At 45.3% G+C, this 72,089-nt stretch overlaps 1 pseudogene; it reads right to left on the bottom strand.

Moving 5' to 3' along the window:
- Window positions 1-26,287: 26,287 nt before the first annotated feature.
- Window positions 26,288-44,213, bottom strand: LOC136631428 (nicotinamide N-methyltransferase-like; annotated as a pseudogene).
- Window positions 44,214-72,089: the final 27,876 nt, after the last annotated feature.

Genomic DNA, 72,089 nt, shown 5'->3' with positions numbered 1-72,089 from the left:
AGCCCGGAAGTCGAGTTAGCAGAAAATCAAGACTCCTCCAAAGAGAGGAAAAAATGGAAGCAGTAAGAATTACGTCTTTCAACGTCCGGGGTCTTAACACGCCTCAAAAAAGGTACAGTATTTTTCAACTTACCAAAAAATGCAAAACCAAGATTCTATTACTTCAGGAAACCCACTTCAAATTAAACAAATACTCAAGCTTACCAGGGAGACTCTTTACCCATGGCTACCATAACCCCCACTCAACCTCTGCCTCCAAGGGGGTTTCTATCATGTTCCATAAATCCATAGACTTTAACCTTAAATCCAAATACTCAGATGAGTTGGGTTGGGCGCTTTTCTTAAAAGGTACCATCAACAACGCCAAACTAACAATAGCAAACCTCTACGCCCCAAACTCTAACCAGGTAAACTGGCTAGTGGACAAGCTTAATATTCTGAAAGAGTTTGCGGAAAGTCCCATCATTCTAGGGGGTGATTTAAAAACTACATTGAACCCACTGCTAGATTCCTCGAAAGGGAGATCTGGGATCCCTCAGAAACAAATCAAAAAACTCAATACAACTCTTCAGGAGCTGGGTATCGTAGACACATGGCGATCCACAAACCCCACAACAAAAGACTACACCCACTTCTCCCATGTACATTCCTCATTCCAGAGGTTAGACTATATATTAATATCCCAGAACATGCTAACGAATCTCGCAAGAACAAAAATAGAAACTATTACCATCTCTGACCACGCACCCATACACGCAGATATTAATCTTAAAGCCGACGGACCCAGAGAATGGATCTGGAGACTCAATATTTCTTTGCTCGACTCGGAGGCAGATAGGAAACACCTATCTAAAATGATAACAGAATACTTCCAATTAAATAGCACTGGAAACCTAAAGATCCCATTGATATGGGAAGTGCATAAAGCGTATGTTAGGGGTCTGCTGATCTCAATAGGATCAAGGGTCAAAAAACAGGAACAGGCTGATATAGATAATCTCCTAACAAATGTAGCGAAACTTGAGCAAAAGTCAAAACGTTCACAAGTCTCAGACAATCTAGAAAATCTCGAGAAGCTGAGACGAGAGCTCAAACATCTATTAGAAACCAGACATAATAAAAAATACCTATACTTTAAACACACTGCATATGCCCATGGCAACAGAGGGAGTAAATTCCTTTCATCCCTAATTAAAAAAACAAAAACTAAAAACTCCATTACAGCAATTAAAAACCACACAGACAAAATAGTTCACACATCCCAGGAAATAGCAGAGAGTTTCCAACGCTTTTATGCAAGCTTATGCGATCTAAAATCCCCAAAATCCCCGAGAAGAGCAGGAAAGCAAGGAAGAACAGATAAAACAATTCTTAGAATCAATCGAGCTACCATCATTAGATGTAGACGAAGCCAACTCCTTGCTAAGACCAGTATCGCTGCAAGAAGTCGAGGACATAATAACACAATGCCCCGAGGGTAAGAGTCCGGGACCGGATGGTCTACCGCTTAGGTATTATAAAACCTTTAAAGCGATTCTCGCCCCAAAACTCAAAGATCTTTTCAATGCACTTATGTCAGGAGACCCACTGCCCAAACAAGCGCAAGATGCACACATTACGCTTATACACAAGGAGAATAAGGACCCACAATTATGTAGCAGCTATAGACCGATATCCCTAATAAACCTTGATATTAAATTCTGGACTAAACTCCTGGCAAAAAAATTGGAAGATCTGATACCATCCTTGATAAACAGAGAACAAACGGGGTTCGTTAAAGGCAGAGAGGGACGAGAGAATTGCTACAGATTAATACACGCAATCAAATACGCCCAATCCCACAGAATACCGATGGTATTGATGAGTACAGATGCCGAAAAGGCGTTCGATAGCGTGAACTGGAGCTACATGAAAAGAGTCCTGTCTCAGTTCAATATCCCCTCTAAATTCATCTCCGCTATCTTCTCCCTCTACCAAGAACCCTATGCCAGACTTAAAGTCAACAATCTACTTTCTCCCCCGTTCAACATTAGGAATGGAACCCGTCAGGGGTGCCCACTCTTCCCGACTCTTTTCATTCTTTCTATGGAACCACTCCTACAAGGAGTCAGAATGAATCTAAACATAAGAGGCCTCGAGGTAGGCAATGGGGTTTTAAATACAGAAGCATTCGCAGATGACGTCATGTTCGTCTTAACCGAACCCGAGACGAGCATCCCAAACTTGACGTCACTCCTTAATACTTTTGGATCTGTCTCCAACTTTAAAATTAACTTCCCCAAGTCCACTATATTAAACATCTCACTATCACCAGCAAGATTCAATTTCCTCAGCTCCGGTTCACCCTTCGAATGGTCAAATGCCTCGGTGGAATATCTAGGGGTCACGATAACCCAAAAAATTGAAGACCTATACAAACATAATTTCATACCACTTTTATCACAGGTTAAACATCTACTACATACATACGAACTGCAGTTCATTTCCTGGTTTGGCAGAAAAAACGTATTAAACTCATATGTCCTACCAAAAATCTTATACAAATTTAGAATGCTACCAATAGCTCTCCTCCAAGCCTTCTTTAAAAATCTACGTTCAGCTTTCACAGGCTACACCTGGAGACAGAGAAGGCCTCGTTTGGCATACAGCCTCATGATCAGAAGAAAGGAGGAGGGAGGAATTGGATTGCCATGTGTCTATGACTTTTATTTGGCGACACAGCTAAACTATTGGTTAGAACTTAACTCCCCCACCAAGGATGAATTACTACACTTGCTGGCAGTGGGTTCATATGGAGACACTTTAACCCCTTGAGTGGCACGCCCGGAAAAGTTCCGTGACGAGCTCCACTGCTCATAGCAACATAGCCCGGAAGATTTCCGGGCTATGTATCACTATGGGAGCTGCAGAGCACAATGCCACAAGCTGTGACAGTGTGCTCTGCCTGCACTGTCCCACAGAGAACAAAGCAAGGGCTTTGAAAAACCAGCAGAAGATATTGCCGACATGTCGGCAATGTCCTGCTTTGTTTACAGGTTGCCATAGAGACCATCGGCTTGTCAGAAGCAAGCCGATGGTCTCTGTGACAGGGAGAGCATGGTGCTTGGCTGTCAGAGGACAGCTAGGTACCTGCTCTTACAGCAGAGATCAGAGAAAACCTCCGATCTCTGCTGTGTTAACCCTTTACATGCTGCAGTCTATGTGACTGCAGCATGTAAAGGGCTGTCACTGCAGCATGTAAAGGGCTGTCACCATCGGACCCCCGGAATGTGATCAGGGGTCCTGATGGGTCCCTGTGGAAGTCCCCTAAAGGGACAAAAAAAAAATTTTTTTAAAAATTAAAAAAATAAAAAAAAGTTAAAAAATTATTAAAAAAATAAAAAAAACACTTGTCTCCCTTTACTTTGTAAAAAATCAAAAATACAATCACACATGTGGTATCCATGTGCGTCGTAATGACCCAGAGAAGGAAGTTAATACATTATTTAACCCCTTAATGACATGGCCCCTTTTTTCTTTTTTCCCCATTTCTTTTTTTCCTCCCCCCTGTTTAAAAAATCACAACTTGTCCCGCAAAAAACAAGCCCTTATATGGCCATGTCAATGGAAAAATGAAAAAGTTATGGCTCTTGAGACGCAACTGCAAAACTAGCTGAAATTCAATGATTAGACCATTTTAAAAAACCTGCCCTGGTGGGCACGACAGGGTGGTAGGAAACCCGCCACTCAAGGGGTTAATAGAGGACCTTTGGTTCCCTCAAAAAAACCAATACAGATCAAAAAATTTTAGCCCACTTATAAGAGGACCATGTGAAGTATGGGATAAACTTAAAAAATCTCTGGCCCTGAATCCCTCCCCTTTTTCCCCCTTGAACACTATCAACAATCTCTTGGGAAGACCCATCGATAGGCAGACGAGAAACTTCTGGAGCACCCTGGCACCGCTAAAAATAAAAGACCTACAAACACAAATCCATAAAAACACTACAGATATAGTATCAACCCTGATGCCCACAACAACAACGTCCTTCTTGCAAAAAGCGCACATACTCAACGCGATCGATGAATTCAAAGAAAAATACAGATCCACTCGTCCAGAAACCCCTTTCGAAAAATTTCTTAACCTAGACCCCCAAAAAACAAAAACAAAATAATCACCCACCTCCGTAAAAGAATCATCTCACCACCTGAGTTTTATAAACCCACCTTTCTCAACTCCTGGGAAAAGAAATTAAACATATCTCTCTCCCACTCTGATATTAAGCTGATCCTACAAACCGCTTTTAGTCTATCACCATGTATACTACTACAGGAAAGCCACTATAAGCTTCTTGTAAGGTGGTATAAAGCCCCACAATGGCTCCATACGTATAAACTGGCCCCACACGAAAGATGCTGGAGATGCAATACGGGAATAGGTTCGCGGGAATGAATTCATGAATGGGTGTGAGTGAGGGCTGGCCTCTGATTGGTCAGGCTGTGACCAATCAGAGGCATCTTATTCAGCAGGCGGGGATTTTAAATCCCCGGCTGCTGAATACTACTCACAGCTGTTCAGAGCAGTTCAGGAGAACTGCAGCCTGCCGCGCTGAACTCCGTCTGCCGGCACCAGGTGAGTATATATATATTTTTTATTTTTACACATTTCTGGATGAATTGCAGGGAAGGGCTTATATATTTAACCCTTTCCCGACAATTCATCCCGTGATCGCCGGCAGCCCATTGCTTTCAATGGAGTCGGCTGTATTGCGGCTCCATTGAATTCAATGGGCTAACATCGTTCTGCCGGGACAAGGTAAGTATATATATATTTTTTATTTTTACACATTTCTAGATGAATTGCAGGGAAGGGCTTATATATTTAAGCCCTTCCCGACAATTCATTCCGCGTACGCCGGCAGCCCATTGCTTTCAATGGAGTCGGCTGTATTGCCGGCTCCATTGAATTCAATGGTCAGTGCTCGTTTAATCGAGACGAGTATCGCGTGGTGCTCGTCTCGAGTAACGAGCATCTCGAGCACCCTAATACTCGAACGAGCATCAAGCTCGGACGAGTATGCTCGCTCATCTCTAATAGCCTCTTGTCTTTTGAGAGGAAACAGTCTGAGCAACCTATTAAGACTTATAAACACCTGTTTATTACCATTGATTACCCTGTAATTCTGAAAAACCAAGAAAATTGGATTTAAAATTAAAAAAAAAAATATTTATGGGTTTCACCTACCCTCTCAGTTGAGCAATTTTTCAGGGGTACATTTGTACTCTTGGTATACTAATTCTTCTGGTCCTCGCCTATATTCTTAAATAACTAATTTTTCCGGCCTTCGCCTACAGTCATGGTACCCCAATTTACAGGGGTTCGCCTATACTCTTGCTACAGAAATTTTACTGGGGTCTGACTATACTTCTGCTACATAAATGTTACTGGGGTCTGCCTAAACCTCTGCAGCATAAATGTTACAGGGGTCTGCCTATTCTTCTGCCGCATAAATGTTACAGGGGTCTGCCTATACTCCTGCTACAGAAATGTTTCAGGGGTCTGCCTATACTTCTGCTACATAAGTGTTACTGGGGTCTGCCTATACTTCTGCCACATAAATGTTACTGGGGTCTGTCTATGCTGTTACTACAGAAATGTTACTACCTATACTTCTGCAAATGATCAATACAAGCAGATCAACAGCACACACATCAGCAACAGCTGAGGGAGAAAAAAACAATAAGACTGTGCACGCCTACCCTGATGCTGGACTCCAAGCACCATAAAAGCGACAAATCCACAAAAAAGAGGAGTAAGGCAGCACATAGGAACCAATCTTCCTAAAGGAGGTTATTGCTTGAGAAAGACCATAAATGTTATTTGGTCAAAACTTTGCATGTAAGATTGGACTACAATAAAGAACCTTTTATGAATAACCTCCTTTAAGAAGATTGGTTCCTACGTGCTGCTTTACTCCTCTTTTTTGTGGATTTGCCTATACTTCTGCTACAGAAATGTTACTGGGGTCTGCCTATACTTCAGCTACAGAAATGTTACTGGGGTATGCCCATACTTTTGCTACAGAAATGTTACTGGGGTATGCCTATACTTTTGCTACAGAATTGTTACTGGGGTCTGCCTATACTGTTACTACAGAAATGTTACTGGGGTCTGCCTATACATTTACTACAGAAATGTTACTGGGGTCTGTTCATACCTTTGCTACAGGAATGTTACAGGGGTCTGTCTATACTATGGGTGCACTAAGTCTTCCCATCGCGGTGTTTTACCTATCTGGCATAAATAATACAGTGACTGACTAGGCCAGAATTGTAGGCCGAAGCCAAGTTGCTTAGAGGGTCGAAACTCTCCCATGGTTGGGCACTCTGATTTCTTCCCGTGTAATACCATTTTTGTGCACTTACAGCATAGGCGAGCCCAAGGAACTCAAAGACTTCCCCTTGTAGTTTTTTTAATTTCAATAATTTTTATTATGCATCATGAAATAACAAATTAACATGCAAATTTTCATATATTGTTCATATACAGTGTATTGGTTTACAATATAACTGACATGTATTTCTTCATACATTTGCAGAACACAAGCTATTAAATTGCATTTTAACCAACGTTTATGTCCGCATAAGTTGTGCTTAATGAATTGCAGTGTATTTTAAACTTTTTTGTCTAACATAACAGTGTGTCTTTGTTTATCTATTTGTTTTAAAATTCTACGAGTTTTCTTAACAGTTTCTATATTATTAGATTCATGCGGTCAGTAACCTTTCCTTACATGTTTACTTACAAACGGCATATACAGTATCCCAAACTATTGTCAAACTTGTGTGAATGTAAAGTTACAGCTTAACCGTTACCTTTTTTAAATCTGTTTATGAACCAACACATGTGAAATTGGTAAAACTTGTAGTGGGGGGGGGGGGGGGGGGGGAGGGGGTGGAGGAGGGGAGGGAGGGGAAAAAACAGGGAATACTATGATAAAGTTTACTCTAAAGTTCCAAGCCAAGCTAGTGTGTGTTATATGCCAAAGTTTTCATGGAGCTACTTCCTGTAATTTTTTTTTTTTTTTTAATTCTTGTTCCTCTAAGCTGTTGTGTTTACTTGATGAGGAGTGAAGTTGTCTAGCTGGGAGTATTCTAGCCATGGTTTCCACATTTCTGTAAATTGGTTAACCCTGTCGTTCCTAAATGCGAATATTTTTTCGTAAATGCAGTGTTCAGAGAGGAGCTGCGTCAAATCAGTAAGAGAGGGAACACGGTTTGTTTTCCAGTTTCTGGCTATCAGTAGCTTTACAGTGAGAATACCATGTGCCACCAGTTTCCTTATTTCCCCCCGTAAAATATTTATGTCTATCAATAGCATTGCTAATTCAGGTGTGGGTGGAATGCTCGTTCCTGTGATGTTTTCAAATAGGGCAAAGAATTCTCTCCATAAAACTTGGATGAAGGGGCATCCCCAGAAGATGTGGAGAAGTGTACCCCGATTTCCGCAGTTCCTCCAGCATTTATCGGAGACTTCCGCATAGAAGTCAGAAAGTCTAACCGGGGTTCTGTACCATCTTGTGATAGTTTTGTTGTGGACCTCCAGAAGGGATGCGCTAGAGGATGCTTTAATGGCCCAATGGTGTGCTGTGTTCCATTGTTCTATTTGGAAGGATTTGCCCAGCTCCTTCTCCCAATTTAAAAGATGTATTTTTTTCTGTGGATTTGGGTCGTGAGTTCCATTCCCACAGAAAATTTCATAGATTTTCCTAAGTTTTAGTTTAAATGGTGGAGGGTCAAATAGAAAGCTATGTAGATAAGATGGAAGATATAGTTTCCAGGTGGTGGAAGATGTTAGAATGCCACGGATTTGGGAATATGTCAGGAAATCTCCGTCTGCCAGGCCAAACTCCAGTTGCAGGGCTCTGAATGTTTTTATAGCTAGTCCGTCCTCTTTCATGATATTTGAGACTAGTTTGATACCTTTGTTCGCCCATGATTGTACGTGGAGATTATCCGACCAATACTCCAGAGTTTCGATTGGGAGGGGAACTAGCCTTCTAGGAACATGGTTCTTTGATATTTGTATTAGGAGCTTCCATGTGGCTATTGCTGTGTTAATTGTGTGATTTTTTATGGGTTTTATGTTTGGATTTAAACTTGTTGCTAAAAGTAAATTTTTAAGGGATCTTTTCCCCATTATGTCCTGCTCGATATTAGGCCAGCTTACCCCTGGTTGTGGAATGCACCACATTCTCATCTGGGAGATTATGTTCGCTTTATAGTATGCGGTTAGATTGGGGACACCCATGCCGCCTTGTCTCCTCGGACTGAACATGATGGATGCCGCCACCCTTGGCTTTTTCCCTCCCCAGATGAATGTCATCATCTGTTTCTGTAAGCTATTAAGGAGTTTACTGGGACAGTTGGTTGCTATTGTGCGAAATATGTACAGTATTTTCGGTTGAACCATCATCTTATACAGTACAATTCTCCCTACCCAAGAGAACTCCACTTTGTTGTATTCGTATAAACTCTTCTGGATTTCTTTTGTCAAGGACATGATATTGGATTCCATCGAGTTCCCTATTGGCGTTATGATTGTTATGCCCAGATAGTGAATTTCTTTAGATTCTAGTGCGAAGGGAAATTCTTTTTTAAGTTGAGATAGCAATTCTTTGTGGGTGTTGATAGCTAATATTTTAGATTTTGATGGGTTAATCTTGTAGTATGATATTTTTCCAAACTTTTTTAGGAGTTCATATGCTGCTCTAAGGGATTCCATTGGGGAGGTCAGCATCAAAACAACATCATCGGCAAACAATCCAATTTTGTGTTGCCTTAAGGATAACGGGACTCCCCGGATATTAGCTTCCATACGGATCGCCTCTGCCAGGGGCTCCATGGTCAATATAAATAGGGCCGGAGAGAGGGGACACCCCTGTCTGGTTCCGTTTGTTATTGTGAAAGCATTTGATATAACTCCAGTTATTAGGACTTTCGCCGAAGGTGCTCCATATAGAGCTTGAATTGCTCCCAAGATCGTTCCCTCGAATCCTAGCTTCCTCAACACTGAGAAGGCGTATCCCCAGTGGATCCTGTCGAACGCCTTCTCAGCATCCAAAGTCAGGAAGAGACAAGGCGTCCGACAGGCCTCCACTTCCTCCAGCACATCCATCAGTCTTCTAGTGGCGTCCGATGTCTGTCTGCCTTTTACAAACCCTGACTGATCGCTGTGGATTAGATTTGGGATCACCTCCAAAAGGCGCAGCGCCAATATTTTCGCATAAAATTTAGTATCATTATTAAGTAATGATATTGGTCTGTAGTTGATAGTAGAAGAGGTGTCTTTTCCGGGTTTTGGTATTGTCACTATATTTGCTTCCAGCATTTCCCGGGGAAGACGGCCTTCCATCATGGCTTGGTTGAACATGCTGTGTATGTGGGGCACTAGTTGGTTTTGAAATGTTTTGTAGTACTCGGAGGTAAAACCATCCGGTCCTGGGGCCTTGTCCTTTTTGGAGTTATTAATAACTCGTGAGACTTCTTGGGGGGGTATAGGTGTGTTTAACATTTCTAGTTGAGTCTTATTTAATGTGGGTAGTTGGATGGAGGACAGAAAGTGATTTATTTCTTCCTCAGACGGGTGCGCTGTGTGGGTCTCCTTGCTTATATTATACAATGATTCGTAATATTTCCTGAAGATTTTCGCTATTTCTAGTGGATTGGCTATTTTGTTACCCGAAGATGGGTCAACTATATGTGAAATTTTTGTTTTTACCTTTTTTTGTTTGACCCTATTGGCCATTGTTCTTGTGAATTTGTTATTGCTCATATAGTGTGTAGACCTTAGGTGTTTCAGGTTTTTTTCGTAGCTATCAATGAGTAGGTTTCTTACTTTTAATCTTGTTTATTAACTTGTTGTGTGAGCCGGCAGACGGCGACTCCTGCATTTCTTTTTCTACAGAAACTAACTCTGATAATGTGTGTTTTAGTAATTTTTCTTTCTCTTTTTTGTATATAGACCCTTGCTGGATCATTGCTCCTCTTATCACTGCTTTGTGTGCATTCCAGAGAATGAACCGACATGTTCCTGGGGAGTCATTTAGCTTAAAATATTCTTCCAACGCATCTTTTATTTTCATTTGGAAATTTGGTGTTTTCATTAGAAATGTATTGCTTCTCCAGTTTCCGTATAAGGGAATCTGGGAATCTAGTTTAATTTTTAAGGTAATCGGAGCGTGGTCGGACCAAGAGGTCACTCCTATATTTGCTTCCCGTACACTTTTTAACATTTGTAGGTCCACCAGGAACATGTCGATTCTGGAAAAAGACATATGACATGGTGAATAGAAAGTATATTCCTTCGAGCTTGCATTTAAGCATCTAAAGGAGTCATACATATCTGTCTTCTGCATCCAGGAGGACAAAGTCGGGCCTCTTCGTTTGTCTGGCGAGCTGGTGTCCATATCTCTATCTGCGATGAGGTTAAAGTCGCCGCAGATGATCAGGCTTCCTTTCTAGATTTTCTTGATCTTTTTTGTCACTTTCTTCAGGAAGTTCAGTTGTCTTGAGTTTGGTGCGTATATATTAGCAAGAGTAACAAGAAGTTCCCCTATCTTGCACACCAATATTAAGAATCTTCCCGCCTCATCTTCTATTTTCTCCAAGAGATGAAAATCTACTGAGTCTTTGACTGCGATTAGGACTCCTGCCTTCTTTTTATTAGCATTAGCAAAAAAAATCTTCGGATATTTGTGGTGTGACATTTTAGGGGCTCCATCTTTAACAAAATGGGTTTCCTGAACACATATTATGTCCGTCTTAGAGGACAGGGCCTCTTTCCATAGTTGAGATCTTTTATTGGGTGAATTGAGGCCTTTGACATTCAGTGAGAGTAGGTTCAACTCCATTTGTACATCTGGTGATGAGCTTGTATTGGCTTGGTGCTTTTCTTAAAGATGCTTCTTGGTTGGAATTTAGTTACGTCAGAAAGTAGGTTGGTAAAACGGTGTTCCTGTGATTTTGGCTTGAGTGGGGAAAGGTTTTGGTTGAGTTTAGGATTGGTTTGAGGGAATAAACGTTTAGTTGTCGGTTTTTGGTGTGCTTGGTTGTACGTGAGTAACAAAAAAGGACCTTTGTAGGGTGTAGAGTCCATCTTGACTCTGCGGATAAAGGCCATTATTAGATGGGGTTTTTATAAATTTCGGCCTTTGGACGTGTAGCACCCTTTCTGTAAATGTGCTCCTTGTTGGGGATGTTTTTGCAAGGTTCAGCGGCGAGCGGGAGGCTGTCTTTTGAGTTTATTTGACGTTTGTTTTTGAGACCAGTCTTTGGGGACCCGGGAGGGGGGCGTATTGTCTTTTGGCGTCGGGAGGTTCCATTTTTCTAGGAAGGTTATTCCTGCTTCGTATGAAGTGATGTTATTCGGAGTTCCTTCCATGTTTATATATAGTTTGGTCGGAAAACCCCATCTGTATGGGATTTTATTGTCTCTCAATATTGCTGTTATGGGGGAAAGTTTCTTTCGTGCCTGCATGGTGATCTGCAAAAAATCTGAGAATAACTTGATGTTGTTATAAGGTTGAGGGAGTTCTTTCATGTTTCTTGAAACTCGCATTAGCTCTTCTTTGATGTGATAGAAGTGCACTCTTGCTATCACATCTCTGGGGATGTTATCTGGTAGATTTTTGGGCTTAGGTAGCCTATGTATTCTGTCGAGAATATTTTCTTCCGGCTTAGAATTTGGTATTAATATTTTTATGAGGTCTTGTGCGAAGCTGTTTAGATTTTCAGGTCTTACTTCTTCGGGTATGCCTCTGATCTTAATATTATTGCGCCTGCTACGGTCTTCTATGTCAGCTATTTTGTTTTTAAGGGCTTCTACCTCCTCTTCTAATCCGTAGTGGGCGTCAATAAGTTCATTATGCGAGCTTGTTATTTCGCCTGTTTTACATTCTAGTTTTTCGACTCTCTCCCCCAGATTGTTTAGGGCAGTGTTTACTTGTGTGTTAAGCGATGCGAGTTCATTTTTGAGAGATCCTCTCAACGCCAACACCATATCTCTGATGAAGTATTCAGAGGCGGCACGGCCCGAGCAGGCGATGTTTAGAATAGGGTCCAGTTCCCTGTCTTCTGAATTGTTGTGAGTTGTGAGCTCATTTTGCTCAGGCACTTCTCTCCTTGGTCTACTTTTTTCAGGGCTGGAACTAGGGGAGTCTGCCCCCCTGCTTCTCCCTGCTAGTTCTCCCCAAGCTGCTCGCTGGTATTGCTGTGGCTGTGGGGAGTGTGAAATAGACGGTGCTGGGCTGTCTGGCCCCCCCTCCTTCTCTCCTGTGCCTTGTAGCGCTGGGTTATCGGTTTGCATTGTAATTTGTGTCAGAGCTGTCTGATTTTGTGGCGGTGTATGGTGACCCTGCTTCCCTGGGACATCGGTGAGTAACTGTGGGGGCGAGGGACTGGAGGAAGACCGCTCTCCCTCTGCTCCTGCTGCGGGGTCCCCCCCTCCCGCCGCCCCAGCCCCCTCACCGCTCGTTATGCAGGTCGCTCCGTCCTCCGTTGCCGGCTCTCCCTCCCTGCCGCGCGCCCGGTAAAAATCAGTCAGGCGCTTCGGTCCCGTTTTTGTTTGCCGTCTCCTATTCATTTTTGCTCGCCGCTGCCTCCCTGGTGTCTTGTAGATAGGATTTCTCCTCTTTAGGATCTTCTCTGATGCTTCTATGTCGCTTTGGATGCTACTCTTGAACGGAGCTCAGTGAGTTGCGCCCGCCATTAGAGCCGTCCAGGCCACGCCCCCCCCCCTTGTAGTTTTGAGCTATCTGTGTTGGGACACATGGCTTTCCCATTGCTATATAACTCAGGGCACCTTGGGTCACGCAAGATGGAGGCTGGGACCGAGCCTGACCCTGGGCCCGCAAACGTGCTTCCCACACAGACTATAGCGGGTCCTGGTCATGGTGTCTTGGCCTTGTAATGCCACCTCTTCCTCCTGCTTGATGTCAGGGGATCAGCACTGGGCATCATGTATTTTCTCCCGTGTTACCACAGTTATCTGAGACACTGGTTTGGGCCAAAGAAGAGGAGCGTTACTGCATTAATGAGACGTTCACAGCTGTACTAGCATCGGAGTCCTCTCTATGCCCACGATTTCTGAGGGTGTGTGCAGAGGCCTATGTCCTCAGCACAGTGAAAGTCTGCCTTGTTTGGGCACTGTCATTTCTTCATGTTTATTACTGTCTTTGGGTTCCTTCGGCTCGCCTTTGCTGTGGGTGCACACAGACTTTCCATAGCGGTGCTTGACCTGTCTGGCACAAAGACACTGACTGACTTGGGTAGGGTAGAGTGCAGATGGCATTTTCCCTTGCGGTGTTGATTGAGCTATCCGACACCTACACAGAATGAATAGCGTGTGGGCACATGGATTTTCCCATTGCTATGTTACTCACGGCACCTTGGGTCACACAAGGTGTTTGCTGGGATCGAGCCTGACCAAGGGCCCGCTCACATACTTCTCACACAGGCTACTGCGGTTCCTGGTCATTTTTTCTTGGCCCTGTAATGCCACCTCCTTCTCCTGTTTGGGGTCATAGGATCAGCACTGGGCAACATGTATTTTCTCCCGTATTATCACAGTTATCTGTGACACTGGTTTGGGCCAAACAAGAGGAGCGTTACTGCATTAATGAGACGTTCACAGCTGTACTAGCATCGGAGTCCGCTCTATGCCCGCGATTGCTGAGGGTTTTTTTTTTTTATCAATTTTTATTAGTTTTTACAATAAGTCGGGTTACATACAAGTAAAATTGTCTGCTATTCCTGATAATGATGGAAAAGCTTGTCTTAGCATGAACATTGCCAGCAATTTAACTAATACAGACAAAGCTGCAGTATATTCCGTTCTCAACATTCTGAACTTACAGAGTTACTACCATCAGTTTCAAAACCAGATCAAACAGCTATGGGACGGTCTCTCAATAGTTGTTCAACTTGACTGCAAACTCTCTAACCATGCGGCTTTGGAACCGCGTTTGGAACGGGAGATATCAACTGGGTAGAATACAGGGGAAAAGGGTAGAGGGGATGGAGGGGGGGAGGGGGGAGGGGGTAGAGGTTAAGGAGGTGTAGTGAGTAGCTACGGTAGAGGGTTAGGAGGTATGAGACATATGGATGAAGAGTCCTATTTCCTCCTGTATGTGATGTGGTTCTTACCTAGTCCGGGACAGCGAGGGCTCCGGTCCCAATTTTGGCTGCGGCACTTTACTCAGCTTCGGATGTCCAGGGTCTGAGGGTCCCCCCCGACTTAGTGTTATCTGGGAGTTCTTGAGCATAACGGTCAAGGTTATCCTCCCTCCAGACGGGACACGGAAAGAGACAGGGGAGAGTCGGCAGGCGTGCGGCGCCAGAGGACGTGGTAGAGCAAAAAGAGTACAGGAGATAGGGGAGGGGGGTCTAAGAATTGTGTCTCAGATTTCTCCATGGGGCCCAGATTTGGAGGAACTTGTCGTGCGTGCCTTTATTCCAGCTCGACATCTCCTCCATGTTGCACAGCATTTCTGTTTTTTCCCTCCACTGGGTTACGGTAGGGGGTGTCTTTTGCAGCCAGTGTAGGGGTATTAGCACTTTGGCTGTATCTAAGAGGAAGGCTGTCAATTTATTTTTCAATGGATGAAAGGACTTAGAGGGTTTCCATAAGAAGATCATGTCTGCCCTCAAGGAAAGATTTGGGTGAACCTGTCTGAGGATCTCCTCGACCCCTCTCCAATAGGGAGTGATGTCTGGGCACTCCCACCAAATGTGGAGGTAGGACCCGACATCCGCATCACACCTCCAGCATCTGCTGTGTGGAGCTAGTTTATAGTTGTACAGCCACTGCGGGGTTTTATACCATCTGGCGAGCAACTTATAATGGCTTTCTTGCATGAGAATGCATGGAGAGAGGCCGTAGGCAGTTCCCAAAATGAGATTGATGTCTTCATTTGTTAGTGTTATCCCCAGCTCCCTTTCCCATGATATGAGAAAGGTAGGTTTGGTAAAGGACCTCGGCGCAATAAAATGTTTTCTCAAATAAGCGATTCTGAATGTTTTGGGGTTGTTCTCACTGATAATTTTTTCAAATTGGGTTTTGGGTCGGGAGGATTTATGTTTTGTGTGGAACTCTGCAAAAATTTTATGGATATGCTCTCTCTGTAGAAAGGAGAGGGTTTTGTGGGGTAGGAGATTTTGTCTAATCTCCTCAGGGGGTTTGTGGTGTATGGCTTGTAGGTCTTCTATCCGCTTATTGTATGTTCCCTTCCACAAATTGGAGATCCCTGAGTTTTGTGGGATACCTAGTATTCTGCATAAAGTCTGAAGTGGCGCTTTTGGTGACGGTTTAGGTGCCAGGGAATCCTTCAGCCCGTCCCAGATCTCGCAGGGTCCTCTAAGTAGAGGGTTGAAGTTTTTTGCTCTATATGTGTTTTTCTTTGGGAACCAGAGGTCCTCCAAGAAGAAGTCTCCATGTGCCTCCTCTGCGATAGCACACAATAATGGATCCTTATTATTGTTAGTTAAGTCGCACCAGTATCTGAGCTGGGTGGCTTTGTAGAAGTCTTGGATAGATGGGAGGTCTATTCCTCCTTCGGCCCTTCCCTTAGTCATCAATCTATATGCCAGTCTGGGTCTCCTCCACCTCCACACGAACCCCGAGAAAGCCGTCCGTACGGTTTTAAAAAAGGACACCGGTAAGTGTATAGGGAGCAGACGGAGTTTATATGTTACGATGGGCAGAATATAAGATTTTAATACGTTTTTCCTACCAAACCAGGATAGAGCTGGAAGGTCATAGGAGCGTAAGAGTGCTTTTACCTGGTCAATTAAAGGTAGGAAGTTTTGTTCAAATAGGTTTTCTATTTTTTTGGTGAGCTTTATGCCTAAGTAGTCTACCGATGTCTCCGACCAAGAGAAGGGTGAGCTGGCCTTTAAAGTATTGCGATGTTTCTTGGGTATCAAGATGTTTAGTATTGTTGACTTGGAAAAGTTTATCTTAAAATTTGAAAAGGCGCCGAAGTCATTTAAGAGGGATGTAAGTCTAGGAATACTTCTCTCCGGTTCTGTTACGATAAACATTATGTCATCCGCAAAGGCTGCCGCCGAGAGCTTATGTTTGCCTATTTTCAAGCCCTTTATCACTGGGTCTTGTCTCACCCATTAAAGGAGGGGTTCCATAGCCAATATAAAAAGAGTGGGGGAGAGGGGGCAACCCTGGCGGGTGCCAGTGCGGATGTCAAAGGGGGGAGATAGTATATCATTGATTTTTAACCTGGCGTGGGGTTCTGTGTATAGGGAGAAGATCGCGGCGATGAAGGGGGCTGGGAAGTTAAAATTGGAGAGTACTCTTTCTATATATGTCCAGTCCACCCTATCAAAGGCCTTCTCGGCATCGGTGCTAATCAATGCTAAAGGGATGTTGTGCTTTTGGGAGTACTTTATTGCGTGTAATAGGCGTATGCAGTTGTCCCTGCCCTCTCTGCCTTTCACAAATCCTGCTTGTTGGGGGTCCACGATGGCTGGGAAAAAAATCTTCCAGTCTTTTGGCTAATAATTTGGCCCATATCTTCATGTCCTGATTGATCAAAGAAATGGGCCTATAGCTGCCGCAAGCTTTGGGATCCTTGTTTTCTTTATGAATTAATGTGACATGTGCTTCCTGTGCTTGTCTGGGAAGCTTTTCTCCTTCAAGAAGGGCGTTGAACATTTCTGTCAGGTGTGGTGTCAGTTGTGATTTGAAGGTCCTATAATATGCTATTGAGAAGCCGTCCGGCCCTGGGCTTTTTCCTTGGGGGCATGAGTCTATTATCTCCTCTACTTCTTTTATTGTAATTGGGTTTAAGAGGGTAGCGGTGTCTTTGTTGTTAAGTTTTGTGAGGTTTAGGGAGTTCAGGAATGAGTCAATCTGGCTTTTAACTTTGTGTCTGACTGGGGAGGTCTCGCTATCCTCTAGATTATAAAGTTGGGAATAAAAGTGTTGAAATTCATGTGCTATTTCTAAGGATGAGGAGACTACTGGCCCTGAATGTGTTTTTATCATCTGGATATGGTTTCTGGATCGGGCCTTCTTTAGCAAGGCTGTTGTCAGTTTGCTTCCCCTGTTGCCATGCGCGTATATTCGCTGTTTAAGGAAGAGATGTTTTTTATTAAACGCTTCGTTAAGGCAGAAGGCAGATTTTTCCTTAGCATAGTTAGTTCATCTAGGTTCGCTTTGGACTGGGTTAATTTAGTTGCTTGTTCTAGTTTAGCAATTCTTGAGAGATAATTGTCTATCTCTTTTTGTTTTTGCTTTTTAATTCTGGAACCCAGCGCAATTAGATGGTCCCTAGTGAACGCTTTGTGAGTTTCCCAAATCAATGGGAGTTTGGGATTGTCTTTTCGGTTTATCTTAAAGAACTCATCTATCAGAAGCCCTAAGCGCGTTCTCTCGTCGGTGGAATCTAACAGGGATTCGTTTAAGCACCATTTCCATTCGCGGGGTGCTTCAGTGCCTAATATGAAGTCGGCGTGTACAGGGGCGTGGTCCGACAGTATTATAGTGTCGATTTTAGTCTCTCTGAGGCTGTGTAGGAGGCCGGAGGAGGCGAAGACATAGTCCAGCCTTTGGAAGGAAGCGTGTATTTGCGAATAGAAGGTGAAGTCCTTGGAGGAGGGCCGTGATAATCGCTATACATCCATCAGGCCCAGCTCCTGCAGCGACTTGCCAAGTCTCTTTAGTTTAGCCTGCGAGATCTGGGAGCGGACCGAGGAGGAGTCTAACAGAGGGTTTATGGTGACATTTAAGTCTCCTCCTAAGATTATATGTCCTTCAGCAAATTGTTTAAGAATTTCAAGTTGTTTTATTATCCATGGTATTTGTTCTGAGTTTGGAGCGTATAGATTTGCAATTGTTAGTTTAACATTTCTAATCCTGCCTTTTAGGATGAGGGCCCTGCCTTCGCCGTCTGAGTACTGTGCAGTGAGTGTGAAGGGTATAGAATTGTGGATCAGTATGGACACCCCTTTAGAGGCTGAAGCTGGGTGGGAGTTATGAAAACATTGTTGGGAGAATCCCCCCGGTAGTGAGAAGTGTCTTTCCCCTTTGTAGGTGCAGACATGAGGTCACTGAGTGGGTTTAAGTCACACCGTGCAGTGACTTCAAGATCAGACGTCACGAGCCATAGGAATCAGGTCCTTTTTCAAGTGTCCTCCTCGATCATCTCCTCCCTGATCTTTTTCTTTTTTCCCCTGGGGGATTTGAAGTGGCCTGCTTGTTGCCAGCCTTCTGGTTGGGTTAGCAGGGGAAGCTTGGGGAGATCAGGTAGTGGGAGCCAGCAAGGGAGATCAATCGGTTCTATCTCGATTTGTTGCCAGCACTTTTGCAGATCCTCTGGGGAACGGATGGTATATCTTTTCCCTTTAAAGGAGAAGCCTAAGCCAAATGGGAACAGCCATGAATATTTGATGTCCTTAGATCTTAGGGCTTCCAGTAGGGGTTTAAGCATTCTGCATTTAGCTAGAGTTGAGGGGGCCAAATCTTGAAAGAACTGGACATGCGAACCATCGTACTGCAGGTTCTTCTTATTTCTAGCCGCGTCTAGAATTGCTTTAGTGTCAGGAAATGTCAGAAGCTTGCATATCACGTCCCTTGGGGGGTCTGAGGGCGCCGGAGGCGGTCTCAATGTTCTGTGAATTCTTTCAATAAGTATGTTTTTCGCTCTGTCAGAACCTAAGAGGCTTGAAAAGAGTTCAATAGCAACTTTTGGAAGTGCCTCCGCTGCCCAGGATTCTGGAAGTCCTTTGATTCTGACATTACTGCGTCTGTTCCTGTTTTCCAGGTCTTCCTGCATGAGTAAGGTGCGATTAAGTTGGAGATGGTGTTCTTTGACAACTTGTGCCATTTCGATCGAGTGAGAGGTGATGTTAGCAGAGGAGGACTCCAGGTCTTCTACCCTCCTCCCCAGGTGTTTGAGTTCGTCTTTGATTTCAGATAGGTCCGATATAATCGGGTGTAGGGTCCTCGTGATAAGATTCCTCATGAAGCTTTTCGATATACGGTCATTTTCTTCGTCTTCTGTGGACGCATCATCTTCTCTTTCAGTGCTACGGCTTGTTGACGTGGACATGCTTAGGGTTTTTTTGCTGGATGGATGGGGAGATCTAGAGCTGCATTCTTTTAGGAATTTTTGCATATCGGATTGTCCTTTAATGGGATGTGGAGTGCTCTGTATGTCAGTGCTCTTGTCTCTATTAGTTTTCCCCATAGTGTAAAGCCTGTTCTATTTGAATTGGGATCTTGCAGCAGCGCCCTTCCCGGCCGGCAGGTTTAGCTACGCTCCATGGGGAGTCAGTTTGTTGGTGTAAGCTGCCAGCCTTCGCTCACCAAGTGGGGCGCGTGTTGTCTTGTTAAGAGTTCCTTGCACAGATCTTTTGAGAGAGAGGAAGAGAAAAAAAAAAAAAAAAAATTCAGGCTTGGCCTGTATCTCTGTGCGTTATTGTGAGTTCTTAGATAGAGAGTTATCCTGGAGGAATCTGGGTAGGCGGGATGTGGGGTGCTGTTGGAAGGGCGAGTTTTTGGAGTTCTCTGTAGGAGCCCCCAGAAAAATTCAGACCGTGCCTGCGTTGTCAAGGTCTGCTGTGATCTTGTTGCTTGCGTATTTTCGTCTTGAAGGTAACGAAGAAGGTATGGGTGGGGAGGCAGAAGATGAGAGTCTGCAGGTCAAGGCGCAGGGAAGAGGCAAGGCTATATTGCCCTCAGTTGTTGATGTGTCGGAATCTCCCCGGCAGGGGGTTCCGGAAAAAATTCAGGCTAGGCCTGTATAGAAAAAGACAAGTTGTTGAGAGTCTGTTAAAGGGGGCTCCCAGAGAGAGCCCCTATAGAAAAAATTCAGGCTAGGCCTGTGGTCTTAGAGGACACCTCTGTTTTGCCTATCTTTTGTCTATCTGTGTCTTTAAGATGGTAGTTCTTATTGTTGTTGTTGTTGTGGGGCAAGGGGAGGGTTAAGGAGAGAGGGCTCAGATAGTGATATCTTAGTGAGACAGTAGATATGGGGTCCGTATCCAGAGGGGGGGGGGGGAGTGGCACCACTCCGTGCTTTGGTGCAGCTGCCAACTGAAGTCTTTTATTAGCTGTGTTTGTCTTCAGCTCTCCCTGCTCGCTGCACTCGTAGCAGGGGGGGGGGAGGGGGAGTCCAGGCACGGACACTCCGCTTCTGTTTTATGCCCTCTGGGCGATGTTCTTACCTCCCTTTGCCTGCCGGTCAGCCTTTTTTCCGGGCTCTACGATCCCTGATGAGCAAGGGGGTAGTTTCTCCTTCAGAGGGCGCCGGAGTGTTACGTTTCCGGTCCGCTCCGGTATGCTCGTCGGGTGATAGCGCGGGACGGGTGGTGCAACTGGTCTGCACGGGCCCCCCTTCCCCTACTGACTTTGTTCTGCTGCACCTCGGTGTCTGGAGGGGGTCCGGGATGGCTCCATCGTCCGGCGGTAGCGCGAGCGCCGCACTTCCGGTCCGCTCTGGTGCAGGAATCGAGGCCCCTGCTTCACCTCCGGAGGTAGGCCCCGATCTTTACCACGGCCAAACCGGCCTCGAGACCCCTCTCTGTAGTCCTCAGCTTGCGAGTCAGCTGCTGCTGGTAACGAGCGGTTCTGAAAAAGCCTGTGGCACTCTGCAGGGGAGAAAATATGTCTCAGCCCGCAGGAGCTCTGAGGCTAAGCTACCACTCTCTCGGCAAGCTAGGCTCCGCCTATTGCTGAGGGTTTGTGCAGAGGCCTATGTCCTCGGCGCAGTGAAAGTCTGCAATGTTTGTGCACTGTGATTTCTTCAGGTTTAATACTGTCTTTGGATTCCTTGGACTCGCCTATGCTGTGGGTGCACAAAGACTTCCCATAGCGGTGATTTACCTGTCTGGCACAAAGTCATTGACTGACTTGTGTAGGGTGCAGAGTGCAGATGGCTTTCCCCTTGCGTTGTCGATTGAGGTATCCGACACCTACACATAATGAATAGTATGTGGACACATGGATTCCCCACTGCTATGTCACCCACGGCACCTTGGGCCACCAAGGTGTTTGCTGGGATCGAGCCTGGCGAAGAGCCCGCTCACATACTTCCCACACAGGTTACAGCAGGTCCTGGTCATGGTTTCTTGGCCTTGTAAGGCCACCTCCTCCTCCTGCCTGGGGTCAGGGGATCAGCACTGGGCATCATATATTTTCTCTCGTGTTACCACCGTTATCTGAGGCACTGGTTTGGGCAAAAGAAGACGAGCGTTACTGCATTAATGAGACGTTCACTGCTGTACTAGCATCGAAGTCTGCTTCATGCCCGCGATTGCTGAGGGTGTGGACTGAGGCCTATGTCATGGGGGAACTGCAACTGCGCCAGAATGGGCCTGTGGAACCTCTTCCTCGTGAATGCAGTCTTTGGAGCGGTGAAAGAAAACGTAACTGATTTAATGAGACCTTCACAGCTGTACTAGCATCGGAGTTCGCTTCATGCCCACAATTGCTGAGGGTGTGGGCTGAGGCCTATGTCCTGGGGGAACTGCAACTGCGCCAGAATGGGCCTGTGGAACCTCTTCCTCGTTAATGCAGTCTTTGGAGCGGTGAAAGAAAACGTAACTGATTTAATGAGACTTTCACAGCTGTACTAGCATCGGAGTTCGCTTCATGCCTGTGTCTGCTGAGGGTGTGTGCAGTGGCCTATGTCCTCGGCGCAGTGAAAGTCTGCAATGTTTGTGCACTGTGATTTCTTCAGGTTTAATACTGTCTTTGGGTTCCTTGGACTCGCCTATGCTGTGGGTGCACAAAGACTTCCCATAGCGGTGATTTACCTGTCTGGCACAAAGTCATTGACTGACTTGTGTTGGGTGCAGAGTGCAGATGGCTTTCCCCTTGCATTGTCGATTGAGGTATCCGACACCTACACATAATGAATAGTGTGTGGACACATGGATTCCCCACTGCTATGTCACCCACGGCACCTTGGGCTACACAAGGTGTTTGCTGGGATCGAGCCTGGCGAAGAGCCCGCTCACATACTTCCCACACAGGTTACAGCGGGTCCTGGTCATGGTTTCTTGGCCTTGTAAGGCCACCTCCTCCTCCTGCCTGGGGTCGGGGGATCAGCACTGGGCATCATGTATTTTCTCTCGTGCTACCACCGTTATCTGAGGCACTGGTTTGGGCAAAAGAAGACGAGCGTTACTGCATTAATGAGGCGTTCACTGCTGTACTAGCATCGAAGTCTGCTTCATGCCCGCGATTGCTGAGGGTGTGGACTGAGGCCTATGTCATGGGGGAACTGCAACTGCGCCAGAATGGGCCTGTGGAACCTCTTCCTCGTTAATGCAGTCTTTGGAGTGGTGAAAGAAAACGTAACTGATTTAATGAGACCTTCACAGCTGTACTAGCATCGGAGTTCGCTTCATGCCCACAATTGCTGAGGGTGTGGGCTGAGGCCTATGTCCTGGGGGAACTGCAACTGCGCCAGAATGGGCCTGTGGAACCTCTTCCTCGTTAATGCAGTCTTTGGAGCGGTGAAAGAAAACGTAACTGATTTAATGAGACCTTCACAGCTGTACTAGCATCGGAGTTCGCTTCATGCCTGTGTTTGCTGAGGGTGTGTGCAGTGGCCTATGTCCTCAGCACAGTGAAAGTCTGCCATGTTTGGGCACTGTAATTTCTTCATGTTTATTACTTTCTTTTGGTTCCTTCGGCTCGCCTATGCTGTGGGTGCACAAAGACTTCCCATAGCGGTATTTTACCTGTCTGGCGCAAAGACACTGACTGACTTGGGTAGGGTGCAGAGTGCAGATGGCTTTCCCCTTGCGGTGTCGATTGAGCTATCCGACACCTACACAGAATGAATAGTGTGTGGGCACATAGATTTTCCCAGTGCTATGCAACTCGTGGCACCTTGGATCCCACAAGGTGTTTGCTGGGACCGAGCCTGGCCAAGGACCCGCTCACATACTTCCCACACAGGCTACAGCGGGTCCTGGTCATGGTACTCAGTATTGGCTGGAATTACTTGGGCCAAGTTCTGCAGAGGGACTTAAAACATATAATTAAGTGTGACTTGGATAGTTTCTTGCCTGGTCTGGTCAGAAATGACTTTCCACATTGTCTGTTGGTTTACCCAAGACCCTACGGCATTACATCAATCCAAAAGATAGAGAATAAAGAGTTGCCCTCCATTGTTCATCACCTTGGAAACACTGTAGTTTTGTATTAGATGTTGGAAGGTGATGTCACTGGACTATTTTGGGAAGTTGGGATACACTTGACTGAAATTGGTTTGGGCATTAATAATGATATCCTTCGCTGGCCTTTCACCTTCAACAAGTTGTTATCTAATTTTGGGTGCCTGCATACGAGCAGAATTTCAAGCGCGTGATTTTAGGCACATAATCCGCCCCAGACCGCAGCCAATATACTCCTATGAGGATCCGCAGTTGTCCTCAGACGGACGGATGTGTATCGCGTTTTTTCACGCGCGTGAAAAAATCTGCGACCTGTTCTAATTTTGGTCGGATCATGCGCGTGAAGCCTCCAATACAAGTGAATGGGTGCGTTTTTTCACGCAGTACATCCGCAGTGCAGCTGCGGATGGAGTCACTGGTTGCTATGACTACAGGAAGTAGGCATGGTAGGAGGCGTCCCAACACACAGCACAGAGCTTCACAGGCACATTTCAACTGCAGATCTGTCCTTTCAGTCCCCTCATCTACCAGAGAGTAGCCAGCAGACACCAGCCTGCCACAAGCCATAATGATCGACATGGGGAAACTTGTGGCAATCATGCAGGACTTCCCCAGCCTATGGCACAGTAACTCCCCAGAATACCTCGACAAGAACAGAAAGGAACAATCCTGGCGTCTACTGTCCGCTCAGGTTTATGGGGATGCGTGGACGAACGCAGTAGAAGCAGAACAGAAGAACTTTTTATTCTATGGGTCAGTACGATTACTACGTTACCACACTTATATAGTATTTTTATAGTACGTCCGAAAAAGGTTACATGGATCAACCATGCCCACAAAGACATCTGCTCACCGGGTGAAAGCATGTTGCCAGAATAATTTAACGGTGCTCGCACAAGCAAGAGGGACAAAACGGAGTCTGGGTGTTGGTTTTTAAGCTGTTTTCCAGGGAATGGGCAGTTCTCTAGGGGTTGGGTTTACAATAAGGGTGTCTTCCGGATTTTTCTGCGCGTTTTTTTCCGCAACACATCCGCGTATATCCGCGCGTGATTTTTCACGCATCCGCACCTATCCGCAAGCACATTTAGGTACCATACGCGCGTGAAAATCCGCTAGTGGAATCCGGAACGCTCGTGTGCAGGCGGCCTTTCTATGGTTTTTCTCTGTTCTTTTTTGTGGATGTTGCATGGTTAAGATCTCATTGTAAGGCACCCCAAGTAGACATGGCTCTTTCTGCCTCATAATCACATCACATCCAAAAATGTGTGTCTGTGTATAAATCAAATAACTTGTTATTGCAAAGCTGTTAATGGGGATTTAGTGGTGAAAAGAGTCAGTGAAGAAAGTAGACAGGTGACTAAGAATTAATGTGTACTTTAGCATGCACAGGAATCTGACCAATTTCTTACATGCCACAATCTATGTAGATCACAGAATGTAAAGGGTTCACAGAAAGAGCACGCTCTCTCTGTGACATCAATGGCCGTCCAAGATGTAATTGCAGTGGGCTGATGGGTTGCTGTGAGGGCATGTTTTATGCAGGATGACTTGTGAAGGGATCACATAAGTGCTGCCAATCGAAAAGGTATGTCACATCCCCTAGGGAAGGTCTTATTCATAGTTAATAGAAAAATGGATACCAAATTTAGTAATGGCACAAACTTCCAAGTCAGACAAGGCAAGTGAATAAAGTCCTTTTTTTATTGATTACCCAGCAGAAATAATGTGCTTTGGGTCATAACACCCCTTCCTCAGCTCAGCTGGGGGTCACACTGCTAATATGGAGAATGGCTGTATTGACAGTGTCCCTTTATGAGAGGATTCTTAGACTGACCATTAATAACTAGAAAAGTCCTGTAATTCACATATAAGTGAAGACCCTTGATGATGTTTAGTTAGTCAAGCTTAAAAATGTGTGCATAATTCTGCTACAATGGAATGAGTTTGCACCATGAGCAAGTTAAAAGTCTTTGCTTTTTCATGCTGCTGAAACCCTGTGCTATTGTACGCAGAAAAAAACCCCTGAAAAATAGAGACCTATCTTTTCTTGTGTGTATTAAAATATGGGTGAAAAGGATAGGGCAAGGTCCTATCTTTTCTAGCACTATGGAATTGAGTGCAAGAAACACGCTTGTTAGAACAAAACCACTGAAATCAATGGCTTTACTCTGTCACATTTTGCGGGTGAGGTTTTTTAGCACATAAAAAGCTCCGCCAACATGTTGGTCTGTTTAAGCCCTAAGTGTAAAATATCTTATTGCCAGAGACACACACCACTAATGCAAGAACCTGACAATGTGTGTAATCTATGTAGCTTTCACATTATTATTTACATCTTTTCTTTTTAATATGAATTGAATAAAGTGTATATTTTATTTGAATAAGTAAAGGTTTTCGGGTTGAATACCTAATTTGTTTCCCCTGATATGTTGTCTTCTTTTTGTAGCATGAATGCACAGAACTATGAAAGTTATCAGCAATGTTTCTCTGTATTTCAGTGAGTGTGTTGGGCATAACCAAAGAGAAAATTGACTTATTGTAGTCAAAGCATCTGGAAGGTGAGTTATACTGGGTTTCAGTCAGAGAGAATTCAGATTGGCCACTATGTCCTTCTTTTCCAAAGCCAATACCGAACAGGATTATGGGCTCATGCACCCAGCAGACCCTTATGCATGGAGCTTACACAGCATTGCACAGAGGTCATATGGCTTCATAGTATGGAACTCTACAGCCTCAATGTGCTATCCTATGGGCTCCTTGGGTTGCAAGATGTGAAGAGATACACTTCTCTGCATACATGATAAATGGAGCAGTCCATGATTTTCATATCAAATTCAACAAAACAACCTTCTGTATGCTGTCAACAGAGGCATACAACCATGCAGCAGAGACTTTACACACCTCTTTGTTGGAGCACTTATGGCTTTATATAAAAGGGAGCCATAATAAGTGACTGAGCCCTGAGAATGAGCAAAAGCATTTTAATTTCTTCAATTTCAGACATATGAGGATCTTATGGCTCATACACCAAGATTCAGAGTCATGTAGTAAGGAGCAGGCAAGTCATACTGATCCCCTCAAGGAAAATACACAGTTCAAAGCTTAATGTTTACCTTTATTACCATACTGATGTAATGCCCATATCCAGAAGTCACACAATACCCCATGATGTCCCAGATGATCATATGAGATCCCAGGGCTATTATCAGTCCAAACAAAATTTCCAAAAACAAAGTTTTAATATCAACCAACAAACCAATTATTTAAAGGGAATCTATTACCTGCCTAAAAACACCATAAAGTAACTTACGGTGCTGTTATGGCAAGTGACAGGGAGCGGGGATTTTCATCCACATCGCAGATTTCTGTGGTAGGTACCTCAGGATCGAGGAACAGGGCAAGTATAAAAAAAGTACATCATCCAGCTCCCTATAATTACTTGTAAAGAGAATTTGTGACCACATTTATGTTGTTCTGTCACAGAGCATCAAATAGTCACGCATACACTGTTTTCAGCAGTGGGTCTATATTTTGTGAATATCATGTAGTTTAGTTAAACTCACAGTTTAATCATAGCAGCATGATGCCACCACTATAAAACAGGAGTCAGCTCTATTCATGATATGCAGGCATCTCCCACTGCAGATTGATTGCTATCTCTTAATGCACAGTAAACGGGAGATGGCTGGATGGCGGGGGGATTTTCATGAATACATTGGACTCTTACTATACAGCATCGGCATCATGCTGCAAGAATGAAACTATAAGTTTAAATTAAACTTTTGCAGGTTTAAAAATAACAGACACCTTTAAGCACATTAATATAATTATCTAACTCTGTAAGTAAGTTACATCATACAAGAAGCCCTGGTTTGATTATTAAATTCTACTTTAAAGAGTTACATATGAACTATTAACTGGCAGAACTTAACTGTAAGTTTCTACTTCTCATGATGAGCAGCAATGAATATGGAGCCCTTATAGTCACAAAGGTCACTCACAACTTTTCTCTCCATAACCTTACAACAATCAATAACAAAGCCTTCTCCAACGAGAGCTTCCCTGGCAAAATCCTCATCACATCGGAGAACATGGAACGTGTCTTTCCCGACTGTGAAGTATGTTGCATCTTTAATCCCAATTAATATGATGTGTCCTCTGGGTTTCAGAAGCCTTATGAACTTCCTTAGATAACTCCTGTAATCATCATGGTTTTTGCTGATAACCTCTAGAAGCATAGAACTGATAATGCAATCGGCTGGTGGTAGGTTCAGCGGTTCTATTATATTTTCTTTCTCAAAGTCACATTTCATAACATGTTAAATTGCTGATCTCATTTTTTCTTCTTTATCCTGTAACTGGTCTCTGAAAGAAATGGGAAAAATGAGGAAAGTAATTAACCCACAGTCATCATCACTATGGGTATTAAAACACAGCAGTTAGCACTCTATATCAGTAATCTGTAGATCATTGGCTCCCAGTACTGGTAAAAAAGACTTGAATGCAACCCAAACCAAGGCCAAAGTACCAGTCTTATACTTAGAACTAAAGATTAGCATTAGAGTTGAGCGAACATACTCTGCCGAGCTTGATGCTCGTTCGAGTATTAGCGTACACGATGGTGCTCGTCACTGGAACGAGCATCAAGCCGTGTTCAACCCGCCCCAGTTTTTGGCTCCTCCCCACTGTGACGTGCCTGTGTTGCCCCCACCCCCCCACCCCCCCACCCCCCGCCGCGATGCAGCGCCCGTCAATGGCAAAAAATTTTTCTGGCAGGCGAGAGAGAGAGAGAGAGAGAGAGAGAGAGAGAACAAGAGAGAGAGAGAACAAGAGAGAGAACGAGAGAACACACGAACCAAGAAAAAAAAACCTGGCGTCCCACATACAAAAATGCTCGAGTCTCCCATTGTAGTCAATGGGGTTTGTTACTCGAGTACAGCTCTCGAATTTTACGAAAAGCTCGACTAGAATAACGCAGACCCGAGCATTTGGGTGCTCGCTCATCTCTAATTAGTATTACAAATGTATTGGGCCTTATTCTTTTTAGTATATTTATTAATGACCTGATAGAAATATTGATTTTAATAAAAACTTAAAGGGGTTGTCTCGCGGCAGCAAGTGGGGTTATACACTTCTGTATGGCCATATTAATGCACTTTGTAATGTACATCGTGCATTAAATATGAGCCATACAGAAGTTATTCACTTACCTGCTCCATTGCTAGCGTCCCCGTCGCCATGGATCCGTCTAATTCTGATGTCTTCTTGCTTTTTTAGACGCGCTTGTGCTGTGCGGTCTTCTTCCTGGTGAATGGTGCCGCTCGTGCCGGAGAGCTGGTTATCGTAGCTCCGCCCCGTCACGTGTGCCGATTCCAGCCAGTCAGGAGGCTGGAATCGGCAATGGACCGCACAGAGCCCACGGTGCACCATGGGAAAGGACCCGCGGTGCATCGTGGGTGAAGATCCCGGCGGCCATCTTGGTGAAGGAAGAAGAAGGAAGACGTCGCAGAGCGGGGATTCGGGTAAGTAATATGTATTTTTTTTTTTTTAACACATCCCTTAGGGTTGTCCTGCGCCGAACGGGGGGGCCTATGGAAAAAAAAAAACGTTTTGGCGCGAGAAACCCTTTAACATTTGCAGATGAAACAAAACTATGTGAAGTAATTAACACAAGAGAGGACAGTATACAATTGCAAATGGATCTGGATAAGTTGGGAGTTTGGGCAGAAAAGTGGCAAATGAGGTTTAACACTGCTGAGTGTTAATGTACATTTAGACTGAAAGATGATCACTCAAAAATTGCTCAAATGGCAGTTTGAGTGACAGTTTTAAAAGATGATATTTGCATAACTCTTAAGTAGCTAATTAGCTAGTTAAAGAGTTATAAATGCGAGACACAGCTGATTGTGAGAACAAAACAGTGGTTTGCATATACAAAACAGCTCCTTTGTTCTTGCAGTTATCAGTGGTGTCCCGCTGAGTTTATAGCTCCGAGAAACAGCAGGAGCACCGACAGCTCCTTTGTTCTCAGAGCTTTTAGCTGGTATCCCCCTAGGGCACGGATGGCAAAACTTTTAGAGACCAAGTGTCCAAACTGCAACCCAAAACCCACATATTTATGGCAAAGTGCCAACATGTCAGGTGGCTGAGCTTATCACGACGTATGATTTTACCCTTGTCGTTCTGAAAAGGACTGTGCCGCTTCAAAATAGACAGCGTGCAGATTTTGACTGTAGAAATGCTGCATAATGTCCTCAGCTGAAATTTTTGTGGAAAATTCTGCAGCATTTCCGCATCCTAAAAGCTGCACGTGGTTTATTTTAAAACAGCCCAGCCCATTTTAGTCACATGTAAATGAACCACAGCAATAATAGTGCCCCCCCCCCCCCCCCAAGCGGCCCTAGTGGTAACAGTGACCCCCCCCCCCAGTGGTAACAGTGACCCCCCACATTGGTCCCAGTGATAATAGTGACCCTCCCCACAGCGCCCCCAGCGATAATAGCGACTCTCCCCAAGGGGCCCCCAGTGATAAAAGTGAACCTCCCGACAACAGCCCCTAACATAATAGGGACAACCCAAAGCAGCCCCCAGTGTAATAGAGACACCCCACAGCGGCACCCAGAATAATAGTGACACCCCACAGCAGCCCTCAGAATAATAGTGACAATCCCATGGCAGCCCCCAAAGTAATAGTGACACCCCACAGCGGCCCCCAGTGTAATAGTGACAATCCCACAGCAGCCCTCAGTGTAATAGTGACACCCCAGAGCAGCCCCTAGTGTGATAGTGACACCCCACAGCAGCCCTCAGTGTGATAGTGACACTCAACAGCAGCCCCAGTGTAATAGTGACACACCCATAGCAGTCCCCAATGTAATAGTGACACCCCCATAGCAGCCCCCAGTGTGATAGTGACACCCCACAGCAGCCCCCAGTGTAATATTGACACCCCACAGCAGCCCCCAGTGTAATAGTGACACCCCACAGCGCCCCCCAGTGTAATAGTGACACCCCACATTGTCCTCCAGTGTAATAGTGACACCCCACAACAGCCCCCAGTGTAATAGTGACACCAGTGTAATAGTGACATCCCACAGCGGCCCGCAGTGTAATAGTGACACCCCCACACCCTTTCTCTGAGAGCCATCTTACCCTTTCCTCCTTGTGGATGCTCCGCTCCTCCTCTGCACAGCATTGCTGCTGGCACTGATCCCGGCACACACTGTGACGTCAGTGTGCTGCCGGATGCCTCCTCTCCCTGCTCTCGCAGAACCAAGTAGTAGGGGATGTCGGGGGAGGGGGTGGGAGGATCACGACTTCACACTGACGTCAGAGTGTGCTGTGGGATGCATATTACCTTTTTCTTCCCTACTTGTGCCTAAACTCAGCAATTCCAGCAACCCAAACAACCAATCAGGTTGCTTGAATTTCTGAGTTTAGGCAGAAGTGGAGAAGAAAAAGTTAATATGCCTCCGGAGGGATCAGCGCTGCTAGCTGCGGGGCTGAGTGATAAGAGTCATCATTCATTTCTAGCTTGATGAACGAATAGCGCACGAACAGTGCATTATGGCAGCGCATTTAGACACAACAATTATAGCTCAAAAGATGGCTTTTGAGCGATAATCATTGTGTCTAAATGGGCCTTCAGGTTATGCACAAGGGAAGGAAAAAAAGGCCACCAGCACACACTAAATGGGAAACCACTGAGCAAAAGTGATCTGAAAAAGGACATAGAGATTTTAATTAATTGTAATTTTATTTGCAGCAACAAGACTCAGGTAGCTGCTGCCAGGGCAAATAGGATCATGGGGTACATTAACAGAGATCTAGAGGCACATTCGTACTGTAGCAATGATGACAATGACAGTGGGTTTTTTCCTGATATTTGATCCAATATTTCACCTGTTTCCCTCTATGTCTACATGAAGCTGTGTGGCCTGACCCCAATGAAATGCTCCTGTACGTGTGTCCAGCCATCTTTTCAGCTCCAGGATGCATCTGTCTCTGGCCTTCAGCACTACAATGTGTTTAAAAAACTCACAGGCCGCATACAAATGTTGAATCATCGGACCAAGGCTGAGGTCAATCAAGATCTCTCCTTTAATGTGACCTGTAAAAATAAATGGCAAATATTGAAGAATCTTCAATAATATGGTAAACCCTCATACAAAGCTAGCTCCACATATATGTGTAAGTATAGAGTCACTGTGGTTCCTGCTCATGATTCAGCTTCTTTCATTCACCCACTATACTGTACACTAATAACAGCCCAAATTAGGTTTTTGCTTATTTGTTTGTGTGTATTTTCATAAACATTGCATAAATATATTATCCTTTAATTTTTACCAAAAAAACACCAAGGTCAATTGTACCATCAACAAAAATTTGGATTTCTAGACCATGGAGTGAATTACCTACAATGGAATCCTTGCTAGAGACGTGTTCCACCTTACAGAGAGAGGAAAGTATATATTTGAGAGGCACCTTGCTGCACTCATTAGGAGAGCTTAAACTATAACAATATGAGAAGGGAAATGAAAGGCCAGGCAAAATTCTACAGCTAATAAATACAATTATATACCTTGCTATTAAAAGTAGAAGGAAGAACAAATACAAAAAATTCAGAAGGAAAGGAAAGTAGAGGAACAAGAGACACTGATCACAAACTAAAATGTTTCTATACAAATGCACAAAGCATGGGAAACAAACAAGAATTAGAGTTCCCAACACAAGAAAATAAATATGATGTCATAGGCATACAGAAACTTGGTGGGTTGATGCAAACGTCTATAATACAAGGCTTTAAGGATAGTACTTATTTATAAGAAATAGACTTATAAAAAAGGGGGAGAAAGTGTTGCATTGTATGTTATGAAAGCCTACATCTCCACAGAGATTCAAGCTTCAGGGAAAGGTAGTTTTTTACATACAGTTTGGGTAGGAATACATGGCAAGAACAACTGAAAATACCATTGTAAGCATTTTTTTGGGTGCCTGGACAAGCAGAAGATATGGATGAACTCTTTCTACATCAGATGGCCAAAGTATGACACAGTGATCATGGAAGATTTTAATTATCCAAATATTTGTTCAAAATCTCTCTCAGCCAAAAGTATTAGGTCCAACAAATTATTGTTCTATTTGGCTAACAACTTTCTCTTCCAAAAGGTAGAAGAGCTCTGCCCCCAAGCCAACTGTATACACAGCATATGCTGGGGACATCTATATACATCCTAACTGCATGAATTATGTGTAGAGATGAGCGAACGTGTTCGTCCGAACTTGATATCCGTGCGGATATTAGGGTGTTCGGGATGTTCGTTATTCGTAACGAACACCATGCGGTGTTCGGGTTACTTTCACTTCCTTCCCTGAGATGTTAGCGCGCTTTTCTGGCCAATTGAAAGACAGGGAAGGCATTACAACTTCCCCCTGCGTCGTTCAAGCCCTATACCACCCCCCTGCAGTGAGTGGCTGGGGAGATCAGGTGTCCGCCTAATATAAAAGTCGGCCCCTCCCGCGGCTCGCCTCAGATGCCTTGTGAGTTAGTGAGGGACAGTGCTGTTTGTACCGGAGCTGCTGTAGGGAAAGAATTGGTAGTTAGTGTAGGCTTCAAGACCCCCAAAGGTCCTTATTAGGGCCACTGATAGCTGTGTGTTGGCTGCTGTTAGCAGTGGCAATTTTTTTTTGCAAGTGTTGCATAGGCAGGGAGAGTGTTAGGAGTGAGTGTAGCCTTCAAGAACCTCAACCGTCCTTTCTAGGGCCATATTTAACCGTGTGCAGTACTGTGCTGGCTGCTGTTAGCTGTGCTGCATATTTTTTTTCTTCTCAAAATCGCCTCTGCAGAGCATTGCACCCTCCATTGATACTGCAGGGAAAGAATTGTGTAGGCAGGGCCACAACACAGTTATTATTCATTGAATATACGCAGTGCGGCCTTTTGCTTGTAAAACAAGTGAAAATAATTCTATTTGTCCTGCCTCTGTCCGTCCTAAGGGCGGTGGACACGTGTCGGCTGCGTGTGCAACGTTTAAAAATCAGACGCACCCAGCTACATTTTACTCCTGGCTTCGCCATTTGCTTTCCTTAATTTGGAAAAAAAATACCTGCTCTGCCAGAGTTATAATAACTCTGCTACCCTCAAGTTCTGTGCCACATTAGCAGGGCCACAGCACAGTTATTAAACTTCTCATGTTCATTGAATATACGCAGTGCGGCCTTTTGCTTGTAAAACAAGTGAAAATAATTCTATTTGTCCGGCCTCTGTCCGTCCTAAGGGCGGTGGACACGTGTCGGCTGCGTTTGCAACGTTTAAAAATCAGACGCACCCAGCTACGTTTTACTCCTGGCTTCGCCATTTGCTTTCCTTAATTTGGAAAAAAAATACCTGCTCTGCCAGAGTTATAATAACTCTGCTACCCTCAAGTTCTGTGCCACATTAGCAGGGCCACAGCACAGTTATTAAACTTCTCATGTTCATTGAATATACGCAGTGCTGCCTTTTGGTGGAAAAAAACTGAAAATAATTCTATTTGTCCTGCCTCTGTCCGTCCTAAGGGCGGTGGACACGTGTCGGCTGCGTGTGCAACGTTTAAAAATCAGACGCACCCAGCTACGTTTTACTCCTGGCTTCGCCATTTGCTTTCCTTAATTTGGAAAAAAAATACCTGCTCTGCCAGAGTTATAATAACTCTGCTACCCTCAAGTTCTGTGCCACATTAGCAGGGCCACAGCACAGTTATTAAACTTCTCATGTTCATTGAATATACGCAGTGCTGCCTTTTGGTGGAAAAAAAACTGAAAATAATTCTATTTGTCCTGCCTCTGTCCGTCCTAAGGGCGGTGGACACGTGTCGGCTGCGTGTGCAACGTTTAAAAATCAGACGCACCCAGCTACGTTTTACTCCTGGCTTCGCCATTTGCTTTCCTTAATTTGGAAAAAAAATACCTGCTTTGCCAGAGTTATAATAACTCTGCTACCCTCAAGTTCTGTGCCACATTAGCAGGGCCACAGCACAGTTATTAAACTTCTCATGTTCATTGAATATACGCAGTGCTGCCTTTTGGTGGAAAAAAAACTGAAAATAATTCTATTTGTCCTGCCTCTGTCCGTCCTAAGGGCGGTGGACACGTGTCGGCTGCGTGTGCAACGTTTAAAAATCAGACGCACCCAGCTACGTTTTACTCCTGGCTTCGCCATTTGCTTTCCTTAATTTGGAAAAAAAATACCTGCTCTGCCAGAGTTATAATAACTCTGCTACCCTCAAGTTCTGTGCCACATTAGCAGGGCCACAGCACAGTTATTAAACTTCTCATGTTCATTGAATATACGCAGTGCTGCCTTTTGGTGGAAAAAAACTGAAAATAATTCTATTTGTCCTGCCTCTGTCCGTCCTAAGGGCGGTGGACACGTGTCGGCTGCGTGTGCAACGTTTAAAAATCAGACGCACCCAGCTACGTTTTACTCCTGGCTTCGCCATTTGCTTTCCTTAATTTGGAAAAAAAATACCTGCTCTGCCAGAGTTATAATAACTCTGCTACCCTCAAGTTCTGTGCCACATTAGCAGGGCCACAGCACAGTTATTAAACTTCTCATGTTCATTGAATATACGCAGTGCTGCCTTTTGGTGGAAAAAAACTGAAAATAATTCTATTTGTCCTGCCTCTGTCCGTCCTAAGGGCGGTGGACACGTGTCGGCTGCGTGTGCAACGTTTAAAAATCAGACGCACCCAGCTACGTTTTACTCCTGGCTTCGCCATTTGCTTTCCTTAATTTGGAAAAAAAATACCTGCTCTGCCAGAGTTATAATAACTCTGCTACCCTCAAGTTCTGTGCCACATTAGCAGGGCCACAGCACAGTTATTAAACTTCTCATATTCATTGAATATACGCAGTGCTGCCTTTTGGTGGAAAAAAACTGAAAATAATTCTATTTGTCCTGCCTCTGTCCGTCCTAAGGGCGGTGGACACGTGTCGGCTGCGTGTGCAACGTTTAAAAATCAGACGCACCCAGCTACGGTTTACTGCTGGCTTCGCCATTTGCTTTCCTTATTTGGGAAAAAAAATACCTGCTCTGCCAGAGTTATAATAACTCTGCTACCCTCACGTTCTGTGACACATTAGCAGGGCCACAGCACAGTTATTAAACTTAGATTATTCATTCACTAGAGGCAGTGGGGCCTTTCGTTTTCAAAAAAGGGAAAAAATTATATTTGGCCTGCAGTCTTGCGCCAATTTATTTCCTGCCTGTGAAATCAAATCACTGGTAATACAGCATGCTGAGGGGTAGGGGTAGGCCTAGAGGACGTGGACGCGGCCGAGGACGCGGAGGGCCAAGTCAGGGTGTGGGCACAGGCCGAGCTCCTGATCCAGGTGTGTCGCAGCCGACTGCTGCGCGATTAGGAGAGAGGCACGTTTCTGGCGTCCCCACATTCATCGCCCAATTAATGGGTCCACGCGGGAGACGGTTATTAGAAAATGAGCAGTGTGAGCAGGTCCTGTCCTGGATGGCAGAAAGTGCTTCGAGCAACCTATCATCAACACGCAGTTCTGCGCCGTCCACTGCTGCAAATCCGAATCCTCTGTCTGCTGCTCCTCCTTCCTCCCAGCCTCCTCACTCCACTACAATGACACCTGCTCAGGAGCGGGAAGACTCCCAGGAACTGTTCTCGGGCCCCTGCTTAGATTGGGCAGCAGCGGTTCCTCTCCCACCAGAGGAGTTTATCGTCACTGATGCCCAACCATTCGAAAGTTCCCGGGGTCCGGGGGAAGAGGCTGGGGACTTCCGCCAACTGTCTCAACAACTTTCTGTGGGTGAGGAGGACGATGACGATCAGACACAGTTGTCTTGCAGTGAGGTAGTAGTAAGGGCAGTAAGTCCGAGGGAGCAGCGCACAGAGGATTCGGAGGAAGAGCAGCAGGACGATGAGGTGACTGACCCCACCTGGTGTGCAACGCTTACTCAGGAGGACAGGTCTTCAGAGGGGGAGTCAAGGGCATCAGCAGGGCAGGTTGCAAGAGGCAGTGTGGTGGCCAGGGGTAGAGGCAGGGCCAGACCGAATAATCCACCAACTGTTTCCCAAAGCGCCCCCTCGCGCCATGCCACCCTGCAGAGGCCGAGGTGCTCTAAGGTCTGGCAGTTTTTCACAGAGACGCCTGACGACCGACGAACAGTGGTGTGCAACCTTTGTCGCGCAAAGCTCAGCCGGGGAGCCAACACCAACAGCCTCACCACCACCACCATGCGCAGACATATGATGGCCAAGCACCCCACAAGGTGGGACGAAGGCCGTTCAGCGCCTCCGGTTTGCACCCCTGCCTCTCCCCCTGTGCCCCAACCTGCCACTGAGATCCAACCCCCCTCTCAGAACACAGGCACTACTGCCTCATGGCCTGCACCCACACCCTCATCTCCGCTGTCCTCGGCCCCATCCAGCAGTGTAGTTCAGCGCACCGTCCAGCCATCGCGTGCGCAACTGTTGGAGCGCAAGCGCAAGTACGCCGCCACGCACCCGCACGCTCAAACGTTAACCATCCGCATAGCAAAATTCATCAGCCTTGAGATGCTGCCGTATAGGGTTGTGGAAACTGAGTCCTTCAAAAGTATCATGGAGGCGGCGGCCCCGCGCTACTCAGTTCCCAGTCGCCACTACTTTTCCCGATGTGCCGTCCCAGCCCTGCACGACCACGTCTCCCGCAACATTGTACGCGCCCTCACCAACGCGGTTACTGCCACGGTCCACTTAACAACGGACACGTGGACAAGCACAGGCAGGCAGGGCCACTACATCTCCCTGACGGCACATTGGGTGAATTTAGTGGAGGCTGGGACAGAGTCAGAGCCTGGGACTGCTCACGTCCTACCCACCCCCAGAATTGCGGGCCCCAGCTCGGTGGTGGTATCTGCGGAGGTGTATGCTTCCTCCACTAAAGCACCCTCCTCCTCCTCCTCCTCCTCTGTCTCGCAATCAAGATGTGTTAGCAGCAGCATGTCGCCAGCAGTCGGTGTCGCGCGGTGTGGCAGCACAGCGGTGGGCAAGCGTCAGCAGGCCGTGCTGAAACTACTCAGCTTAGGCGATAAGAGGCACACGGCCCACGAACTGCTGCAGGGTCTGACACAGCAGACCGACCCCTGGCTTGCGCCGCTGAGCCTCCAACTGGGCATGGTCGTGTGTGACAACGGCCGTAACCTGGTGGCGGCTCTGCAGCTCGGCAGCCTCACGCACGTGCCATGCCTGGCCCACGTCTTTAATTTGGTGGTTCAGCGCTTTCTGAAAAGCTACCCACGCTTGTCAGACCTGCTTGTAAAGGCGCGCCGGCTCTGCGCACATTTCCGCAAATCCCACACGGACGCTGCCACCCTGCGCACCCTGCAACATCACTTTAAGCTGCCAGTGCACCGACTGCTGTGCGACGTGCCCACACGGTGGAACTCTACGCTCCACATGTTGGCCAGGCTCTATGAACAGCGTAGAGCTATAGTCGAATACCAACTCCAACATGGGCGGCGCAGTGGGAGTCAGCCTCCTCAATTCCTTTCAGAAGAGTGGGCCTGGTTGGCAGACGTCTGCCATGTCCTTGGTAATTTTGAGGAGTCTACCCAGGTGGTGAGCGGCGATGCTACAAACATTAGCGTCACCATTCCTCTGCTATACATCTTGAGAAATTCCCTGCAAACCATAAAGGCAGCTGCTTTGCGCTCGGAAACGGGGGCGGTGGAAGACAGTATGCCGCTGGATAGTCAGGGCACCCTCCTGTCTATTTCTCAGCGCGTACAGGAGGAGGAGGAGGAGCATGAGGAGGATGAGGAGGAGGGGGAAGAGACAGCTTGGCCCGCTGCTGACGGTACACCGGCTGATTGCCTGTCATCCTTTCAGCGTGTATGGCCTGAGGAGGAGGAGGAGGAGGAGGAGGATCCTGAAAGTGATCTTCCTAGTGAAGACAGCCATGTGTTGCGTACTGGTACCCTGGCACACATGGCTGACTTCATGTTAGGATGCCTTTCTCGTGACCCTCGCGTTGCACGCATTCTGGCCACGACGGATTACTGGGTGTACACACTGCTCGACCCACGCTATAAGGAGAACCTGCCCACTCTCATTCCCGAAGAGGAAAGGGGTTCGAGAGTGTTGCTATACCACAGGACCCTTGCGGACAAGCTGATGGTAAAATACCCAGCCGACAGCGTTAGTGGCAGAAGGCGCAGTACCGAGGGCAAGGTAGCAGGGGAGGTGCGGAGATCGAGCAGCATGTACATCCCAGGCAGTGCAACAGTCTTTAAGGGCCTGGCCAGCTTTATGGCTCCCCAGCAAGACTGTGTCACCGCTCCCCAGTCAAGGTTGAGTCGGCGGGAGCACTGTAAAAGGATGGTGAGGGAGTACATAGCCGATCGCACGACCATCCTCGGTGACGCCTCTGCCCCCTACAACTACTGGGTGTCGAAGCTGGACACGTGGCCTGAACTAGCGCTGTATGCCCTGGAGGTGCTTGCTTGTCCTGCGGCTAGCGTCTTGTCGGAGAGGGTGTTTAGTGCGGCTGGGGGAATCATCACAGATAAGCGTAGCCGCTTGTCAACCGACAGTGCCGACAGGCTAGCACTCATCAAGATGAACAAAGGCTGGATTTCCCCAGACTTCTGTTCTCCACCAGCGGACAGCAGCGATACATAAGCAATACGTAGGCTGCACCCGCGGATGGAAGCTACGTTCTCTCTCACCATCCAAAACGGGGACATTTCTGCTTCATCAATCTGTGTCTAATATTCCTCCTCCTCCTCCTGCTCCTCCTCCTGAAACCTCACGTAATCACGCTGAACGGGCAATTTTTCTTAGGGCCACAAGGGTCACTCAAATAATTTTTCTGAACAATTTTTATAAGTTTCAATGCGCTTAAAAGCGTTGAAACTTTAACTTGAACCAATTTTTCGTTAAACTGGGCTGCCTCCCACTATACTGCTGCTTCAGAATTGTTACTGGGGCCTGTCTTGAGTGCTACTATTGCTGACATGGAACGAAGACTGCGCTCCCGCTATACTGCTGCTTCGGAATTGTTACTGGGGCCTGTCTTGAGTGCTACTATTGCTGACATGGAACGAAGACTGCGCTCCCGCTATACTGCTGCTTCGGAATTGTTACTGGGGCCTGTCTTGAGTGCTACTATTGCTGACATGGAACGAAGACTGCGCTCCCGCTATACTGCTGCTTCGGAATTGTTACTGGGGCCTGTCTTGAGTGCTACTATTGCTGACATGGAACGAAGACTGCGCTCCCGCTATACTGCTGCTTCGGAATTGTTACTGGGGCCTGTCTTGAGTGCTACTATTGCTGACATGGAACGAAGACTGCGCTCCTCCTATAATGCTGCTACTGATATGTTAGTGGGGCCTGTCCTAATGCTACGGCTGAAATGTTACGAATTCTGGGCTCTGCCTATACCGCTGCTAATGGTATGTCTCTGGGGTGTGGAAACAGAGGCTTCCCAAAGACATGATGGCGGCGAGGCCATTTCCCACCAACGCGGTTACTGTTAAGGTGCTTATAACCACGGACACGTGGAGAGGACACGTAGTGCCTCAAAAACATCCCCCTCCTCCTCCAACAGGGAAAACATTCTTGGCAAATGCCTTTGCATTGGTTCGTCTGGTGGCAGTCCAAGAATTTCACCTTTACCGACACAACAAGAGAGCCCCCACACCATCCCCCCGCCACGGCCCACTTAATCCTGGCCGCATTCCGAAAACCAACAAAATACAACCGTGCTACTAGGTCCGCAGTCACCACCACATTACCACCAACGCGGTTACTGTTAAGGTACATATTACCAGTCTGACTGGGGCATGCAGACACCTTGACAGAATGAATAGTGTGTGGCACATAGGTTCCCCATTGCTATGCCCACGTGTGCAGCTCCTGATGGCGGTGGCACAGGATTCTATTTCTCATTGCTTCTGTACAGCATTGTGGGCTATCGCCCCGCCCCTTTTAAAGAGGGTCGCTGCCTAGCCGTGCCAACCCTCTGCAGTGTGTGCCTGCGGTTCCTCCTCATGGCAGACGCACTTCTAAATAGACATGAGGGTGGTGTGGCATGAGGGCAGCTGAAGGCTGCGCAGGGACACTTTGGTGTGCGCTGTGGGGGGGAGGGGGGGCGGTTGGTCAGCATGTAACCCAGGAGAAGTGGCAGCGGAGTGTCATCCAGGCAGTGATTGTGCTTTGTTGTAGCTAGTGTGGTGCTTAGCAAAGGTATGCCATGCTAATGAGGGCTTTTCAGAAGTAAAAGTTGTTGGGAGGGGGGGGGGCCCACTCTTGCCGGTATTGTGGCTTAATAGTGGGACCTCTGAACTTGAGATGCAGCCCAACATGTAGCCCCTCGCCTGCCCTATCCGTTTCTGTGTCATTCCCATCACTTTCTTGAATTGCCCAGATTTTCACACATGAAAACCTTAGCGAGCATCGGCGAAATACAAAAATGCTCTGGTCGCCCATTGACTTCAATGGGGTTCGTTATTCGAAACGAACCCTCGAACATCGCGGGAAGTTCGTTTCGAATAACGAACACCCGAACATTTTGGTGTTCGCTCATCTCTAATTATGTGCTGTTTGGAAGTGTATACAGTATCTGTATGTGTGTCAGGAAGGAGTTAACAAGACACAGCAAAATGTAGGCTCAGAAATCCTAGTAGTACACATGAGTGTCTTGAAAACATTTGTGAGATATTAAAATGTACTTTTCATTGCACTGTTAAATAGATTTTGGTTACTTGAGTTTAATTGAAGAGCCATATCTGCATTCTCTCTTGGTATGCCTAGGGCAGGGGTGTAACTATAGGGAATGCAGAGGATGCAGTTGCAACCCGGCCTAGGAGCCTTAGGGGGTCCAAAACGCTTCTTTTCTCCATATAGGGAGCCCAGTAGTATGAATAAAGAATTATAGTTGGGGGCCCCATTACAGATTTTGCATTGGGGCCCAGAAGGTTCAACTTACACCTCTAGCTTGGGGGTCTGATTTTCATACCATTTACTGACTACTAGAAGCTACACAGGTAAGATCTTTTATCATTATTTTTCCTTTAGTATTTTCCTGATCTTCCTAGTGTTGACTTTTACCTGCTCTGGTATCATAACTGTTCCATGTTCCAGAGAGTCTTCCACACAGCAATATGACAACAACTTTTTAGTTGAAAAATTTTATTTCTGCTATTGGTGAGCATAAGATTATTGCTGGTGGATTTTCTTTATAACAAATTAAATCTCTCATTCATCAGTAGATTTGGGAAATTAAGTTCTAAATTAATCAAAAACAAAGGTAAAAGAGGTCAAGAAATGACAAAAGCAGAAATTAGTAAACCACATTTATCAGTTAATTGAAGCTTTTAATTGTCCTATAACTGAAATTTTAGAAACAAGGAAAATGTTTTGTTCAGTTTTAGCCAGTAGAACAAAATATTATTGTTCTTAGTAAGAGAAACAAAATGATCTATTAAATGTTACCTTGTAATGCCTAGAACAAGAAATTGTGTTAAAAGTTCAAGCTTTCGAGACTACTTAAGTCTGCTCATGAGGCATGCTATTACCAAGCCTAAGGCCTCATTCAGACAGCGCTGCTATAGTGCTGAAAAGATTGCATAAACGGGGTACTTCAAGCTATGTGAAGTAGCCCAATCACATGATCGGATGTGTGGGTTGCATGCTTTCAAGGCTCCCATAGGATCCTATGGAAAGCATGCAGCTAACATAGGACATGACCTATCTTTACGCGCACCTCAGAGCCAACATGATAGTTTGCACTCCAATGTCCTATCTTTGTTAGATGCCCTGATTCAGCGTTTCTAACAATGGTTCATGTGAACATTTCTATTGAATTCCTATAGAGGCATGTTCTCAACCCTGCTTAGCAGTGCTAAAACAGTGCTCGTCTGAATGAGCCCTAATGAAGAGCTCTACCATACTTTTCACTTTATAAGACGCACCTGATGAAAAGACACACCTAGGTTTTAGAGGAGTAAAATAGAAAAAAAAAATAAAGAACCAGATATAGAATTTTATATATTAGTCTTTTCTGCTTTTACATCTTTCTAAAATTGGATGCAGCAGAAGACTAAAGTAGATTTTTAAAACAGTAATGAAAGGAATGTCAGCAATGTACTTCAAGGGAGGAAGCAATTAAGCGGATTGGTGGAGGCGGGGGAACAACAGCAGTTCCCGATGCCACTTACCACCAATCATCAGTATCTACAGGTAGCAGTGGAGAGAAGATAGGTCCTGAAAAAAAAAAAACACGCAATGGCGCCTGTTAGCTTGATTTTCATCACATTCGCTATAGAGGATTCACTGACTTTTTCCCCTTACTTTGGGGGGGGGGGGGGGATAAAACTGCATTTGTAAAGCAAAAAATATGGTTAGTAGTCTCAAAATCTTTTCATTACCTTCAAGATTACATTCTTTCATTTACTGAGAGCAGCAACATTTTGAAATTTTAGATTAAACCTTTATCCTCATCAACTTTTCCAATGTTCTGGAGTTTACAAGGGTGAGATGACTCTATTAAAGGGGAGGTCTCGCGAAAGCAAGTGGGGGTATACACTTCTGTATGGCCATATTAATGCACTTTGTAATATACATCGTGCATTAAATATGAGCCATACAGAAGTTATTCCACTTACCTGCTCCGTTGCTAGCGTCCTCGTCTCCATGGTTCCGTCTAAATTCGCTGGCAGCTTGCTTTTTTAGACGCGCTTGCGCAGTCCGGTCTTCTCCTTTCAGCACGAGCCGCTTCAGTGTGCTCCCCACTACAGCTCTTCTGCGCATGCGCAGACGAGCTGTCACTGCTCGGGAGCGCGCTGGAGCGGCCATTCTGTACCATCCTCTGTTAGAGGAAGGTGCAGAAACTGGAGCTGCCCAGCGGAGAAGCCCAGCCCAGCAGCCCAGCTGTCCCGAGAAGCCGCCCAGGTAAGTGATGGGTCGGGGGGTGATCTTCACTAACAGGTGAAGGTCCCGGGCCACAGCGGTAGGCCCCGGAGCCCAGCGCTAGGTTCCGGAGCCCAGCGCTGGGCTCCGGAGCCTAGCGCTGGGCTCCGGAGCCTAGCGCTGGGCTCCGGGGCCTAGCGCTGGGCTCCGAGGCCTAGCGCTGGGCCGAGGGGGCCTTCGTCTGTCAGGGTCTAGCGCTGGGGAGCCGGGGCGGTAGCGCTGGGGAGCCGGGGCGGTAGCGCGGGGGAGCCGGGTCTAGCGTGGGGGGGCCGGGGGCTGCGCCGGTTACCTGCTGCCTGGCGGTGGGTGACTGGTCGGCCGTGTTCACTCCAGGGGTCCGGTCGGCGGCTGCGGGGCGTCGTGTTGTCATGGAGACACAGCTGGCAGCGTCTCGGGAGCGCGCACGTCGGGCTATAGCAAGCGACGGGAAAAAAGCCGGCGGCCATCTTGGGGAAACTTTTATAAGTTGCTGAAACGCTGGAACGGTAAGTACAAACCAGCTAGAAAAGTCATTTACAGGGGGGCTTAGTAATGTATGTTTAATTAGGGGGACTGGGCAAAAAAAAAAATTCACTGCTTCCTCGAGACATCTCCTTTAAACTTTAAGACATTCTCTATCATACTCAATTATCAAGACTGTGCCCGATCCTTATAGGTGACATCACTGTTGGCTTCCTCTGAGAGGAGTTTAAAAAAATGCTCACTCGGTCTACTCATAGTCTGCATGGTTCTGGGTTGGTGGCACATAAGGCACAATGTGATATTGATAATGAGATACATTTCTTGTTCTAGGGATGAAAATTACGCTATAAATAAACATGAAAAAGTAAAATAAATACACAGAATACATAAATAAATAGAAGTTATTAAGTATATAAGAATATTTAAACATAGAAAAATACATAGCAGCTGTGAAAGTTTGTGTAAGATTTTCAATAGGAAATATCAAGGACTCCTCTCCAAAGACCATTTCAGGTTTATCTGACAAGAAAGTCTCTAGAAATTGTCTGGAATCAAAGCCGTCTACATGATAGAGCTTATTAGTAGAGCAATCCATTGTCTAACCTTCACAGTCTGATAAGTAAGGACTGACTGAGTGACTTGTTCTACACCTCAAGCTATTTATATGATTACTAGGAAATCAATTTGCAATTTATGTGACTTATCACATGATGAGTATTATTAGCTTCATGTATAAGTCAAGGTAGTGTATTATACTAGCTTTATCATAGGTGAGCAAAAACCATTAAGTAACTTCAAACAACTCCTTTTTATTGTGAAAATAACAATAGAGGAATATACTTTCTCAATCTACAATGGCTTTTCAAAATGAATGTATATTCAATCATCTAGTAAGAATTAAAAAGTGGAAGAATGTATCAAGTAGGGTAGCACAAGACTCTGTCCTTGGCTCAGTGTTGTTCAGCATTTTTATAAATGATCTGGAGAAGGGAATTGATGAGAAACTGATCAAATTTGCCGATGACACAAAGCTAGGAGGGATAGCTAACACTAGGGAAGAGAAAGAGAGTATTCAAAAAGATGTAGAAAAGGTTGAACAATGGGCAGCGACTAACAGAATGGTATTTAATAGAGATGAGCGAGCACCAAAATACTCGGGGGCTTGTTACTCGGGATGAAATTTTCGCGATGCTCGAGGGTTCGTTTCGAGTAATGAGCGACCCAAGCAATGGGCGACCCGAGCATTTTTGTATATCGCCGATGCTCGCTAAGGTTTCCATTTGTGAAAATCTGGGCAATTCAAGAAAGTGATGGGAACGACACAGCAATGGATAGGGCAGGCGAGGGGCTACATGTTGGGCTGCATCTCAAGTTCCCAGGTCCCACTATTAAGCCACAATAGCGGCAAGAGTGGACCCACCACTCCCAACAATTTTTACATCTGAAAAGCCCTCATTAGCAATGCATACCTTAGCTAAGCACCACACTACCTCCAACAAAGCACAATCATTGCCTGCATGATACTCCGCTGCCACTTCTCTTGGGTTACATACTGCCCAACCCCCCCCCCCCCCCCCCCGCACGACCCAGTGTCCACAGAGCACACCAAAGTGTCCCTGCACAGCCTTCAGCTGCCCTCATGCCACACCACCCTCATGTCTATTTATAAGTGTGTCTGCCATGAGGAGGAACCGCAGGCACACACTGCAGAGGGTTGGCACGGCTAGGCAGCGACCCTCTTTAAAAGGGGCGGGGCGATAGCCCACAATGCTGTACAGAAGCAATGAGAAATCCAATCCTGTGCCACCGCCATCAGGAGCTGCACACGTGGGCATAGCAATGGGGAACCTATGTGCCACACACTATTCATTCTGTCAAGGTGTCTGCATGCCCCAGTCAGACCTCGGTTTTTTATAAATAGTCACAGGCAGTTACAACTCCGCAATGGGAATTCTGTGTGCACCCACAGCATGGGTGGCTCCCTGGAACCCACCGGCTGTACATAAATGTATCCCATTGCAGTGCCCTGGACAGCAGAGCTAACGTCAGATTAAATGCAGGTGGGCTTCGGCCCACACTGCATACCCCAACCTGACCGGGGTTTTTAATTCATAGACACTGGCAGGCACAACTCCCTATTGTGAAGTCCCTGTGGACCCACAGCATGGGTGGGTGCCAGAAAGCCACCGGCGGTACATAAATATATCCCATTGCATTGCCCATCACAGCTGAGGTAATGTCATGTTTAATGCAGGTGGGCTTCGGCCCACACTGCATGCCCCAGTCAGACTGGGGTTCTTTAGAAGTAGACACATGCAGTTACAACTCCCTGTGGACCCACAGCACGGGTGGCTCCCTGGAACCCACCGGCGGTACATAAATATATCCCATTGCAGTGCCCAGCACAGCTGATGTAACGTCAGCTTTAATGCAGGTGGGCAAAAAATTAATTTGATTACACTGTAGGCGAGGGCCCCAAAAAATTGGTGTACCAACAGTACTAATGTACCTGAGAAAAATTGCCCATGCCCAACCAAGAGGGCAGGTGAAACCCATTAATCGCTTTGGTTAATGTGGCTTAATTTGTAACTAGGCCTGGAGGCAGCCCAGTTAAAATAAAAATTGGTTCAGGCGCAAGTTTCAACGCTTTAATGAGCATTGAAACATATAAAAATTGTTTACAAAAGTTATATGACTGAGGCTTGTGGGCCTAAGAAAAATTGCCCGTTCGGCGTGATTACGTGAGGTTTCAGGAGGAGGAGCAGGAGGAGGAGGATGAATATAATACACAGATTGATGAAGCTAAAAGGTCCCCAATTTGATGGTGATAGGGTGCAGGGTACGTATTGTTTAGGTACCGCTGCTGTCCGCTGGTGCAGCCTACGTATTGTTTAGGTATCGCTGCTGTCCGCTGGTGGAGAAGAAAAGTCTGGGGAAATCCAGGCTTTGTTCATCTTTATGAGTGTAAGCCTGTCGGTTGACAGGCGGGTACGCTTATTCGTGATGATTCCCCCAGCCGCACTAAACACCCTCTCTGATAAGAAGCTAGCCACAGGACAAGCAAACCCCTCCAGGGCATAGAGCGCGAGTTCAGGCCACGTGACCAGCTTCGACACCCAGTAGTTGTAGGGGGCAGAGGCGTCACGGAGGATGGTCGTGTGATCGGCTACGTACTCCCTCACCATCCTCTTACAGTGCTCTCACCGACACAGCCTTGACTGGGGAGCGGTGACACAGTCTTGCTGGGGAGCCAGAAAGCTGTCAAAGGCCTTAGAGAGTGTTCCCCTGCCTGTGCTGTACATGCTGCCTGATCTCCGCGCCTCCCCTGCTACCTGGCCCTCGGAACTGCGCCTTCTGCCACTAGCGCTGTCGGATGGGAATTTTACCATCAGCTTGTCCGCCAGGGTCCTGTGGTATAGCATCACTCTCGAACCCCTTTCCTCTTCGGGTATGAGAGTGGAAAGGTTCTCCTTATACCGTGGGTCGAGCAGTGTGTACACCCAGTAATCCGTAGTGGCCAGAATGCGTGTAACCCGAGGGTCACGAGAAAGGCATCCTAACATGAAGTCAGCCATGTGTGCCAGGGTACCTGTACGCAACACATGGCTGTCCTCACTAGGAAGATCACTTTCAGGATCCTCCTCCTCCTCCTCAGGCCATACACGCTGAAAGGATGACAGGCAAGCTGCATCTGTACCCTCAGCAGTGGGCCAAGCTGTATCTTCCCCCTCCTCCTCATCCTCCCCCCACTCCTCCTCCTCCTCCTCAACGCGCTGAGATATAGATAGGAGGGTGCTCTGACTATCCAGCGACATACTGTCTTCCCCCGCCTCTGTTTCCGAGCGCAAAGCAGCTGCCTTTATGCTTTGCAGGGAACTTCTCAAGAGGCATAGCAGAGGAATGGTGACGCTAATGATTGCAGCATCGCCGCTCACCATCTGGGTAGACTCCTCAAAGTTTCCAAGGACCTGGCAGATGTCTGTCAACCAGGCCCACACTTCTGTAAAGAATTGAGGAGGCTGACTCCCACTGCGCCGCCCATGTTGGAGTTGGTATTCCACTATAGCTCTACGCTGCTCATAGAGTCTGGCCAACATGTGGAGTGTAGAGTTCCACCGTGTGGGCACGTCGCACAGCAGTCGGTGCACTGGCAGATGAAACCGATGTTGCAGGGTGCGCAGGGTGGCAGCGTCCGTGTGGGACTTGCGGAAATGTGCGCAGAGTCGGCGCACCTTTCCGAGCAGGTCTGACAAGCGTGGGTAGCTTTTCAGAAAGTGCTGAACCACCAAATTAAAGATGTGGGCCAGGCATGGCACGTGCGTGAGGCTGCTGAGCTGCAGAGCCCCCACCAGGTTACGGCCGTTGTCACACACGACCATGCCCGGTTGGAGGCTCAGCGGCGCAAGCCAGCGGTCGGTCTGCTCTGTCAGACCCTGCAGCAGTTCGTGGGCTGTGTGCCTGTTCTCTCCTAAGCTGAGTAGTTTCAGCACGGCCTTCTGACGCTTGCCCACCACTGTGCTGCCGTGCCGCACGACACCGACTGCTGGCGACGTGCTGCTGCTGATACATCTTGATTGCGAGACAGAGGTTGCGTAGGAGGAGGGTGCTTTAGTGGAGGAAGCATACACCGCCGCAGATACCACCACCGAGCTGGGGCCCTCAATTCTGGGGGTGGGTAGGACGTGAGCGGTCCCAGGCTCTGACTCTGTCCCAGCCTCCACTAAATTCACCCAATGTGCCGTCAGGGAGATATAGTGGCCCTGCCCGCCTGTGCTTGTCCACGTGTCCGTTGTTAAGTGGACCTTGGCAGTAACCGCGTTGGTGAGGGCGTGTACAATGTTGCGGGAGACGTGGTCATGCAGGGCTGGGACGGCACATCGGGTAAATTAGTGGCGACTGGGAACTGAGTAGCGTGGGGCCGCCGCCGCCATCATACCTTTGAAAGCCTCCGTTTCCACAACCCTATACGGCAGCATCTCCAGGCTGATAAATTTGGCTATGTGCACGTTTAACGCTTGAGCGTGCGGGTGCGTGGCGGCGTACTTGCGCTTGCGCTCCAACACTTGCACTAGCGACGGCTGGACGGTGCGCTGAGAGACATTGGTGGATGGGGCCGAGGTCAGCGGAGTTGAGGGTGTGGGTGTAGGCCGGGAGGCGGTCATGCCTGTGTCCTGAGAGGGGGGTTGGATCTGAGTGGCAGGTTGGGGCACAGGGGGAGAGGCAGTGGTGCAACCCGGAGGCGGTGAACGGCCTTCGTTCCACCTTGTGGGGTGCTTGACCATCATATGCCTGTGCATGCTGGTGGTGGTGAGGCTGGTAGTGGTGGCTCCTCGGCTGATCTTGGCGCGAAAAAGGTTGCACACCACTGTTCGTCGGTAGTCCGCGCTCTCAGTGAAAAACTGCCACACCTTTAAGCACCTTGACCTCTGCACAGTGGCTTGGCGCGAGGGGGTGCTTTGGGAAACAGCTGGGGGATTATTCGCTCTGGCCCAGCCTCTACCCCTGGCCACCCCACTGCCTCTTCCAACCTGTCCTGCTGCTGCACTTGCCTCCCCCTCTGAAGACCTGTCCTCAGTTGGCTTATCAAACCAGGTGGGGTCAGTCACCTCACCGTCCAGTGGCTCTTCCTCCCAATCGTCTGTGCGCTCCTCCCTCGGACTTAGTGCCCTTACAACTGCCTCACTGATAGACAACTGTGTCTCATCATAATCATCAACCTTCTCACCCATCGAAAGCTCTTGAGACAGTTGCCGGAAGTCCCCAGCCTCGGACCCCGGCAACTTTCCAAAGGTTGGGCATTGGTCATGACAAACTCCTCAGCTGGGAGAGTAACCATTTTTTCCCAATCAGCGCTGGGGCCTGAAAACAGGAGCAGCAGCGAGAGGATTCAGAGTTGCAGCAGTGGACAGCGTAGAAGACAGGTTGGTGGAGACATTGCTGGATGCACTTTCTGCCATCCACGACAGGACCTGCTCACACTGCTCATTTTGTAATAAAGGTCTACGACATGGACCCAAAAATTGTGATATGAAGCTGGGGACCGCAGAAACTTTCCTCTCTCCTACTCCCACAGCAGCCGGCTGTGATTCACCTGGACCAGGAACTCGGCCTATACCCACACCCTCACTTGGAACTCCGCGTCCTCGCCCACGTCCATGTCCTCTAGCCCTACCCCTCAGCATGGTGGATTACGAATAGAGCAGACACAGAGCGGTGTAAAAAATGTTTGAATTCTTATTGGCGTGCAGTTGGAGTGAGACAGCCCTTATGTAACGCAAACTGTAGCCAGGAAAAAAATAATTCAGAAGACTGCAAGCACGCCTAGCTGTGTAATATGCAATACTGATACTCCTGAGGTCACACCAGCCACGCAATGAAATGCAGAGAGTCACAGCTAGCCGTAATGATTTTCCTTTTTTTTTTTGGTAATTTTTGTGCAATGCAATGCAGGCTATATTGCGCCAATGTGAGTTTCCCTGTATGGGGCTCTGTCACCGTGCGTGCAGTTTACAGCAGACACACAGCGGTGTAAAAAATTTTTGAATTCTTATTAGCCTGCAGTTGGAGTGAGACAGCGCAAGCTGCAGCCAGGAAAAAAAATATTCGGAAGACTGCAAGCACGCCTAGCTGTGCAATAATGAGGTACTACAACTACCAGCAGCCACAGCATTAAATGCAGATGGTCACAGATAGCCCTAAACAGGTGGTTTTTTTGGGGGTACTTGTTGACAGGATTCTACAGTAGCACTGTCCCTGCCTCACCAATACTTCCCCTAAACTCTGTAGAATTGGCTGCAGACTGAGAGCGCAATAGTCTGCAGGGCCCAAGATGAAAGAAAAAATTTGGTGCAAAGCTGCTCCTAGCAGCAACAACTGTAATTTACACGGTAAGATGTGGCCCTAAAAAGCATCGTTGGGGTTCTTCTACACTACCCACTGTCCCTGCCTGACCAATACTGCCCCTGTACTACGTAGTACAGACTGCAGCCTGAGAACGCTATAGCCTGCACGTCCGATATAAAAAAAAAAATTGTGCAAAACTGCTCCTAGCAGCCACAACAGTAGTGCACTAGGTGAGCTGTGGCCCTAAGAAGGACCATTGGGGTTCTTGTAGACGCTAACAATCTCCCTATAGCAGCAGCAGCACTGTCCCTAATCTCTGCCAGCGCGTGTCTGAGGCGAGCAGCGGGCGGGAAAGATTTAAATACTCGGCGGTCACCTGATCTCGCCAGCCACTCACTGCAGGGGGGTGGGATAGGACTGGAACCTCACTGGAGGAAGTTGTAATGCCTTCCCTGCATGTCTATTGGCCAGAAAATGGCGCTAACATTTCAGGGAAGTAAATGTTATTGACTCGAGTACCGCGTGGTGCTCGTCACAAGTAACGAGCATCTTGAACACCCTAACACTCGAATGAGTATCAAGCTCAGACGAGTATGCTCGCTCATCTCTAATAAGGACCTATCTTTTCTTGCATATATAAAAAATATGTTCAAAAAGGATAGGACAAGGCCTATCTTTTCTCGCACATTGGATCTGAGCGAGAGAAACATGCCTGTGAGAAAAAGACTATTGAAATCAATGGTTTTGCTTTGTCACATTTTGTGGTTGTGATTTTTAATCACGTAAAAAGCTCCACAAACTATTGGTCTGTTTAAGCCCTAAGTGTAAAATATGTAATTGCAAGTAACACACCTCTAATGCAAGATTCTGACAATGTGCATAATGTATGTAGGATTAGGGTGTATATTTACATTATGGGCAACTTCCATTCCAAAGTCTACAGCCAACCAGAAGCAACGGTCACAGGAAGATTTGGACTTCGTAAAAGTAATAGAGCTGGTGATCGCCTGGTACAGTTTTGTCAAGAAAATAAGCTCAGGATAGCAAACACATCATTTATTCAACTCAAACACTGACTGTACACGTGGACATCTCCCAATGGTTCATAGAAATCAGATTGATTAAATAATATGTAATCACTAGAGATGAGCGAGCACCAAAATTCTCGAGTGCTCATTACTCGAGTCGAACTTTCAGTGATGCTCGAGAGTTCGTTTCGAGTAACGAACCCCATTGAAGTCAATGGGCGACTCGAGCATTTTTGTATATGACTGGTGCTCCGCTAAGGTTTTCATTTGTGAAAATCTTAGCAAATCATCAAAGTCATGTAAAAAACACAGAAATGGATAGGGCAGGCGAGGAGCAACATGCAGGGCTGCATTTCGGGCTCCGAGGTCTCACTATTAAGCCACAATAGTGGCAAGAGTGAGACCCCCCCACCCACTGTCAGCATAAAGATTTTTCTCCTCTGCCACAGCTGTAACAGCTGTGGCAGAGAAGAACGATGTTAGCTCATTGAATTCAATGGAGCCGGCAATACAGCCAGCTCCATTGAAAGCAATGGGCTGCCGGCGAGCGCGGGATGAATTTTCGGGAAGGGCTTAAAAATATAAGCTCTTACCTGAAAATCATCCTAAAATGTGTAAAAAAAAAAAAAACAATGTATACTCCCCTTTCCACTGCAGCCGGAGTTCAGCCGCATCTGGCCGGCAGTTCTTCTGAACTGCACTGAGTAGTATTCAGCAGCCGGGGATTTAAAATCCCCGCCTGCTGAATGAGCTGCCTCTGATTGGTCACAGCCTCAACAATCAGAGGCAGCTCTCATGCACACCCATTCATGAATTCATGAATGGGTGAGTGAGTGCTGCCTCTGATTGACTCAGCGCAGGGACCAATCAGAGGCAGCACTCACCCATTCATGAATTCATGAATGGGTGTGAGTGAGAGCTGCCTCTGATTGGTGAGGCTGTGACCATTCACAGGCAGCTCATTCAGGGGGCGGGGATTTTAAATCCCCGGTTGGTGATAGATCAGCAGTTCAGCACCACAGTGCAGGGGACAGCAGGATAAGACTCGGCTGTGCCCCAGCAGCTGAAGGGAGGTGAGTATCTATTTTTTTGTTTTTTAAATCACTTTTAATTCATTTCCAGGGAATGGCTTATATGTAAAGCCCTTCCTTGAAAAAGAATTCAGGTGTGCCAGCAGACCATTGTCTTCAATGGAGTCGCCGGCAGCAGCAGCGGCTCCATTGAAGAGAATGCCTGCATTTTTATTCTTTTTTACACTAAAATCTTTCTTTTTCAGGGAAGGGCTTATATGTAAAGTCCTTTCCTGAAAAGGAATGCAGGGAGCCAGCAGGCCATTGTTTTCAATGGAGCCGCCGGCAGCAGCCACGGCTCCATTGAAAACAATGCGTGCATTCCCTATGGTGCACGCATGTCCTATCTTTGCAGGCACGCACCTGCAAAGTACAGACATGTGCACACACCATAGGGAATGCAGTGTTGTAAATACAAGCGTGTTTTGGTGCGTGCGTATGCACGCACCAAAACACGCTCGTCTGAACGCACCCTTAAGGATGATTTTCAGGTAAGGGCTTATATTTTTAAGCCCTTCCCGAAAATTCATCCCGCGCTCGCCGGCAGCCCATTGGTTTCAATGGAGCTGGCTGTATTGCCGGCTCCATTGAATTCAATGGGCTAACATCGTTCTTCTCTGCCACAGCTGTTACAGCTGTGGCAGAGGAGAACAATCTTTATGCTGACATAATTTTTTTTTTTTTTTACACATTTTAGGATGATTTTCAGGTAAGGGCTTATACCTTGTATTGCCGGCTCCATTGAATTCAATGGTCAGTGCTCGTTTAATCGAGACGAGTACCGCGTGGTGCTCGTCTCGAGTAACGAGCATCTCAAGCACCCTAATACTCGAACGAACATCAAGCTCGGACGAGTATGCTCGCTCATCTCTAGTAATCACTGTTGGTGAAGTTCAGTCATTGCAATTAAAATGTTTCCTGGCATCGACTGCATCACTGATCATTAACTCATTGCAGGTAAGAGCAAGAAAAAAATCTGTAGCATTAAGAAAGGTGCTCCATTGAGAAAATTTGAAACCTCTAAAACAGCACAATCATACACTATTGGACACGCCCTCCTGACCGCAACCCCACTTTGGACAAATATATAGACTCCTTTAGGCATGTGGTGCAATCTACTATACTGAACAAGCAGAAAAATGCAGCATTTAATGTCAATATGCAGAAAAAATGCCCTCTGTGCACTCAAAAAGAACAAGTAGATCACTATTAAGCCTGTAGGTGAATATGGTGTTATAGTCCTCATGAATACATCAGACTACACGAAAGAAGCAGACAAAAAGCTGACGGACACCAAAAACTACACCAGACTAGATCACAATGCAACTTAAAAATATGTGAGGGAATTAAGAAAGGTCCTCTGAAGTCTGTCTGGGGCCTCCACAAAACTTTTGGACTTGATACCAGAGAACTCCAGGGTTGATGTATACTACATGCTTCCCAAACTGCACAAGGTTGGCAAAACCAGAAGGCCAATTATCTTAGGTGTGGGAAACATCACTTACAAAATCTCAGGATGGGTAGAAGGTGTCCTTAAACCACTGGTGAGAAATATAATCAGTTACTTTCAGGACACCACGGACCTACTGAACCGATGGCGCCATCTTGGCCAACATGGATGTAGAATCATTATACTCTAACATTCCACACAAAGTTGGACTGACCGCCTGACAGGCACACTGGGGTTGCCTCTGAATTGGTGTTACTACTCACACCCTCGCACACAATTACTTCTCCTTTGGCAAAGAGATATTCCTGCCACTCACCGCAACTGCCATGGGCAGTAAAATGGCACCGCAATATGCCAAGCTTTTCTTAGCAAAACTGGAGAGTGACTTTCTGGTCTCCTGCTCCAGCAAACCATTGGCTTACTGCTGCTACATTCATGACATCATAATCATCTGGACCAATACTGAACAAGAACTAGTAACCAAACATGTCTGTGTCCTCTTATTCTTTTCTGGAATTCATTCAAGTACAAGTTAAACACGTCAATCTGTGCCCTCCCATGTGATTATGTATATGTATTTTTATACAAATATGTCTTTAGATCTGTTCCATTATGCCTGAAGAAAAACCCTGAGCAGGTTTGAACCGAATCACAGGGGCAGAGAAGTCTATATTATATATTTAAAATAGCGCTTCACAGGTATAGACTAAAAAATATAGTTTTATTAGAATCCTTTAAAACAACACTTATGGGCCAACAAACAAAAAAAGACATTAATGACAGGGGTTAAATAGATGAGTAATCATACGTGACTAGAGATGAGCGAACGTGCTCGGCCACGCCCCTTTTTCGCCCGAATACCGTGATTTCCGAGTACTTCCGTACTCGGGCGAAAAAATTCGTGGGGCGCCGTGGCGGCACGGGGGGTAGCAGTGGGGAGTGGGGGGGAGAGGGAGAGAAAGAAGGCTCCCCCCTGTTCCCCACTGCTACCCCCCGCACCGCCACGCCTCTCCCCGCCCCCCGGCGCCCCCCGAATCTTTTCACCCGAGTACTGAAGTACTCGAAAATGGCGGTACTCGGGTGCGTAAGTACTCGAAACGAGTACGTTCGCTCATCTCTATACGTGACTCATCAAATACAACACAAAAAAACAAGTGATCTCTTTGACTATCAAGTAGAGACCATGGATGTTAAATACCTTATACGAGGATTTTGACAGTTAATATATCATATGAGACATTACTCACAAAAAATTTAATAAATCATGTTAGTAGATATAGAATTAATCAATCAGCTATCAGAAAGATAATGACAAAAAAGACAGCTCAACGCGTTTCCCTGCTTGATTATGAGCAGTTCATCTGGAGCTGATAGAGTTGATGATGTCAGTTATCCTTGCTAGTATCTACTATGTTTATAAGATACTAGCTGATATACCCGGCTTCGCCCGAGTTAATTTGGTACTGGTGTTTATCTGGTGTTCACACGGAAAAGCTTATGAAGTCGTGGTTACTTTAAAGATACTGAGGAAAAAAAATATGTTCACCATTTTGCATAGTTCTCTGTGTTACCCTGGAAATACCACGGGGAGGCAACCATGCGACGTTTCCTTTATATAAAATGACATCAGGAAGTTTCTATGAGACCGGAAAGTGAAAAAATTACATCCCGCACATAAAATTTGGACGCCAATTCTTTTGCGCATAGAATTGAATAATCGAGTTGGGACCTATGAACTTTTCCTATTTATGACATAATCAATGCTCGTGCCAAATTTCCTGTTTCTATGACACCGGAAAGTGAGAAAATTACATTCCGTACGTAAAATTTGGACACTAATTCTTTTGCTCATAGAATTGAATAATCGAGTTGGGACCCATTAGCTTTTCCTATTTATGTCATAATCAATGCCCGTGCCAAATTTTAAGTTTCTAAGGCATTGGGAAGTGACAGATTTAGATTATGTACGTAAAATTTTGACGCCAATTCTTTTGCGCTAGAATTGAATAATCGAGTTGGGACCCAATTACTTTTCCTATTTTGGAGATAATCTATGCTTGTGCCAAATTTCATGTTTCTACTATATCGGGAAGTTGGAGAACTTTTGGCGAGTCAGTGAGTCAGTCAGTCAGTGAGTCAGTGAGGGCTTTCAGCTTTATATATATAGACTAGCTGATATACCCGGCTTCGCCCGAGTTAATTTGGTACTGGTGTTTATGTGGTGTTCACATGGAAAATCTTATGAAGTCGTGGCTACTTTAGAGATACTGAGGAAAAAGATATGTTCACCATTTTGCATAGTTCTCTGCGTTACCCAGAAAACACCACGTGGAGGTAACCATGCAACTCTTCCGTTATATAAAATGACATCAGGAAGTGAGAGAATTAGATTACATACATAAAATTTGGACACTAATTCTTTTGCGCTTAGAATTGAATAATGGAGTTGGGACCCATTAGCTTTTCCTATTTATGACATAATCAATGCTCGTGCCAAATTTCCCGTTTCTATAACACCGAAAAGTGAGAAAATTACATTCCGCACGTAAAATTTGGACGCTAATTCTTTTGCGCATAGAATTGAATAATGGAGTTGGGACCCATTAGCTTTTCCTATTTATGACATAATCAATGTTCGTGCCAAATTTCCCGTTTCTATGACACCGGAAAGTGAAGAAATTACATTCTGCACGTAAAATTTGGACGCTAATTCTTTTGCGCATAGAATTGAATAATGGAGTTGGGACCCATTAGCTTTTCCTATTTATGACATAATCAATGCTCGTGGCAAATTTCCCGTTTCTATGACACCGGAAAGTGAAGAAATTACATTCCGCACATAAAATTTGGACGCTAATTCTTTTGTGCATAGAATTGAATAATCGAGTTGGGACCCATTAGCTTTTCCTATTTATGACATAATCAATGCTCGTGCCAAATTTCACGTTTCTATGACACCGGAAAGTGAAGAAATTACATTCTGCGCGTAAAATTTGGATGCTAATTCTTTTGCGCATAGAATTGAATAATGGAGTTGGGACCCATTAGCTTTTCCTATTTATGACATAATCAATGCTCGTGCCAAATTTTACGTTTCTATGACAGCAGAAAGTGAAAAAATTACATTCCGCACGTAAAATTTCGACGCCAATTCTTTTACACTAGAATTGAATAATAAAGTTGGGACCTATGAACTTTTCCTATTTCTGACATAATCAATGCTCGTGCTAAATTTCACGTTTCTATGACACCGGCAAGTGAGAAAATTAGATTCCGCACATAAAATTTGGACGCTAATTCTTTGGCGCTTAGAATTGAATAATCGAGTTGGGACCCATTAGCTTTTCCTATTTATGACATAATCAATGCTCGTGCCAAATTTCATGTTTCTATGACACCGGAAAATGAGAAAATTAGATTCCGTACGTAAAATGTCGACGCTAATTCTTTTGTGCATAGAATTGAATAATCGAGTTGGGACCCATCAGCTTTTCTTATTTATGACATAATGAATGCTAGTGCCAAATTTCATGTTTCTTTGACACCGGAAAGTGAGAAAATTACATTCCGTACGTAAAATTTGGACGCTAATTCTTTTGCGCATAGAATTGAATAATCATGTTGGGACCTATTAACTTTTCCTATTTATGACATATTCAATGCCCGTGCCAAATTTGAAGTTTTTATGACATTGGGAACTGAGAGATTTAGATTATGTACGTTAAATTTCGACGCCAATTCTTTTGCGCTAGAATTGAATAATCGAGTTGGGAGCCAATTACTTTTCCTATTTTGGAGATAATCTATGCTTGCGCCAAAATTCATGTTTCTATGACATCGTGAAATTGGAGAACTTTTGGCGAGTCAGTCAGTGAGTCAGGCAGTGAGTCAGTGAGGGCTTTCGTCTTTATATATATAGATTGCAGTAATAGCCCTTGTCATAATAGAGCCTAGTGCATAATTGCAACTTAGGTACAAAATGGAACTTGGTGCATAATAGCAACGTGTGCAGAATGGTATTACTGTATGTGTTTTCTTTGCCTGCTGATGAAAGGCAAGAAATTAATTGGTCTGCTATATTATGGGACCTAAAAGTGACTTCCAATCAGTGTACTTGGGCAGTTTTTTACTAATTAAGGTAAGTGGTCTACTAACTCCTCCCCCTTATTCTCTGGACTGTTCTAATTGGCTTAAGGGTTCATTGTACCCTCCTATAGGAGGTCCAATACTACATATATTAAGAACAGCGGCTGGGTACACATTCAGAAGCCTGTGGTCCACCATCAGAGCCACAGGCCTTATCACTCTGATCAAAAATCTATATCCTGGTGCTATCTTAGGTTAGAGAGGTGTTTCTATACTGGAAAAACAGAATAGAGATAATAGGTATTCTAGCAAGGGTTCTCCTCACATTTGCGCTTATTCCTTATTCCTATGTAGCAGGTACAGCTTGTGTTATTGCTTCACCAAGCCTCTATATAGCATCATATTAAATCCTGGCTTTAGGCAGCACTATTCTCTTGCCGGTTGTAAATTGGCAAATAAAATAAATTACACCTTTGAAGCTGCAACATATAAATGCGGGAAAATCAACAAAGTATATTTTTGCGCTCAGTCCTATGTAGCAGCCATTATTCATGCTAATGCTCTACCAAGCCTATATAGAGCACTGCATTTAATTGTGGCTTGAGGCAGCATCAATTAATTCTTTGCCTTTCATCAGCAGGCAAAAAAAAAACAAATTACGGCATTCAAAGCTGCAACATATAAATGCACAGAACTAATAAAGAACCTGAGAAGCTATCTCTTTGATGCCCGTAAAAAGTGGCATCTTCTCTCGTTAACAAAATCTGACACAACCCTTTCTACTTCTGTAAATCACCCATATTTGATTGTGGGGTGATGATAAGCACGCATACAGTAATACCATTCTGCACGCTTTGCTATTATGCACCAAGTTCCATTTTGTACCTAAGTTGTATAGATGAGCGAGTATACTCGCTAAAGGCAATTGCTTGAGAGAGCATTGCCTTTAGCGAGTATCTCCCCCGCTCGAGACTGCAGGTTCGGGTGCCGGCAGTGGGCATGGAGCTGCGGGGGAGAGCGGGGCGGGCATTGCCTTTAGCGAGTATCTCCCCCCCCCCCCCCCTTGCTCCCTCCTGCTGACAGCCGCTACTCACCGCTCCCCTGCGCCGGCACCCAAACCTGCATTCTCGAGCGGGGGAGATACTCGCTAAAGGCAATGCTCGCTCGAGCAATTGCCTTTAGCGAGTATTCTCGCTCATCTCTACTAAGTTGCAATTATACACCAGGCTCTATTATGACAAGAGCTATTACTAGCAAGGATAACTGGCATCATCCAGTTAACTCTATGAGCTCCTGATGAACTGCTCATAATCAAGCAGGGAAACACGTTGAGAAGTCTTTTTGGAAAGCTTTCTTTCTGAAAGCTGATTGATTAATTCTATATCTACTAACGAGATTTATTAAATTTTTGTAAAAAATGTCTCACATGATATACTAACTGTCAAAATCCTTGTATAAAGTATTAAACATCCATGGTCTCTCCTTGATAGTCAAAGAGATCACTTGGTTTTTGTGCTGAGCAGGTTTGAAAGCTCGCTTTAACATCAGGTATTTTTCTTAGCTATTAAAATGTATTATATCTACAAGATTACTTGGTTTCTCTTGCTGAGAACAATTACACTTTGCTTTACTGGCTAAAACGGTATTAACCTTTTTCAGGCATAACCAAAGAGACAATGGACTTATTGTAATCAAAGCATCTGGAAGGTGGTATATATAAATATATGTGTATAACCCCATGCCAGAAGTATATAACAAGTAGCTGCAACCGTAAGTAGGCAACTACTCCAGCCTACCAGAATAAATGAAATGCAAAAGCAATAATGTACAAACAGTGCTCTAAACTTGGTAGATGTGCTTATGTTAGTACAACCAGGAAAAAAGGCATACATAATGCAGCAGAATGGAGTACAGACAGGCAATATAGCAATGTTTAAAAATACAAGAAAAAAGTGGCAGTAAAAGTACAAATAGAGATGAGCGAACGTACTCGTCCGAGCTTGATGCTCGGGCGAATATTAGGGTGTTCGGGATGTTCGTTATTCGTAACGAACACCACACGATGTTCGGATGTTCGGGTTACTTTAACTTTCTTCCCTGAGAAATCATTTCTATATGCGCTCAATGGGGCCGGCGGCAGCAGCGCCAACCCCATTGAGAACATATAGAAGACAAATCCTTCTTCTCTGCCACAGCTGTAACAGCTGTGACAGAGAAGAACGATGTTTGCCCATTGAATTCAATGGAACCGGCAATACAGCCGACTCCACTGAATGCAATGGGCTGCCGGCGATCGCGGGATGAATTGTCGGAAAGGGGTTAAATATATAAGCCCTTTCCTGCAATTCATCCAGAAATGTGTAAAAATAAAAAATATATATATACTCACCTGGTGCCGACAGACGGAGTTCAGCGCGGCAGGCTGCAGTTCTCCTGAACTGCTCTGAACAGCTGTTAGTAGTATTCAGCAGCCGGGGATTTAAAATCCCCGCCTGCTGAATAAGATGCCTCTGAATGGTCACAGCCTGACCAATCAGAGGCCAGCCCTCACTCACCCATTCATGAATTCATGAATGGGTGTGAGTGAGGGCTGGCCTCTGATTGGTCAGGCTGTGACCATTCAGAGGCATCTTATTCAGCAGGCGGGGATTTTAAATCCCCGGCTGCTGAATACTACTAACAGCTGTTCAGAGCAGTTCAGGAGAACTGCAGCCTGCCGCGCTGAACTCCGTCTGTCGGCACCAGGTGAGTATATATATATTTTTTATTTTTACACATTTCTGGATGAATTGCAGGAAAGGGCTTATATATTTAACCCCTTTCCGACAATTCATCCCGCGATCGCCGGCAGCCCATTGCATTCAGTGGAGTCGGCTGTATTGACGGCTCCATTGAATTCAATGGGCTAACATCGTTCTTCTCTGCCACAGCTGTTACAGCTGTGGCAGAGGAGAACTTGCTGTGTCGTTCCCATCATTTTCTTGAATTGCCAAGATTTTCACACATGAAAACCTTAGCGAGCATCGGCGAAATACAAAAATGTTCCGGTCGCCCATTGACTTCAATGGGGTTCATTATTCGAAACGAACACCCGAACATCGCGGGAAGTTCATTTCGAATAACTCGAACCCGAACATTTTGGTGTTCGCTCATCTTTAAGTACAAAACATCAATATATGAATGTAAAAACCACTCACCCAGCAGCAGCAGGTGAAGAACAGGAGCAGAAGGCAGTAACCAGTAGTAGATAAAATGCAGAGCGGATGTGTGAGCTGCAGCCACTTTGGCCAGAAGCGACTGCATACACAGAAACTGTGGCTGGAAGGTGGGTTATACTGGGTTTCAGTCAGAGAGAATTCAGATTGAGCACCATGTCCTTCTTTTTTAAAGCCAACACCGAAGAGGATTATGGGCTCATGCACCCAGCAGACCCTTGCGCATGGAGGTAATACATCATTGCACAGAGGCCATATGGCTTCATAGTATGGAACTGTACAGCCTCAATGTGCTATCCTAAGGGCTCCTTGAGGTGCAATATGTGAGGAGATATACTTCTCTGCATACATGATAAATGGAGCATGCCATGATTTTCATATAAAAATTCAACAAAACAACCTTCTGTATGCTGCACTGGTGTACATATAGGGGTCAGAGGGCCTCCTGTCTACAATTGCGGTATAATGCTCCCATTGTTTTCCATTAAGCCTCGAAGACATGCTCTCGATTTCAAGTACTGCTTGCTCTATTTTGCCAGTTTGAGTGCACCTCATCAATGATGGCGTGCTCTAAAGCCCAGGCCGAAAACAAAAGTAGAATTGCAGCAAAACAACGCAATTGAAATCGCAATATTTCACCAAGCGCCTATTCGAGAGTGGCCTAAAGCCATTGTCACATGAACAAACAGTAAAACTCTGTGTTCTACCATGATTTTGAGCGGTGTTTAAGAACACATTGTACAGCGCTACATTCATTTTTCATGCACCCCATTATTACAATGGGCGATGAGGTGTTTTAAAAAATGCTTAAACGCATGAAAATAGAGCAGACAGCTCTCGAAAATTGTGGTGTTAGAAATGCATCATTGGAACACTTGTCTACGAAGCCCCATTGAAATCAATGTAGGCAGTATACAGCATTTACCATAGTGTTTGAAACGCCATGGTAAACACTGTAAAAAAGCATTGTGTGCAAGAGTGGCCTAAGGGTATGTTTCCAAGTATGGAAAATGGTGCAGATTGTCTGCAGTGGACAATTCGCACCAAGTTCCGCATCAAAACCACATCGGAAAATTACAAAGTTATGAAGCCCATACTTTATAATGGTTTCCTTCACACTTGTGATGTTTTCACTCATGTGATGTTGCGCGGAAAAAAAACGATGCATGCCCTAACTTTCTGCGTTCTCTTTTTTATGACCAATGCTTCCCTATGTAGCCTTTGTTTTATCGCATCGCACGAACTTGTGATTTTCGTGCAATGCGATTTTTAACACTCAAAAGTCCTTTTGTCTTTCTCGCAAGAAAACCGCAAGCAGCAATGTATTTGTGAATAAAAGCACCGCTGATGCTCAGGCATCTCCATGAGACAAATTGCAATATTGCCACGATTTTGCTATACCCATGTAAAGCTTAAGGGCATGGGAATGGGGGACCAAGCTGAACTTTTGCACCCAGGCCCAACGGTTCATGGTGAATATTGTTAATATTTTTTCTATGCATTTTAGTTTCTTGAGTTTCAGACATATGAGAATTTTATGGCTCATGCATCAAGATTAATAATCATGCAGTAAGGAGCAAGCAAGTCATACTGATCCCCTCAAAGAAAACACACAGTTCAAAGCTAAATAATTACCTTTATTACTATATTGAGATAATGCAAATAGCCATAAGTCATACAATACCCAATGATGTCCCAGATGATCATATGAGATCCCAGGGCTATTATCAGTCCAAATAAAGTTTCCAAAAACAAAGTTTTAATAACAACCAACTAACCAATTGTTTAAAGGGAACTTGTTACCTGCCTAAAGCACCGTAATCTGAAGTCCCTTTTAAATGAACAGATAATGTTACAGACGGCAGATTGTGACAACAAACTGCCCGGCATTTCTGAATAAATGACATGTACAGATTAATGGCTATAATCAGCTCGATTAACCTCCATGTGTCATTTACTCAGCTGGGAGACCACTTGACTAAAGACTCGCCGGAGAAGAAAGGGAAAGAATCATCATAGGTCGCGAAAGACTCACACAAAGAATAGAAACACGTTCTGGTGCCAGAATGATAACATAGTGGAATCATCTGTGGTTAACATCTCATCTAAGGTACTCTCTGACCCTCAAGAGAAAGTCCTGTCAAAGGGACTATTGTTTTGCCTAGTGTCCAAGGTGGACTGGTTCAAATTGGACATTAATTGCAGGACTTTCTTTATGAGATTGAAATTATAAACATATTTTGTGAGCCGCACTGGGTCTGCCGGTGGTGATCAGTCCAACCCCTGTGACACTTGCACGTTGATGGGTGTTGGACTATGTAACAGCAGCAGATTCCAGCCACAGGAAGCAGATCATGCTATTGATACCTATATCCAAGTATTGATACCTACATTTAATTGGTCAGACAGGATTTATCGAGATTGAGTTCTCAGTAATACAGATTGAAACATAACATAAACATAATTTGAGTAAAACTGAATGGGATCTGGTGAAGGCACTCAGTGAGGACAGCAGCCTAACGATCCGCATAGTCAATAAAGGAGGCACGATCGTGGTGATGGACACTGAGCACTACCACCAGGAGGTGCTTTCCCAATTAGCAGATGAATCTGTTTATGAGATGTTATCACATAATTTGTCAACTAAATACAGGATTGAACTAAGGGATGTACTTGATGAGGTGATCTCTGTGGGTAGGATCAATAAACAACTATACGACTTCCTTCTAACTAAATTCCCCTTGGCACCCACTTTGTACACCTTGCCCAAAATCCACAAAAATCTGTTGAAGCCACCGTATCGTTCTATCATTTCTGGTAGGGGATCTTTATATAACAATGTATTCCGTTTTTTGGACAAGGTGTTGTGGCAATTTTCCATGGAAGTGGTGTCGTATATTAGAGATACCTCAGGCTTTCTGGTAAAATTACAAGAATTAGATATATGTGAGGAAGCCATTCTGGGCTCCTTCTATGTTACATCTTTATATACCATAATTCAGCATGAGATGGAGTTATAATCTACCAGATACGATCTGTTAAAATTTAAGCTCAGCAATGGTTGCATTGAATTTGTACTCACGCTATTATCCTTGGTGTTGAACAATAATTGTTCCTGAATGGCAATTAATTTTATCATCAGCGACAAGGAGCAACCATGGGATCTAATATGGCCCCAACTTCCGCAATTTTGTTTATGAGCTACATTGAGGACACGTCGATATTTGCGTCCTCATCGTGGACCAAGGTTTCTCACTCTCCCCCCCTGCCGCCCCCGAGCATACGCTTGGACGATTATGCAGTTACTCAAGAAGAGCGATGCTCGCTCGAGTAACTGCCTTATCTGAGCATGCTCGCTCATCTCTAGTTGTTACACTTGCTCATTGACTTATGTGATTAGAGATGAGCGAGCATACTCGCTAAGGGCAATTGCTCGATCGAGCATTGCCCTTAGCTAGTACCTGCCCGCTCGGGAGCAAAGATTCGGCTACCGGCGGCAGGCGGGGAGCGGCAAGGGAGAGAAGGGAGGAACAGAGGGGAGTTCTCTCCCTCTCTCCCCCCCCCACCCCCCCCACCCCCCTGCTCATGGCCGCAACTCACCTGTCACCCGTGCCGGCAGCCGAACCTTTTCTTCCGAGCGGGGACATACTCGCTAAGGACAATGCTCGCTCATCTCTGTATGTGATCTATGTAATCAGTTGCCATTGCAGCTTGATGTATGTTGGGGAGACGGCGACTGACATTCAGAAACGAATTGCAAACCACAATAGCAATATTAGAACCCGCAAAATAGAGTTGCCGGTCCCTAAACACTTTGTGGAAAGTGGCCACACGGTTAGCTAACTTCGCTACAGAGCAATACATTCAGTACCCCCTAACAGCAAAGGTGGAGATAGGGAGAGAAGGTTGCGATTAATGGAGGCGAGGTGGATATTTGAATTGGACACCTTGCAGTCGAAAGGACTAAACCTTGAGTATAATCTGTTACCCTGTATACATGTAGACATGAGTTTAGGTGAGGTGGGGGATTGAGTTTTAAAAACTATTTTAGGATTGTATTTATGCAGTTACGATGTTTAATCCACATTTGTTTTTATCTTTATTCCTACAGATTCCCAGGATATCAGATGCAGTATGCAGCATTACAAGATACATAATAGTGAATTGAATGGTATATTCACTATAAGGATTCTGTATCTCTAAAATATAACTTTTATTGAAATAATATTATTAAAATTCTTTTTTAGAAACCTGACATACATACACAAAAAAAGAAACCATTGGAAGAAAAAATGGGACCTGACTGCAATCTACAGTATGTGTATACCTATGTACAGTCCCCTTTAGTTGATCTTGATAGATGTCACCTATACAATGGGGCACTGTTCATTTTGCTTGGTCCTAAACCACACTGTGTCTAGATTCCAATAGTTCTAGTAATTATCTCTAAATAATCCTAGAAGGTGAATATCCCACTTTAAGGTCAATATCTACTATATTTAGAACTTCTAGCTACAGACATGCGTTCCAAGTTTTAGGTTCAAGTTTTAGGTTCAACGCGTTTTTACTACGCAAAAGTAGTTTCGTCAGGAAGCTTATCAATTAGACCGTGGATAATAATGACTGCTGTGTCAAAAAAATGGTAGCAGCACTAGCTACCACCGAGGCTGGTGCTGCTACCATTTTTTTGTTTTGTTCCTGATGGGGCTTGGGGGAGGTTTTGATTCAGGAATCTATTTTCAACCTTATAGCACTTAACGGTGCTCCTCTCTCTCTATCAGTAGACATGGCAGATAGTATTAGTCTATCCTGTCTGACCTAATATTTGAGACAGCAGTCATCATTAGACTAGTTAGTCTGTCTTAAGACTAAAGATGGCAGAGAGCACTATCAAGCCATTTCTGAATAGGTCGTTATTATTATCCACGGTCTAATTGATAAGGTTCCTGACTAAACTACTTTTGCGTAGTGGAAACGCGTTGAACGCGTTGTATTTAGAGATAATTACTAGAACTATTAGAATCTAGACACTGTGTGGTTTAGGACCAAGCAAAACGAACAGGGGACTGTACATAGGTATACACATACTGTAGATTGCAGTCAGGTCCCATTTTTTCTTCCAATAGTTTCTTTTTTTGTGTATGTATGTCAGGTTTCTAATAAATAATTTTATAATATTATTTAAATAAAAGTTATATTGTAGAGATACAGCATCCTTACAGTGAATAGACTTTCGTAGACATCTAGTTGATTCTTCTGCCCCAGTGAAAATGAATTGAATGGTATGTTCGAACATCCGACCGAGGCAGTCTCTGGAATCAAGTATGCATCAGCTGTGCATCATTTTACCAAGTGGATTTCTTTCTGAATAACACTGACATTTATGCATATATATATATATAAAAAAAAAAACTTTTTTGAAAATGTAATTACATGCATCAAAAACATTAAACATATTAAATAGCACGTCCTTGGTCTTGGTGTGTTTCCCATCACTGGATACGGAATGAGGGATATGGTGAGATGCTGCAATCAAGTGGAATGGTTACAGGACAATACACAGTCCTTTAATATACCTACAGGTAATAAATTGCATGCAGGATGTGCCTAGGAGTGAGATGGGCATATTAAGTAGCAGCTTGTGCCATACAGGATGGGACCAGAAGTTAGTAGAGTATTACACTAGCTGCTGTGTCACATACAGACAATTCTTCCCACACATATGGGTTGACACAACTGAGCCTATATGTAGCTGTAAGAGGACAGCTAGATCTTGACAATCACTGAACATTACAGCACAAGATTAATGCACATAGGATACCCATTGTTTGAATCTATGAGTCTATATGCTATGTTTCTTTTGCATGTATTACACCTTGGAGGATTGCGGTGGCTAGGCGTTGCATGCAGCCCTGTGCATGTGAGAAGTTTACACAGAGTGTGTTTGCATTGGTCCAATGAGATTGGTATGATGTGAGAATACACAGTGAGAGTATGTGAACTCCAGCACATGCACCGTGTCGTATTGATGACACGGTCCCCCATAGAATGTAAGGGAACATGCTGGGTACCATATGATCTTAGTTAGATTTAGCGCATGTGCAGATACACAGCAGAGATGCCAGGATCAACATGGAACTGACTTAGAGAGGACTGCCACCTAGTATGGTAGATAACATTATGAGTGATCACCTGCATCTGATGCTTGGGTATAGTATTTTAATCAGTTTTGTGGGTTGGGGATTGGTGATGTATATGGTGTATGTTGTGCATGTAATTTGGTGTCAGTAACAGTGTTTGCATTGACTTTGCTGCTCCATTTATAAAGACTGTGTATGTTTATATGGAACGTGGATCCAGATCTATTTCAGTGAGCTTGCATCTTTTGCCCAATATAGAAGCCTCCCCTCGGACTTGAGGTATGTTTATGTGCTGCTGCCAGCAGATTTTTGTCTTTCTACATTGATTATGTATGCAAAGCAAAAAAACACAGTCAGTGCACTGTTATGATGCATTGTTTTGAAAGATGAGCAAAATTCATTCAAATGGAACAAATTTGCTTAATCTTTCAGTGGTGTGAATGATGGATTTTATGCGGACTGAACTTCATTGTTCAAAGAAAAGTGCACGATGCCCAGATGTAAAAGTTAATGCTCATTTTCAGCTGTTTGAACAAATTCTGAGCAAAATTATTTGCATGTAAAAGGGCCTTAACTTACAATGCTATTAGGGCATGTGACCGAGAGGCGAGGATTTTCAGCCGCAGTGCAGACTTTAGTGCCAGGTACCTCAGGATCCAGGAAGAGGCGTAGTATAAAAAAGTACATTACCCAGCTCCCTGTAATTACCTGTAAAGCAAATCTGTGCCATATTTATGTTGTATGTCAGAGAGCAGCATCAAGTAGTCACACACACTGATTCCAGGAATGTGTCTATATTTTGTGACTATCCTGTAGTTTAGTCAAACTCACAGTTTAATCATAGCAGCGTGATGCCACCACTATGACACAGGAGTCAGATGTATTCATAAGATGCAGGCATCTCCCACTGCAGATTGCCTAAATGCGCTTTAATTCCAGAGGACGTAAAAACATGCATCCTCTGGGGATTAAAGCCCCGCAGGCTGTGGATGTGACAGCCCCATGCTGTCAGTACTAGAGGTAGCCGACATTCTGGAGCTGTCATCCTGGGCTGCAAGTTGCCTCCCCCGGTCAAGTGATCGACGGTTTGGCCGTATATCAGCGAACGTATTGAAGTCAATGTGCAGTTAAAAAAGGGGAGCTGAGGATACTCACTCCCGTCCTCCTCGGACCTGACGCCAGAGACTGTGCATGCACTCCCAGCATGCACAGAAGGCTGGGAGGCCCGGGAATTTGTATAATCCCCTGCTCCCAGCTAATATGAGTAGCCGAGACCAGGGAGCTTTCAACAGGGACTACTGTATGCAGTTCCTGCTCACATTATTGCTGTTATCCAATGAATAACAGTGATCATGTAAAAATTGAGAGAGTTTTTTTTTTTAAAAAAAGGAAAAATTTTTGTTTCATCTTCCTTCTTGGACCATATCCGTGAGGGGAGATGAAATTATGTCCCTAAGGCCCTTGGATTTATCTGCAGACCTTACCCTGGCACAGGCCCAATGCCAAAATGGCGGACACATGCGCAAAAGCTGAGGATTGCCGGAATAATGTAAAATCTCCGCGCTCTTGGCTACCGAATGTAGCTAAGAGCCTGGAGATCTCACGGGGCCACAGTACATGGTTCTTGGTCACGTGACCACTGTTATCCAAAGGATAACGGCGATTGTGTAAAAGTAAAAAAGTTTCACCTCTCGTCACAGATCCGATCTGTGATAGGAGGTGAAATTACTTACCTAAGGTCTTGGGCAATGTCCCCCGATGGGATCTTTATCCATGGACCTTTCATCATCTTTGGCGCATGCACCTGTTGCTAAAATGGCAGACACAAGCGCAGAAGCTGGAGAGGGCCCAGGGAATTTAAAATCTCCTTGCTCCTGGCTACTAAAGGTAGCCGAGAGCTTGGAGCAGTGACCAAGGGCTGTGATGAGTGGTTCCAAGTCACATGATTGCTGTTATCCAGTGGATAATGGCGTTCACGTAAAATTTAAAATACAGTTGATGCTCTTTTGGGTTTTGGCCCCGTTGTGCATACGGATATAATATTGGGGCCATAATGGGTGTGTTTCTGAACACGGGGCCAACACGGCTATCTATTTTGGGGTGAAAGTCACCCCAGTCTTCATATATGTGCTGTACAAAGAAAACTGTTTTAAGATGACACAATTGCCAAAAAAACTAAAATCGTATTTTTTTCCTTCTGCTTTGGTTAAATTCATTCAAAGACTGTGGGGTCAAAATGCACAGTACACCCCTAGATGAATTTATTAAGGGGTCTTGTTTTCAAAATGGGGCATTTGTGGGGGTTCTCTGTCGTTTTGGCCGCTCAAGGGGTCTACAAGTGTGGAATGGGGCCTAAATCACCTTCAAGCAAAATGTCTGCTCTGAAAGCCACCGGTTGCTTCTTTCAGTTTGAGCCCCGCTTGCATAATATTAGGGACACAATGGGTATGTTTCTGAACATGGGACAAACAAGGAGATCCATTTCGGGATGCAAGTCTTCATTCCTATCTGATTCACAATTATATCATCAGCAGCACTTTAGGGGTAAGTCAAAGTCCCCGGTGTCTCTCAAAGCTGTATTAACAAGCCAAGAGGGAAAAAAATCACATTTATTTTCACATTTATATCTGTGCTGTACAAAAAAAAACTGTTTTCAAAATGACACTATTCACAAAAAATGAAAATCCAAATTTTTTTCAAGAACCCCAACGGTCCTTCTTAGGGCTACATCTGACCGTGTGCATTACTGTTGTTGCTGGCTGGGAGCAGTAGTGCACTTTTTTTTTTTTCATCTCGGGCTGTGCAGGCCATTACATCTATAGCGTTCTCAGTCTGCAGTCTATTATACAGAGTATAGGGAAAGTGCTGCTGAGATAGGGAAAGTGTTAGTGTAGGATCCTGTCTTCAAGAACCCTAACAGTCCTTCTTAGGGCTACATCTCACCGTGTGCATTTTACTTGCTGGCTGCTGGGAGTTGTAATGCTTCCATTTTTGTATTACGCAGCTAGGCTTGTTTGCAGCCTTTCGTAATATTTTCTGCCTGCAGTGCCGTACAAACATTACTGCTCTCACCGAGAAAGTGCACGCAAATAATTCCTTGCCTGCTGTGAACATACTTATTTATACCGTTCTCTGTCTGTAGTGAATTAGACGCAGAGCATTGGGCCACAGCCACTTCTAGAGGGAAAGGTATATATCCACTATACAGTCCGTATCCTCTGTACAAAAATCCTAAAGCTCCTTCGTTGTGCTACATCTGACTGTGTGCATTTTATTTGGGGCCTGCTGGGAGTTGTAGTGCTTCCATTTTTGTATTACGCAGCTAGGCCTGTTTGCAGCCTTTCAGTAATACATTTTTCTGGCTGCAGTGCCGTAAAAACAATACTGCTCTCATCGTGAAAGTGCATGCAAATAATTCCTAGCCTGCTGTGAACAATCTAATTTATACCGTTCTCTGTCTGCAGTGAATTAGATGCAGAGCGTTGGGCCACAGTCATTTCCAGAGGGAAAGCTAAGTTATATAAACTATACAGTCCGTATCCTCTGTGCAAAAATCCTAAAGCTCCTTCTTAGGGCTACATCTGACCATGTGAATTTTACTTGGTGCCTGCTGGGAGTTGTAGGGCTTCCATTTTTGTATTACGCAGCTAGGCGACTTCTGGAGGGAAAGTGATATACACTATCCTCTGTGCAAAAAAACCAAAAGCTCCTTCGTTGGGCTACATCTCACCATGTGCATTTTACTTGGTGGCTGCTGGGAGTAGTAGTGCTTAGATTTTTGCATTACGCAGCTATGCCTGTTTGTAGCCTTTCAGTAATACTTTTTTCTGGCTGCAGTGCCGTAAAAACAATACCGCTCTCACCGTGAAAGTGCACGCAAATAATTCCTTGCCTGCTATGAACAAACTTATTTATACCGTTCTCTGTCTGCAGTGAATTAGACGCAGAACGGTGGACCACAGCCATTTCCAGAGGGAAAGTTAAGTTATATACACTATACAGTCCGTATCCTCTGTGCAAAAATCCAAAAGCTCCTTCTTAGGGCTACATCTCACCATGTGCATTTTACTTGGTGCCTGCTGGAAGTTGTAGGGCTTCCATTTTTGTATTACGCAGCTAGACCTGTTTGCAGCCTTTCGTAATATTTTTTTCTGGCTGGAGTGTGCAGTAAAATAGCGCTCTCATCGTGAAAGTGTACGCAAATAATTCCTAGCCTCCTGCGAACAAAACTTATTTATACCGTTCTCTGCCTGCAGTGCATTAGACAGCGGTCTCACCCCTAAATAGCACTGTAATATTACCGGGGCCACTGCAAAGTATTTCAGCTCAGCCGCTGTGCAGAGCGTCTCACAATTACATTTACGTTGGTGGGGTTGAGATCGCCGCAGTTATCAGCACTATCCACAGGCTTTAGAGTCTTCTTCCGCTCCACACAGCCTCTATAATCTACAAGTCTCTGCGAGCAGTAAATTACCCCTAGGTATCAGCGGAAGACAGCGGGTTACTTTTTTCTAGTCACAGCATAGAGCCTCCGCTATCTACAAGTCTCTGTGTGCAGTGAATTAAGCCACAGTTGTCAGTGCTGTACAGTGGGGTAATTTATTTGGCCCCTGCTCTATTTGTAATCCGCCATGATGAGTAGGGGTAAG

Source organism: Eleutherodactylus coqui, chromosome 6 (assembly GCF_035609145.1).
Source record: "Eleutherodactylus coqui strain aEleCoq1 chromosome 6, aEleCoq1.hap1, whole genome shotgun sequence".
NCBI classification, from domain to species: domain Eukaryota; kingdom Metazoa; phylum Chordata; class Amphibia; order Anura; family Eleutherodactylidae; genus Eleutherodactylus; species Eleutherodactylus coqui.
Note: the sequence above shows the minus strand (reverse complement) of the source record. Positions and strands in the feature narration are given on the sequence as shown.